Genomic DNA, 72089 nt, shown 5'->3' with positions numbered 1-72089 from the left:
TACTGTTTGATAAACCCAAAGACTCCAGCTTCTATGATAAGAACTCACTATTTGACAAAAACTGCTGGGAAATTGGAAGATAATATGGTAGACCAACATTTCATACCATTTACCAAAATAAGGTCAAAATGGGTACATGATTTAGACATAAAGGGTGACAGCATAGGCAAATTAGGAGAGGAATGAATAGTTGACCTCTCAGATCTATGGAAAGGACAAGAATTTGTGACCAAACAAGATGTATAGAATATTGTGAAATGCAAAATGGATCATTTTGATTACATTAAATTAAAAAGTTGTTTTTTTCAATCAGAAGCAATGCAGCCAAGATTAGAAAAAAAAAAGCAGAAAGCTGGAAAACAATTTTTACAGTCAATGTTTCTGATAAAGGCCTCATATCTCAAATATAGAGAGAACAGTATCAAATTTATAAGAATACAAGTCATTCCCCAATTTAGAACTAGTCAAAGGATATGAACATGCAGTTTTTAGATGAAGAAATCAAAGTTATCTATTACCAAATGAAAAAAAATGTTTCAAATCACTATTAATTAAAGAAATGCAAATTAAAACAACTCTGAGGTACCACCTCACACCTACAAGATTGGCTAATATGACGAAAAAGGAAATTCATAAATGTTAGAGAAGATATGGGAAAATTGAAATACCAATGCATTGTTGGTGGAGTTGTAAACCGATCCCACCATTCTGAAGAGCAATTTGGAACCATGCTAAAAGGGCTACGGGGCCATGCATACCCTTTGAATTAGTAATACTACTACTAAGTCTGTATCCCCAAGAGATCATATAAAAGGGAAAAGGACCCACGTGTAAAAAATATTTATAGTAACTTTTTGTGGTGGCAAAGAACTGGAAATTGAGAGGATGTCAATGAATTGGGGAATGTCTGTTCAAGTTGTGGTATATAAATAAAATGGAACAATATTATGCTATAAGAAATGATGAGCACGCATTTCAGAAAAACCTGTAAAGACTTAAATGGAATGATGTTGAGTGAAGTGAGCAGAACCAGCAGAACATTGCACACAGTAACAGCAGCTTTATGTGATGATCTATTGTGATGATCTTAACTCTTCTCAGCAGTGAAATGAATGATTCAAGATAATTCCAAAGGAATCATGATAGAAAATGCCCTCCATAGCCAGAAAAAACAACAACCACCTGTGGAATCTGAATGCAGATTAACCATATTATTTCTCTTTTTGTTTTTTTTTTTTTTTATATTTTTCCCTTTTAATCTGATTCTTCTTTCACACCTTGATTAATGTGGAAATAGGTGTAATGTGATTGTACACATATAACATATCAGATTGTTTTCTGTCTTGGGGAGGGGAGAACTCAAAATCTTCCAAAAAATGATGAAAACTATCTTTATATGTAACTGGAAAAAAATAATACTACTAAGATTTTTTAAAAAATTAAAATGTTAAAAGTCAAAATAATCTCTATGCCATGAAATGAAATATAATGTATAAGGAACAACAATATGACAATATACCTAGGTCAATGAATATGTGGAGGGGCATAACTCTGTTTTACTTTACCCTGTCTTGCTCAAATTACCTTGTAGTATTGGGTTACATTCTTCATACTATATTTTTAGGAAAGACAATGAGTTGAAGATTGTTCAGAGAAAATCAGCTGTGGTATTTATGGGCCTTGAGTTTATGGAATATCATAAATGGTTGAATAAACTGGGTGTATTTATCCTGAATGAGGCAATATTTGATAGCTTAAGAAAGTGGCATGGTATCTGTCTTCGTGTATTTGAGGGAACTGTCTGACACAACTAAGAGATTCATTTTGTTCCATTTAACTCAAGATGACAGAATTTAGAACAGTGGGTAAAAGCTAAAAAGGTTCACTGTCAAGCAAAATTTCTTAATAATTAGAGTTTTCCATCACATGGAATGGGCTGTTTTTAAGAGGTAGCGAGTTCCCTCATATTAGACATCTTTAAGCAAATGCTGGGTAATGGATTGTCAGCTGTCATTAGGGATCATTTTTGTTTTGGTTTTTTGTATTATTGGTTAAAATATACCCACTGACAATCTTATCAATATTGTGATTGAATGCTTCTATGATTTTGGTGTATCTCTGTCATCCCTTCAGGGTTACCATATATGGTGACCTGGGTTCTTCCCTGTAAAAAGTGGTCAATTCACTGGAAAATGAGGCTGGGAAACACAGGAGTTGTTGTGGTTGTTGTTCTTTTTGCTGTACAGTCATTTCCAGTCATGTCCAGCTCTTCATAATCCCATTTGGGGTTTTCTTGGCAAAAGTATTGTAATGGTTTGCCATTTCCTCCTCCAGCTTCTCTTATAGATGATGAAACAGTCAAACAGGATTAAGTGAATTGTCCAGGGTCATACAGAGTCTGAGGATAGATTTGAACTCAGGAAAAGGAATCTTCCTGATACCAGGTATAATGTTTTATCTACTGTGCCACCTAGCTGCCCATACCCAGTAATTTAGATGGAACATGAGCTACATATATGAAAAGGTAAACAGTTTGAAACTTTCCTCTCTCCTTTAAAAAAATATTTGAGAAGCCTAGATATTGTATAATGACTTTCTAACTTTTTTTCCTTCTTCAAGTCCCTGTCACCAGATTCCATAATTATTGCAAATGATAGATCGTATATTTAAATTAAAATGTTCTATAAGGTTCACCTACTCCAACTTCCCTATTTGTTAAGTGACTTCCTTAAGTTCTGGTGAGTACAAAATTGCAGAGTTGGGATTTAAATGCAGGTCCTCTGATTCCAAAATCTTGGACTGTCTACTATACCATGTTGCCTGCCTCTTTACCTGGTGTATTAAAAAAACAAAAACAAAAACAAAAACAAAAACAAAACATGAATTCTATCAACACCTTTTCACCACAACTTTAAATTTTTCAGTATCTTAAAGTATTATTTTCTTCTCTCTGTCTCAGAGGATGTCTTTGCCAAGGGTGATACAATCATTTTATCTCCTGATGCCAGGGTCAATTCAAAGTTTATTTCTAGTATTAGTCCACACTGAATGGTTGGATCACAAGATTTCTAAGCCCATTCCATTTCTAACATTTCATAAACTATGGCTTGTTACATTGTTTTGAGAAAAACATTATAAAAATTTTTGTACTTGTTTACTTGTTCTGTTGTTATTCATGCTTCATTTTCTACAAGGACCAATGACAAGGGGTGTTGTCTTGACTCCTGTGAATTATATTTAAGTGAGGAAGCATTTCACAAAGTCATCACTGTCACTATCTCTTCCAAAGTCATAAAAAGACAGCTGCAAGACAAAAGTCAATATGACTGGAGCTGGAGCTGGAGAAAGTAGATGAATTTGGGGTATTCTATGTCTGACCAAGCTCTAAGCATCCCCCAACAGCTTCTTCAACCACATTTATGGCTGTTGGAACAAAGTGTTCTCATCTGTTCATTCTGCAGAAGTCTTCACATCCTTGGGGTAGACATCCCATCCATGGGTTTAAGTCACATTGGTTACTCTCAACCTGGTTTACCCTGTCTGCCTAGGCAGTTTACTGGAGTGTGGCTGCTGTGCATGTTACAGCTTCATGGAGCCACAGGTGAGAGCTAAGTGCCACATAGATACTAAATGTCCATGAGGATTCCTGAAAAAGGCTCAGCAAGCCCTCATACCAGAAGTGCTAGTACCCTCCTTGAACACTCCAAATACAATATTTTTACTTGCATCCAGACAGGAAATACCTTCCAGGTACATTTTAAAGCAATCTAAGAATTAAGAAAATACATATTCAAATTAAAATTAGTGTATTCATTTGGTCCCATCCTCATGTAGAACACAAATATAAATTATCCCAAGAAAATTGCAAAGCAGATAACAGCCAAAGAATCTCCACCCCAACTATTACTAAAAATTGTGCATCCTGACAAAGACTGGAATATACTTCAGTTTTAAGCCCCAGTCCAGGGCTTTGGGTGTCAATTTCACAGTCTCACAATAAATAGTTGCTTAATAATTTCTTGTTATATACCAAGGAAGTATCAGAAACAAGAATGGTGTGTGGTGTAATTTTGTAGGGACCAAATTTAATGTGAGAAGAGTTAATTGGGTGGCTCACCATAATATTGGGGTTCAGAAAATAATGAGGGACCTCTAGGTCCAAAGTTTCCTCCCCTCAAAACTACCTTTTTAGTTATTTCTCACAGGCCAATAAGAAATGAGATTAACAGCCTCTTTTCCACAAACAAATCAGGTTTTATTAATGGGAATAAAATACACAGTAAAGGTAAAATTAATTAAGCCAATGACAAGGCTATAGGGAAAGAGGAAAATGGATAAGCTCCCTGGCTCTAGCAAAGGCTAACACCATCCCCAAACTTGCTTCCAGCTCAGCTAATTCAAAGAGCTGGACTCGTTTTTATTAACTCACCACCAGGGAGTCTGTAATTTCAATAAGAAACAGCTGTGTGGCCTCTCAGTAGTCTCCTCCCAGAATCTCACCAACAGGAAAGGACAAACTCCCCTCAGCGGGTGTTCCCTTTTCTACTTTTACTCTCCCTCCCCAAAAAGGGAGGTCCTTCAAGCTGGATGTGGAAAGTGGTTCCCTTGCTGATATCAGCAGCATATGTCACTCAGGGCAGGCCAGGTGTGGCCCATATCCAGTCATCCCTAGTCAGTTTCCCAAACAGTACTAGATCATTCAGATGGGACCCCTGTGCATCTGCCAAATTCCATTATTTTATCACAATTTGAAGGGTGAGAATGGACATCTTTTGATCTTTCCTATAAGAACCAAACAATGATGGTACAAATAAAGGAATCTTCATCCTTGCATACTCTGATAAAGAAACACACATGTAGATAGAAGGAATTTGAGTAACAGACAACATAAGAGATTCTGAGTAATTTCTTTTCAGGGGAAGTTATTGTCATCACTTACAATCTTTCTTTGTACCTCCACTATTTCTTTCAAAAAGTGGCCAAAATATTCAAACTACTTAACATTTTTTGTTTTATTATAGCTAATATTGTTATTTGTAGTTTTTGTTGAGTTGTGTCTAACTCTTCTTGATGCCAGTGTGGGGTTTTCTTGGCAAAGATATTGGAGTGGTTTGTAATTTCCTTCTCTAGTTCATTTTATAGATGAGGAACTGAGGCAAACAGGGTTAAGTGACTTGCCCAGGGTCACATAACTAATAAGTGTCTGAGGCTAGATTTGAACTTATGATAATGAATCTTCTTGATTTCAGGCCCAGTGCTCTATCTACTGCACCATCTAGCTGCCCAATATTGTTATAGCGACAGTAAATGATGTATTTCCTAAATCTAGTTGAAAATACAGGATCTTTAAATTATTCTGCAAAGTAAAATGAATAAAAAAAGATCTGGGTAATAAGCACAGGGTAAAAACAAATGCAAAAGCAATTTCACATTTATATTGCACAAAGAAGCTACTATTTTGATTTTGAGGCCCAAGTGCCTTCTGTTGTGCTGACAAAAACGCTTAATAATAAAGCTCTGCCCTCTGAACTGATGCACATCATGTCAGTCTATTGCTCTAATCACAGGCAGTTTAAAAGTTTTGAAAATGTTCACCAAGTATCATCAAATATCCCACAGAACAAAGTGTTTATTTTTTTTAGATCTCTGGGTCTGGGCATAAATGGTCCTTCATTTTGGATATACCACACAATCATAGTCAGTCCTAAGGAGGTTCAGGGAGAAATATAGACTCTAACAGGCAACTTTACACTGAGGGCTTAAGGGCATCAGGTCAACAGATGTGTTTCTGTAAATTAAATATATTTATTATCTTAGAAGTATTCTTTAAATGCAGATTTTAAAAAATCCTGAAGATGTCTAATTGTTAAATGGTAGTGCACAGCTAAAATAATACCTTGAAGACTGAATTATATATGTGTGTGTGTATATATATATATATTACTTTCTTAGACAGATCTGGTATGAAAACAGCTTGCTTACATTCACTAGAATGAGGCTTTACTTTAGCTATTAAGCTTTGATATATTAGTCAGTGCCAAATAATTTAATAATGTTACCATGATTGAATTTTCTTTTTACATCTTAGATTGTCAAAGAAAATATACATACACATGTATATATGTGTTGATGTATATACATATATGTATGTGTATATGTATATATGCATATATACACATACATATATTGTTCTATTATATATAAACATAATTTTCAATGCTAACTTGAATTTAATACTTTATTAGTAAAAGATTTATTCACATATTAAAATATCATTGAAGAGAAATTGCACTTTTTGAGCAAAATAGTAGTAAGTTCATTAGATAAATAATTCAATATTTTAAATGTCAAGAGTTATAAAGCTTAATTATACATAGTTCACTCCTATTCTATTTCTGTAGCTTTTCCAAAGCATAAAGAAAATACAGCAAGAGGAATGATTCTTGGGAGACACAAGGGTTCAATTATTTTTAGTGGAACAAAGTACTATAGTTGATCCTGGTCATGTGTACTGCCTGATCTTGAACATTAAAGAAAGATCACAGAAACCATCACATAAGTAGAGTTTCCATGAATCATTTTATGATCAAAGAAAAATTAGGGCAGTAACCAACTTTCTCCTTAATGCAGCATCAATACATGATGAAAGATTACTGGCAGGTTTTTCCCTGCTCCTTGATATCATTAATGAGTGGAAAAACTCATTTTTGTAAAAGGTTTTGTACATATTGGTGCTATAAACCATAAAAAATGATTACTCTTTAGTTGGAATGGCTCCCCATTGGCCTGACTGCTACTCAGATGGTGACTTTAATCTAGCATAATTTGTCTTAATCTGTAGTGATTTAATTTAGTTAGCTTTTAAGGTACCTAGTTTTCATGAATATTACCTATCTTTAACCTTTTGTTTGAAAAAATAGATTATTCATGGTCTTTATATTATATCTTAAGAAATCAATAGATATTCATTTTCTATTATATGTTACTTCTGGAAATTTGTTTTTCTCTTGACCCAACAGTCTTTTGTACAATTTGCATTCTGGCTATATGATGTGAGGCCTTGCCTTTTTGGTGTCTGTGTGTGTGTGTGTGTGTGTGTGTGTGGTACTGCCAAATGTAGTTATACTACAGACACATAAAGAGATAGAGATAAAGATACAAACAGATGTAAACAGATTTAAATGTAGATAAAAATATAGTCACAGACATAAATGTTATATAGATAATAGAAGCATTCGTTTAACAGGAATTCTGATGGTTGAGTTTAACTTAATATGTGTGTTTTTAGATTATAAATATCCTTTGAGGATCTAGAAAATATAGGATCATTTGAAATAATAATGAAAAGAAAAGCATAACATGACTATTCATGATTTTGATCTGACCCTGATAAAGGATAATTGTGGCAATAACTGAGCAGTTATATATGATTGCTATTTTTGACTGGTAGTTTCCACCACTAACTCTTAGAGGTTGTTTACAGAAAACCAAGACATCTAATCTGTTCAGTCAAAAACAATTATCTACTCAACCACCAGTTTGGCTGAAAGTTTTACTGAATTAACCAGATGTTTTGGCAGAGCTACAATGTCAATCAAAATGGTTAAGAATACTTTTGGAAGTTCTTCCACTAAAGCTCCAAAACCTTTCCTCTAAATCTCTTTAACAAAATTGAACAATGGGAAAACATCCTATAAGCTCTTGACAAAAGCAACATTTGCATGGAAAATAGGAACTGGTTGACAGTAGATTAGAAATTAGACTCCTAGTTGTTTGTTATTACTGCTTTCCTTTTAAAAGTTTTGTTCAGTGGGGAATTGAGAGCAACACTCTGTAGAGTCAATATGTAAAAACTTTTTTTGCCCAAAATTCTTTTTTTTTTAATTTTGAAGATCGTGTATGCAGCATGCGCTGAAGGCATATATATTATACAGTATTGGTTACAAATGAAACTCCATATCTAGCCTGTCAGTAGTGGCAGGTATAGCCTTGTTATGCATTTTCCAATAAAAAGTCTGACTTAACATTCAAGGTCCTCAGCCTCCAAGCTGCCAGAGGGTAACTCTTTGGTGAGATAAATTATACCATCCCTGAGAAAAAGAAACCAGCCACCTGTCACTTTGTCAAAAGAACTAGGGATAAAGTAAAGGAACCTAATGCCCTTCCATCCCACCTAGAGGCACTGAGACTATTAGAAAAGAGATACAAGGATCATGAGGATAGAAAATAAGCTAGGATATGACATATCTAGATGAATGAAGTCAGTTTGTATAAATGATGGACTTTTAGGAGGAAGCTTTTGAAAAAACTATCCCCACATTAAACACATTGTACCTACAGCAAAGGAACCTGCATTGTTACATTGCATTCTCTCTGTTAAGAGAAAAAAAAAGTACTGACTACCTCTCTAGTTTCAAGTAGTGCGTTCTGTGCATATGTGTTTGTCTGTCTCTCTATATATTTCTGTATCTGTATCTCTCTGACTGCCTATGTCTGTCTGTCTCTGTGTCTCTGTCTCTGACTATTTCTGTCTCTGCCTCTCTGTCTTCTTGCTCACTGTCTCTTTGTATCTCTTTGCCTCCCTCTGTCTCTCTCTGTCCCTCTGTCACATAGTAGGCATTTACTTAATAAATGCTTATTTATCATTATACCCTTCCTTATTTCCCTTCCTATAATATACCATGATTCTTCTAGTTAGTTATTAAAATTGAATGATTGAAAAATTATATTAAAGTTATAATTTTGATGAATGCTGATAGACAAACTCCTAAGAATGGTAAGTAAATGACTTTCAAAAAATGACTCAATGGTAAATGAAGATTATACAGAGAACTACCATTCAGTGATAATGAGGGCCATCCCCTATAGGATGCTAGGAATTGAACTTGCTTGCTTGACCATATGGGAGCTTTTGCACCTATTTCTAGTTGTGTGTGACTCAAGGCTAGAAGGCTTTTATACTTTGAGATGAATCATTTTGGTGGCTGCTAAAGAATTGATGAAGCAGTGATATTTTAATGATAGTGACTTCAACCACAACTTCCTATTCCTTCCTGACTGCAAATCTGTCAGAAGTATTTTGAACTGCTTCCCATAATTGATGGGGAAGAGACAGCTTTCCTTAAATTTTACTCTAGCTACCATGTACATATGCAGGGATATGAATTCTTAGGAAAATGTATTGCCTAGGCAGTATTTAGCCTAGGCTAGATACATCTTTTTGTTTGTGTATTTTTTCTCACCTTAGTTGAATGAGTGTCTATCTAGAGATCTGTATATTCAGGATTGGAGATGATCTTGTATGTTTGAGTCTGGTCAGTTTTGAATCAGTTAAGAACTGACTAATGGCAAAGGAGAGTCCTGGGTAACTAGTCCAGTGCACTTGAAGAAGATTATTACCAAAAGTCTATTGTACCAAGTAGAAACCATTTTGACAGAAGATGGGGATTTAGATCTTTTGGGACAATTGCTTTAAAATTGTAGTTTGATCTCCCCCCATCTAATGATTATAGTAAGTAACTTTGTAAATAGCCAGTGTAAAGGGGTATTGTCAGGAAATAAGATTTCAAAGTGTTCCCTAGAAGTTTAATAAGAACCATTCCAATGATCAAGGGAAAATAATTTGCAAATTGTATCATAAATTGATTAAAACTCACATCCTAGTAATACATGTCAAATCAAGTGAAGCTGTCTTGTTGTTTTTCAAGGTTTCTGTTCCTAAGATATATAAATTCAAGAAAAAATCAAGACCTATGTAGCTGTAGACCAGAAAAACATCAAATAGTTGCTGATAACTTTGAGATCATTTGGCTGTGTTAATGAACTAACTCCATAGTGGCACAGATAGAAATTTGTTTGTTCCACCCTCCAAAAACAACTGTAAAAATGAGAACTCAAACTCTTTCCCACAAGTAGTCTTCCATCTCCATTGGGTCCATGCTGCCTTCTGCTCCAAAATCTTATCTATGTTTATATGAGTAATATTCTCTGCCTTCCCCTTCCCACCTTCATCTTCTTCCCCACATTGCCTGCCTTCTTTCAGCATCCCATTCTTTGTTCCTATGCTGCTATCTCATTCTGTACCATTTTTTGCCACTTGGCTCTGGCTTCTTTGTTGTTTTTTTGCCTCTATATGCTCTGTGTTTAATTAAAGTTATTTCCACCCTGTTTCCCACTGCCAATCATGCTCTTTCCCTGTGAGCACCCAAAAAACTGAGCATGTCCATCCCATTTCCTAATTTCATAAACGAATTATCAATCCAACAGTAAATAGTCAAGTTGACAAAAATGCCTAGTTAATAATCCTGAATATCACTTTATGTTTTGATTCTAAAAGTCTCATGAAGGAATATAATAATAGTTGTAGCAAGGTTTGCTAAATCATATTTTAAGTCATCTTACCAATCTGAATTGCATTTGTATTTTTATCATTTCTTTTGTATGGAGGAAATAAATACTTGTCCTATCCCCAATTTATAATATACATTGAATATCTTTTAACATCTCTTTATGCGGTAGTCCTAGACTTGAGCAGAAGCTAAGCTTTGTAGAATTTGTCTCCAAGGGTTAGAGTTTAATGAGTCGAATACAAATAGTTCTGGAAAAGGGAGCCTAGCATTCCTATCATTAAAGGTTTAGCTTAGTCTAAGACTCAGTTGGATTATACATGTTGCTCCAAAACACAATGGCTGCTTTGTGAATGAGAGTAAGTGCAGTAATTGCTTCTTATTTATTTTTATTTTTAGGGGAGGCAATTGGGGTTAAGTGATTTGCCCGGGGTCACACAGCTAGTAAGTGTCAAGTGTCTGAGGCTGGATTTGAACTCAGGTACTCCTGACTCCAGGGCCAGTGCTCTATCAACTGTGCCACCTAGATGCTCCTCAGTACCCACTTCTATGGGCCTAACAGTGAGTGACCTTTCAATGTTACACAATCAAGAAATTTCTTGCAGTATTACAAAAGAAACCTTGCCTTGATCATAAAAATTTGGTATAATTAAAGGAACTAAAAACACTAAGAGGACAGATCTAAATCAGAGGAATAAAATTACTGCTACTTTTTGCTATGCATGGTAAGTTTCCCGTACTCCTTGAAATCCTTATCCTTGTCACTTGCTAGGGCCACTACACTGAGAAAAACCTATTAGAATGAAAAAAAAAAAAAGCAAAGTTGAAATTGCATATTAAGATTTATGGCAGGCAAAGAAAATAGATATAATATAGTCCAAAATTGTTTTTTTATAGATGAGGAAAGAAACCCAAACAGGTAAAATGAATTGTCCAATCTAATACAAAGATTAAGAAAAGATAAGATTTGAAGACATTTGATGACAAATCTAGCATTCTATGCACTATAACTATTTGTTTTTGCAAGTTTCCTCTAGCTGATAAGAAAGTATACCTAAGCAAGAGACTCTAGTGAAAATAATAGGGACAGTTGGTAGTACAATGGATAGAGCACTGGCCCTTGGAGTCAGGAGGATCTGAGTTCAAATCCAGCCTCAGACACTTGACACTTACTAACTGTGTGACCTTGGACAAGTCACTTAACTCTGATTGCCTCACCAAAACAACAACAACAACAACAAAACACATAAAATATCTGGAATTCAATGTACTAAGACTCTGATGTCTATATAGGTAAAATTATAAAATACTTCTTAATGAAAAATTACTCAAATAACAAGAAACATTCATTTCCCATGGATAAAATATGACAAATATTTTCAAAATTGCAACCATACCTAAATCAAATATTTCGATTTTTTATCAATCAAAATACAAAGAGGATACTATATCAAGATCTTTATAAAATAACAAATTTCATTTTGAAGGAACAAAATATCTAGACTATCAAGGGAAGTAATGGGAAAAAATGTAGGAATGATTATAGAATGGTACTTCTAGACCTCAAAACGTATTATAAAATAGTAATCATCAAAGTTATTTAACAATGGGACACACTATACAAATAAATGGAAAAGGATATGGTAAATAATTCCAGTGTATTTCTCAAGAAAACCCAAAATGAGTTCACAAAGACTCAGTCATGACTGAAAAACAACATAACAAGAACAAGAAGTAATAATCAGAAGTAGTTGAATTCAACAAGACACTGTACAATAAAGATGAAAGTAAATCATCTAGGAAAGAATTGCTTATTTGACAACAATTTCTGGGGGAGTAATTAGAAAACACCTCAAAAATGAGCTTTATGCCAATAATTTATACTATATACCATAATAAACTGAAAATAGACATATGCTCTAAATAGTAAAAGTAATAGTTTTTTAAAATTGGAAATTCTAGCAGCCCTACAGGAATGTTCTGTCTTACCTGGGTGTGAGGGAAGTGAGGTCCAGGAGCAGCAGCAGCAGTAGCAGCAGCAGTAGTTTTTGGGCTCACAGCAGGGAGCCTGAATTAAGGCTCTGAGCCTAGGGCAATCCACTAGTGAGGCTCTACCCACCTGCAAACCAGCTACTCTCTGGGCAGGTGAGCAGTCTGGACAGCATAGCAGGATCAATCACCAGGTACCCCAAAGCTAGCACAGACCATCAGGGAGGCTTTGAACTTACTACTGAGCAGTAGTGAGGCCTCATACAAGACTGGTCAGGACTAAGTTCCCACTCCTGCAACCTCCCAGCAGAGAGACTGTTGTAAGGGCAAACCATCCCCAGGGATTCAGCAGATTGCAACAAAATTACCCTTCCAGGGCCTGCTAGCGAAGTGACTGGTTATCATCGCAACCCAGCAGCAGGATGACTCCCCCTGACACACACAAACACACACACATGGTCAAATTTGAAACAAAATTATTCCTTCAGGACCTGCAAACAGAGAAGCCCTGCTAAAAGAATAACCCAGCAACAAGGCACCACCCCTGGGACCAACCAGCAACAAGATCAATCCTCCAGGGCCAGCCACCAGAAAGACTTTGTTAACTTTGACAACCTTGCAAAAGCAAGAGGCTAATCCCTGAAGCCCAGTGAAAACCACCAGCAAGACCCAGAGCCTCAGCACAAACCTTGGTACTGTTTAGAAAATGAGCCCAACTAGAATAAAAATATCAAGGCACAAAAATGAGTAAAACAAAAAAACAAAAATGAAGAAAAGCTTGACTATTGACCATTACTACAGTGATAGGAAAAATCAAGGCATAAACATAGAGGACAATAGTAACAAAACAGCTACAGGTGAAGATGCAAAGAAAAGGGCAAATTGGTCTCAGGCCCAAAAAGAATCCCTTGAAGAGCTTAAAAAGGAGTTTAAAAAGCAAATTAGAGGGGGCAGCTAGGTGGCACAGTGGATACAGCACTGGCCCTGGATTCAGGAGGACCTGAGTTCAAATCTGGCTTCAGACACTTGACACTTACTGGCCGTGTAATCCTGGGTAAGTCACTTAACCCTCATTGACCCTGCCAAAAAAAAAAATGGAAAAGTAGAAGAAAAATTGGAGAAAGAAATGCAAGAAAACCTTGAAAAAGAAATACAAAAATTTACTGAGGAAAATAACTACCTAAAAAACAGATTTAGGAAAATAGAAAAGAAAGTATAAAAGATATCATCTGCAAGCAACCACAGGCTTGCTCCTGTTCCTTGAATCCTGGGACAGAATACTGTTCCACTGTGGCTGCAAGCTTTGGTGTGCTTGTGCTTCTCCCCTGCCTGGGATCACTATTCAAGACTGTGACCCAGATATGAGCATGGATAAAACAAGAGTCCTGGCTCAGTGAAAACAAAGCCAACCCTGTAATCTAACTCAGGCCTAGTTCTCTGAGGCTGAGTCTGTGCTGGGCTTTGGTTTGAAATGGCATGGCCTGTGCAGGACTGTGCTCCACTTCCATCCTAGTACAACACATCTTTTCTGCCAACCTTCTAAGTTGTCTTTAACTAGAAAATTATTTCACCCTGTCCTTTTGTGGGTTCTGTTGCTATAGGAATTGTCTTATGACATTATTTGAAGGAATTTGGAAGGGTCTCGGGTAGAGCTCAGGCAAATCACAGCCTTTTCTCCACCATCTTGGTGCCATCCCCTTTCCAGAATTTATCACAGAAAACTTCCCTGCAATATTAGAACCAGTGGGCAAAATAGAAATTGAAGGAATCAACTGATCACCGCCTGAAAGATATCTCAAAATGAAAACTCTCCATAAAATTATAGCCAAATTTCAAAGCTCACAATTGAAAGAAAAAGGATTGGGGCAGCTAGGTAACACAGTGGATAAAGCACCGGCCCTGGATTCTGGAGGACCTGAGTTCAGATCCGGCCTCAGACACTTGACACTTACTAGCTGTGTGACCCTGGGCAAGTCACTTAACCCCCATTGCCCCACAAAAAAAAAAGAAAGAAAGAAAGAAAAAGGATTGCAAGCAACCAAAAAAGAAAATTCAAATACAGTGGAGCTATAAACAGATTTACTCAGAAATTGACAGCTTCCATATTAAAAAAAATCATAGGGCTTGGAATATAATATATTGGAAAGAAAAGGAGTTAGGTTTACAAAAAAGAATCATCTACCCAGTAAAATTCAATATATACTTTCAGGGTAAAAATGGATAGTTCATGAAATAGAGGACTTTCAAGTGTTTAAATGTTTGGTAGAATTTACTTCTGAGTTTCAGAAGTAAATTCTACCAAACATTTAAAGAAAAATTAATCCCAATACTATATAAATTATTTTGAAAAAATAAGTGAAAAAGTAGTACTACCAAGTTCCTTTTATGGGACAAATATGGTACTGATCCACAATCCAGGAAGAGCCAAAACAGAGAAAGAAAATTATAGACCAAGTTCCCTAATGAATATTGATGCAAAATTTTAAATAACATACTAGCAAAAAGATTACAGAAATATATCACAAGAATCATACAGCATGACCAGGTGGGATTTATACCAGGAATGCAGCATTGGGTCAATATTAGGAAAGCTATCAGCATAATTGACCATATCAATAATAAAAACAAGAGAAATCATATAATTATATCAAATGCAGAAAAGACCTTTGACCAAATAGAGCACCCATTGATATGAAAAACACTAGAAGGCATAGGAATAAAAGGAGCTTACCATAAAATGACAAGTACTATTTATCTAAAACCATCAGCAAGCATTATCTGTAATGGGGATAACCTAAAAGCTTTCCCAATTCAATCAGTTGTGAAGCAAGGATGCCCATTGTCACCTCTATTATTTAATATTGTATTAGAAATGTTAGCTATAGCAATAAGAGAAGAAAAAATAAAGGAATTAGAATAGCTAATGAGGAAACAAAACTATCACTCTTTGCAGATGATAACATGTTATACTTAGTAAAACCTAGAGAATTATCTAAAAAGCTATTTGAAATTATTAACAACATTAGCAAAATTGCAGGATACAAAATAAACCCACATAAATCATCCACATTTTTATATATTACCAACAAAGTCCAGCAACAACTGATAGAAAGAGAAATTTCATTTAAAATAACTATATGACCAGAACTAAAAAACTCTTTGCAAAGAAAGAGTCAGATCTAAACAATTGGAAAAATGTTAATTGTTCATGGGTAGGCAGAGCCAATATAATAAAAATGACAATCCTACCTAAATTAGTTATTTAGTGCTATACCAATCAAACTATCAAAAATATTTTATAGATCTAGAAAAAAATAATAAAATTCATCTGGAAAAACAACAGTTCAAGGACATCATGGAAATTAATGAAAAAAATACAATAGAAGGTGGTCTAACAGTACCAGATCTCAAACTGTACTATAAAGTGGTAATTATCAAAACAATCTGGTACTGGCTAAGAAATAGAGAGGTAGATCAGTGGAATAGAATAGATAGAAACAACACTATAGCAAATGACTATAGTAATCTAGTATATGATAAACCCTAAGATCCAAGCTTTTAGAACAAAAACTCATTATTTAATAAAAACTGCTGGGAAAAATGGAAAACAGTATGGTAGAAATTAGGTATAGACCAACATCTCACATCATATACTAAAATAAAGTCAAAATGGGTACATGATTTACAAATAATGGATGGTAGCATAAGAAAATTAAAGGAGTATGGAATTGTCTGTCAGATTTATGGACAGGGGAAGAATTTAGTACCAAAGAAGATATAGAGAAGAAAATTAAATGTAAAATAGATAATTTTGATTATATAAAATAAAAAAGTTTTTTGCAAAAACAAAACTAATGCAACCAAAATTATAAGCCAAGTAGAAAAATGGGAAAAAATTTGAAATAAATATCTCTGATAAAGACCTCATTTCTCAAATATGTAAAGAACTGCCTCAAATTTTTAAAATTATAATTCATTCCCCAATTGATAAATAGTCAAAGGATTTGACCAGGGAGTTTTCAAACAAATAAAGTTATCTATAATCATATAAAAAATGCTATAGATCACTATTGATCAGAGAAATACAAATTAAAACAAAACTGAGGTATCATCTCATACCTATCAGAGTGACAAATATAAGAAAAACAAAAAAATATTGGATGTTGGAGGGGATGAGGGAAATCTGGGGTACTTATCTGTTGTTGGTGGAGTTGTGAAAAGATCCAACCATTCTGGGAAGCAATTTGGAACTTTTGTACAAAGGGCTACAGAACTGTGCATACCCTTTCATCCAGCAATATCACTGCTAGGTTTATATTCCAAAGACATTCCCAAAAAGAGAAAAGACCTATTTGTAAAATTAAAAAAAATTATTTATAGCAGTTCTTTTTGTGGTGGCTAAGAATTGGAAATCAAAGGGATACCCATCAATTGGGGAATGGCTAAGCAAGCTGTGGTATATGATGGTGATGGAATATTATTATGCTAGAAGAAATGATAAGCAGAATGACTTCAGAGAGTCCTGGAAAGACATGTATGAAATGATGTATTGTGAAGTGAGCAGAACCAAGAGAACATCATACAAAAAGACAGCAATATTATTTGAAAAATTGTGAGTGACTTCACTATTCTCAACAATAGAATGATCCAAGACAATCCCAAAGGACTAGTGGTGTAACATACTATCCACCTCCAAAGAAAGAACTGATATTGATAGAACAGACTGAAGCATGTTTTTATCACTTTCTTTCATTTTCTTAATCAAGTTTTCTTGTACAAAATGACAAATATGGTAATGTTTTACATAATCGTAGAAGTATAGCCTATATCTGATTTTTTGGTGCCTCAAGGAGGGATGAGGAGAGGAAGGGAAAGAGGGATAAAAATTGGAAACTAAAACTATAAATAAAAATGTTTTAAAAAATAAAAAAGAAAGTAAAAAAAATAAATGTAGGTATTATAAAGAAGTTTTGAATACATTTTATTTTTTTAAATGATTATAGTAAATATGATAAAAATATGATTTCTTTTTCATCTGATTTTTCTGGTAGGTCAGAGGATACAAGTGAATGTGAGGTAGGTTTGCTGAATATTTGCAAGTTTGAGTAGGTGCTGATATTGTGTGTAGCAATTAGCACTGAATACTGATCAAGTGCTAACTCTACTAAATAAACCTAAGGAAGGGATCACTTCATGGATCCTTTCCCACAGAGTCAATCAGGAAAACTTGTCAGTAGTTAGAAAATAATAATAATTGAGGAAGCTGGTGGTGAAAGGAAGTCCAAAACAACATCTCCTAGGTTAACTGTGCAAACATTTTATAATTTACAGCCCTTTTCTGAAGTATATTATTATCAGGCATATTGCCTTCATTTTAACCATAAGAAGACTGAGATAGAACACGATTAAGAAATGCCCATGAATGTGCAGCTAGCAAATGTCAAAGCAGGGACTTAAATTTTCTCCCCTCTCTAATGTTCTTGAAATCATTGGGACATCTTTTCAGTGGATTTTTTTTTTTTTTTTTTGCAGGGCAATTGGGGTTAAGTGACTTGCCCACAGTCAAACAGATACTAATTCAGTGGAAATTATTGAACAAAACAAACTATAAACTTGAAAGGAAAATCCACAGGTAAATGCTGTTGAAAACAGATCAAAGATGATTATAAGTAAAAGTAGTGATAAGGGCACAGAGGACAACCTTGGAGGAAAAAGGGAAAATAAAAGCATTTAGGAGAAAGGAGAAACAAAATTTAGATAATTTGGTAATATGTTCTTTTCTGACTCTCTTATTAAACATAAATACACTTTGTGTTCATGTAAGCATGTTACCCTCCTTCAGCCAGAATTCCTAAAGCAATATTTGATTTTCCCATTTCAATTAATTGTTTATATAAGCAGTCCATCACCATCAGATATGAACTACTCTCAAATCATTCTACAAACTAAATAATCTAATCACAAATCACCTATTATGGATTTTGAAAATTTGGGAATAATATTGATCATGTACCATCTGTATCTATCAGTAAAGGACAAATTAGTTCTACTTAAAAATGTGCTTTCAGTTTTAAGATTTAAAAATAAAACAATAAGGGCAAATAACCTACTTTTGATTTGACTATGCGAAATCTTTGTTGTAAAGTTTAAACACTTAGTCCTGAACCCAATGCCTTAACTTCTGAAAGATTCTACGTATTTGGGCCTGAAGTTAAAAAAAAAAAAAAAAAGCAAGGAGAATGTGAATACTTTCCAGGACTGTGAACTATTTTTTTTTTTTTTTAGTGAGGCAATTGGGGTTAAGTGACTTGCCCAGGGTCACACAGCTAGTGAGTGTTGTGTCTGAGGCTGGATTTGAACTCAGGTACTCCTGACTCCAGGGCCAGTGCTTTATCCACTGTGCCACCTAGCTGCCCCAAGGACTGTGAACTATTCAGTGAACCTAGAAAAGAAACATTTTTGCTGTCTCTCAATATCCATAGAAGTTTGGAGTTTGATTTTTGCGTATGTGGTTTTGTGTGGGTTCATATCCTAAGTATTATGCCAATTCATGCAAATATAAAAAATGAGCAAAGCCCTAGAAAAAAAAATATTCCCAAATAAAAAGGTCCACCACCCACAGAGCTAGGCAAAGCATTAGGATTTTGTTTGAGTTTCAGATTTTCCATAAATTGGAAGAGAAAGTGAAGGCAAAATACAGTAGATGTAAGACTAGTGAACCAGAATTAATAGAGGGGTTTGTTGAAATTGTTTCATTTATTTTCTTTCCTTCCTCCTCTTTTCCTGTAGAAAGGCCTGATTTCCTCCTCCTTCATCTCTCTGTAGGAAGATCAAAGAGATTGAAGCTTCATCCCACTATAAGTGAGTTGATTTAACTTAATACTGCATTTACTCATCCTGATCCTTGCTGTACTGAAAGAGCTAAATTGAAAAATTCAGTTTGCCTTCACACAGGAAAAAATAACAAAACCAGCAATTTCCAAAAATAATACCTTTTATAAAATACAGTGTGATTTCTGCTTACTTTGTCAAGGGTTGGAATAAAATTTCAATTAAAGTATTTTGGCATTATGAAGCAAAATTTTGATGTGTAATTGAGATCAGGAATATATTTGATTGATGTAAATGAAACCAGTGTGAAATCCAGTTTGAAAGTCCAAATGTTATCTCACTTATATTGTATGAGTAGGCATAAACTCCTTTGGTTATAAATCAGATAGTTTATCTTCTGTCATTTCCTTTAAATTAAAATGGCAAGCAAAGAAAAACAGTACATTTATGCAGAAATTCATTGCCAGTGTTAATTATTTTTGACTTTGAAATCAGAATATCTGAACAAATTGCCTTATGTTTTTTTTTTTTAAACAAATTACCTTAAACCCAGTTGGTACCTAATACATCTTGGGTCACACTGAATAGAAAGTTAATATTTCTTCTAAAAACAAGACAAAACATTTTAAATTTTCCAAAAATCAGTGGAAACATGATATAATTCTACTCTTGCTAACCCAGTTGAGTAAGTCAAGCAAGAGAAAGTAAAAAAAAAAATAGCCTTGAATTTTTTCCTGAAGTTCTGCCCAGAAAACAATGAAAAAATAATTTCAAAAATATCCTGAATGTTGATTCCTAGGTTCTCAGTCAGAAAAATACTATCCATAATACTTTTTTTTTCTTCTATGGCAACCCATGGAAAGCAGGGAATCAGTGAATAATTGGTACCCTATATATTTTTTTTTGTAAGGCAATTGGGGTTAACTGACTTGCCCAGGGTCACACAGCTAGTAAGTGTTAAGTGTCTGAGGCTGGATTTGAACTCAGGTACTCCTGACTCCAGGGCCGGTGCTCTATCCACTGCACCACCTAGCTACCCCTGGTACCCTATATAATTTAAACTTTTTTCTCCAACATTTTCATGAGCTAATGTATTTGTTGCCTTTATTAACATCTGTACCAATGACATGAAAGATTCTGTTGTGACTCAACATTGAAGCTTAACTACCAAATTTTAGATGAAACCCTCTACCCGACTTCTTTACTTCCCTCAAGTGGAAACTACACAGTTCAATGCCAAAACAAAAGTGGGCTGACTGTGGGGGCAGCAAGATGGTGCAGTGGATAAAGCACCGGCCCTGGTTTCAGGAGTACCGGAGTTCAAATCTGGCCTCAGACACTTGACACTTACTAGTTGTGTGACCTTGGGCAAGTCGCCCCACCAAAAAAAAATTGTTTTTTTTTTAAAGTTGGCTGACTGAACTGAATGTCTTCTTCCTTTACAAAATACAAAACAAAAAACCTACATTGTTAGGGAAGTCTATTTAAAGAAACTATGAAATTAAGACAATTTGTAAATTTTTTAGTAATTTTTTTCTTATGATTGTTCTTTTATTTACTCTTAAAGATTTGCTACTGGAAAGAACAACTATTGAAGCTCTGGGTGTCTGGATATTGTGGCAGTAAACTTTCATCAACACAGCATTTTCTGCAACAAAGCTTATAATTACAGGCCAATGTATTTATGCTGTTTTCCCTGTGAGCTGTTAGCACAAAATTTAACTTGTCTTTGAGGTCTGTCAAATCCAAAACACTAAGACTAGTAAGGTATTTTCTTTTAGAAAAAATTCAAAAGGTCAACTTAGTTGTTCAAAGCATCTGTTACTGAATATTCGCTACTAAAAATAAGGCAAAATAATAAAAAATGACGTTTTTCCACTTTACAAAATGCACAGGCATAGGCAACACAACATCCAACTCATAACGATGAAATCCTAGAAACATTTTTTCTAGTGAAAGATTCTCTATTTTCTCTCTTTAAATTTTTTTTCCTATTATTCAGACTGCATGCAATGAAATGCCAATAAACTGTAAGGTATGATTTTGCTTCCATCTCACACTTGGTAGCTGTGTGATCCCAGACAATTCTTTTACATTCTCTTACTTTTACCTTTATCACCTCTAAATAATGTTTATAATAACTAAACTCATAGGTTTCTTCTAAGGATTAAATAAGATAATATATACAAAGCTCCTCAAAAGCACACAAATGCTACATAAATGATAAATTGGCATTACTATTGTCAACATATAAGAAGTCATAAAACCTCTATTTCAAAATCAGAAGTAAAAAGGAAATAAACACTTTCAGACTAGATTTGGATAGTTCCAAATGTTGAAAGGACTTTCATTACAAGTCTATGTTTACATGTCTGAAATTTTTACCTTATTCCTAATTCTGGGATCATGCAGAAATCCCTGTCCCCTGTCACAGTCCTTCAAAGGACTTGTTGTTTAGCCATTTCAGTTGTTTCTGACTTTTCAGGACCCCTTTTAGGCTTATCTTGGAAAATATACTCGACCAATTTGCTGTTTCATTCTCCCACTCATTTTACAGATTAGGAAACTGAGGCAAAACAGGGTTAAGCTTGAGGCCACACAGTTAATAAGTGTCTGAGACCAGATTTGAATTCATGTCTTCCTGACTCTGAGCCTGATGCTCTATCAACTGTGTCACATTGTTCCCCCTGCCAAAAGAACTATACTAAATAAGTAAAATAAAATCCTCTACCATCTACATCTTATAAGAAAGCCAATAGAAAATAGGAGTAGGAGGTTTTGAAGAAGTCTAGGACAGGAAACAGAACAGCAGACATTCTTCAGGGAACATAAGGATGATTTTCACATTTAAAGCAGGCATTGCACAAAAATCTATACATAGAATCCAAAACCATTAAGTAGACATTTTTGTGAACTTGACCAGATGACATAAAAGGTGGTGGATTTATAAAGAGAAGTTAGAAAGTAGATAGTGATATATAGGGGAAAAGGACCTTGAATTAACAGTATTACTTCAAGCATGTTTATCATACAGCTCAATGTAGTGGATAGTAGGTCATGTTTGTAGTCAAGACAACCACAGTTCATGTTTCAACATATGACACATCTTGTCTTTGTTGCTACAGTAATTCAATATCAGTTTCCTTTGATAACTCTAAGACTATAAATTACAGAGCAATTTCTCATTTGAATTGGTAGCTTCTTTATCAGAAGATTCCTAGACTGATTATGTCCCAGGTCCAGGTAACACACATATGTAGATGTCAATGTATATGAGTATACATATACATAAGTCTTGGAAGTGATTGTGTCATTTCAAATAATTGATTGCTCAAGCATGATAAGTAATTAGATACAAAATACTCTGAATACCAAATTAGCTGCCTCTACATCTTACTGTTTTGATTCATATTTGAAGTAATCCTAGAAGTTGTGTAAACAGGAAATCATGACTTCACAAAACTTACATGAAAAACTAGGTTTATGAGAAAAGAAATGAAGATGCATGTGAAACCCTAAAGAGTTCAAAATTAAAATGGAATCTTGCATATTTATGAAATTATGACAAAGAGAGAGGGAGAAACAGAAACCTATACTTAAATGGGAGTGGCAGGGGAGTAGAAATCATGAATAATTAAGATGGGAAAAGCTGCATTATTTTCCTGAGAGCTGCTTGAATATGAAGATATAATGGTTTACTCATCTCTAAGGACCCCAGCTGCACAAGCAGTTTCCTAGTCTAGTGCATACTGAGTGGCACCTGTCTTCACTTCTAAAGACACACAGGGAGTCCAGCTTGGGGTGAAAAAAGAAAATTATGTCAGCTCAGTAGAAAGATGAGGGGCAGGGCTTTATCTTTGACATATTCAGGACCTCTGACATACTCTGGATGCAGTGTTTTGGAAAAATATAAGCTAAAAAAGACAATTTCCATGGATCCCTTAGTATCCCTTAACAAGCACAATAAAGGACCCAAATCCATCACTTGTATGGGACAAATACCACAAAACTTATATAATGCATGCATTCTCTTGACATTCTGAGAACCAGGACATCAGAAACTATCATGATATCTAATATATATATGATGCCAAGCTTCTTTTGTATATGTGTGTGTGTGTGTGTGTGTGTGTGTGTGTGTGTGTGTGTATGAAAGATTCCAAAAGAAACTTGGGATAGTATATGCTGTATTCCAAGAGCAGAACTCATCATTAAAAGGCACAAAAGAGGCTAAAATATGAATAAGAAAGAAAAAAAAATCTCAGAATAGAAAATGATTATGGCACCAGGCAGAATCAAAACATAAACTCAAAGGAGAACAATGTCAAAATACCTACATGTGAAGCCTGAAAGGGAAAGAAGAATTGGTCTCAAGACCAAAAATCCCACTTGGAAGAGTGCAAAAATAATTTTATTAAACACATAAGAGAGGTAGAAGAAAAAATGGGAAAAGAAATAGGAGTTATGCAAGACACCATCAATAGTGTGGAAAAAGAAAATAAAGTCTTGAAATACAATTGGACAAATTGGAAAATGAGATGCAAAACCTCAGTGGCAAAAATAATTTCACAAGAATCTGAATTGGGCTGATGAAGCTAATGACTGAATGAGAAAACAGAAAAAAAGTACAGCAGAATCAAAAAAATATAAAAATAGAAGTAAACATAAAATAGCTCTTCAGAAAAACAATAGACATAGAAAATAGATCCAGAAGGCACAATTTAAGAATAATTGGATTACCTGAGGACCATTATCAAAAAAAGAGCCTGGAAAGCATATTTCATGACTTTATAAAGGAGAACTGCCTCAATGCCTTAGAACCAGAGGAAAAAATGGCCATTGAAAGAATCTATCAATCACCTCCTCATAGAGACCTCAAAAGGAAAACTCCAAGGAACACCGTAGCCAAATTCCAGAATTATCACTTAAAGGAGAAAATACTACAAGCTATCTGAAAGAAACAATAAAAAAATCAAGGAACAACAAGCAGAATTATACAGGATCTGGCAGCTTCAATATTAAAAGATTTGAAGGATTAGAATATCATATTCTGGAGGGCAAAGGAACTTGGATTATAAGCAAGGACGCACCACCAAGCAAAATTAAGCATAAACTTTCAGCATTCAATAAAATAAGACTTTAAAATTTTCCTAATGAAAATCCCAGAACTGAAAAGAAATTTCAATCTACACATACAAAATTCAAGAGAAGCACAAAAATGTAAAATGGGGTGCATGTTATTCAATAATATTTAAATGTTTACATCTCTACATTGAAAGAAGATACTTGTAACTCTTGAGAATTGTATTTTTTAAATTAATTAATTAATTAATGTCTTGGTGGGGCAATGAGAGTTAAGTGACTTTCCCTGAGCCACACAGCTAGTAAGGGTCAAGTGACTCAGGCCAGGTTTGAACTCATATCCTCCTGAGGCCATTGCTAGTGCTTTATCCACTGTGCCACCTAGCTGCCCCAGAGAATTTTATCTTTATTGGGAGAGATTAGAGGAGTACACATGGACAGTGTATAATGGGGTACAAGTTGATTTTGATGTGATGATATTAAAAAAAAAACTTAAGGTGCAATGAAATATATTTGGAGAAAAGGAAAAGGCAGACAGAATGGGGTAAACCACATCACATGAAGAAGCACAAAAAGATCTATTACAATACAGGCAAAAAAAGGAGGTGTGAGTATTGTTTCAACCTTACTCTCATCTGATTTGGCTCAAAGAAGGAATTATATACACACTCAGATATAGACTAAGAATTTTGTCTTACCCTAGCTGGAGGTAAGAGGGGAACGGTAAAAATGTTGGGGTGCTGATAGAACAAAGGACAAAACTAGACAGAAAAAAGAGAAAAAAAGGTAGGTGGGACTGTTAGATTGAGGGAGGTGGTGGTCGGAAGCAAAACACTGATGAAGAGGGACGGGGAAAAGGACAGTGGAAAATACAAACAAGGGGTAAAATAGGATGCAGGGAAATATAAAGTAATTATAACTGTGAATGGGAATGGAATAAACTTTCCCATAAAACAGAAGCAAATAACAGAATGATTTAAAAACCATACATCTGTGATATGTTGTTTACCGGAAACACACATGAAGCAGGGACATACACACAGAATGAAAGTAAAAGGCTTGAGCAGAAAATATTACGCTTCAGCCAAAGTAAAAACAAACAAAAAACAGAAGTAGCAATCCTTAACTCAGGCAAAGTGAGAGCAAAAATGCACCTAATTAAAAGAGATAAGGAAGGAAACTACAATGAAGTAATGTCGCTGCTAAACATGTATGCACCAAGTGGTACAGTGTCCAAATGTTTATAGAAATTGAGTTATAGGAAGAAAAAGTGGAATTATATTAGTGGAGAACCTTAACTTCCCCCTCTCAGAACTAGATAAATCTAATCACAAAATCTGATTGAGGATAGAAAGGAATGCATTTTTCTCAGTGCTATCAGTGAAATAGGTTAGGCACACAAAACACAGAAGTAAATGAATAGAAAAATATCCCATTTGATAAATCCCAAAATTCTAGCCTCTGGGATAAGAAATCACTATTTAACATAAAATGATGAGAAAACTAAAAAATAGTATGGCAGAGGCTAGGCATAGACCAACATCTTACTCTGTACACAAAAGTCAAGTAAAAATGGGTACATGAGATAGACATAATGGGTGATACTACAGGCAAATTAGAAAAGGAGAGAATAGTTTACTTGTCAAATCTGTGGAGAGGAGAAGAATTTATGACCAAAGATGAAATAAAGACCATTAAGAAATACAAAGTGAACCATTGTTATTACATTAAATTAAAAAGGTTTTACACAAACAAACCCAATGCAAAAAAAAATTATAAGGAAAGCAGAAAGTTGGGAAATGAATTTTACAGCCACTATTTCTGAAACAGGCATCATATCTAAAATATATAGAATACTGAATCAAATATATTAGAATACAAGTCATTCCCCAATTGAGAAAAGGCCAGGTAATATGAATAGGCAGTTTTCAGATGAAGAGATTAAGGCTATAAATGATCACATGAAAAAAATGTTCTCAATCACTAGAGATTGGAGAAATGCAAATTAAATCTACTCTGGGTTAATACCTCACACCTATCCAATTGGCTGATGTGACATACAGAGTAAATGATAGATGTTGGAGAAGATGTGGGAAAATTGGAACATCAATGCACTGCTGGTGAAGGTATGAACTGATCCAACCATTCTGGAAAGCAATTTGGAACCATGCCCAAAAGCATATAGAACTATGCATACCCTTTGAACCAGCAATGTCACTGCTGGGCCTGTTTGCCAAAGAGATAATAAAAAAAAGGAAAAGGAACCACACTTACAAAAATATTTATACCAGCTCATTTTGTGGTGGCAAGGAGATGAAGGTTGAGCCCACCAAATGGAGAATGGCTGAAAAAGTTGTGGTATATGAGTGTGGTGGAATACTATTGTGCTGTAACAAATGATGAGCAGAGAGGGCTGAACATTTAGCGATGGGGGAGTTTATGGGGGTATGTACAGGAGCTAAGGGGGGATTTGGTTGTCCTACCCCAGCAGGGAACCAGGAAGAAACCTTGAGCAGTGGTGGCCCAGGTGGGAGAGGGGTGCAGGCTTGTCAGAACTAGCAACCATGGCACTTATTGCTGCCTGGTTGACTGGCAAGTTGGCCTGAGGTTATCTAATGACCAGAGAAAGGGCCAGGTGAGTGAAGAAACTGCCCCTCATTAAATAATAACAACTGGGACCCCCTGAAGCTTAGGACAGTAAAACCTGCAATCAGAATCCCACACTAAGAAGGAGTTAAAGTCAAGTGAAAGACAGGGAGGATGAGCAGACAAAGAAAGGTGCAAAACATAGATAGCTTCTTTAGTGACACAGAAGTTTGAGGTATACCCTCAAAAGAGGATAGCAATATCAGGGCCCCTACAACTAAAGTTTCCAAGAAAAATATGAATTGGTCTTAGGCCATAGAGGCTGTCAAAAAGGACTTTGAATATAAAGTCAGAGAGTTAGAGGAAAAAATGTAAAGAGAAATTAGAGTGATGCAGGGAAGACATGAAAAAAAAGTCAACAGCTTAAAAAGTCAAATGTCAAAGCTCTCTGATGAAAATAATTGCTTAAGAATTAGGATTGAACAAATGGAAGCTAGTGACTATGAGAAACACAGACATAATAAAGCAAATCCAAATGAATAAAAAAAAATAGAGGGCAATATGAAATATCTTCTTGGAAAAACTACTAACCTGGAAAATAGATGCAGGGGAGATAATTTGAAAATTATTAGACTACTTGAAAACCATGATCAAAATTAGAGCTTAGATATCATCTTCCAAGAAATTGTCAAGGATAATTGTACTGATATTCTAGAAGCGGAAGGTAAAATAGAAATCAAAAGAATCTACCAATCACCTCCTGAAAGAGATCTCAAAAGGAAAACTTCCAGGAACATTATAGCCAAATTCCAGAGCTCCCTGGTAAAGGAGAAAATATTGCAAGAAGCCAGAAAGAAGCATTGGTAAAGACAGCACAGGATCTAGCAACTTCTACATTAAAGGATCAGAGAGAATGGAATATGATATTCTGGAGGGCAAATGAACTTGGACTACAACCTAAATTCACCTATCCAGTAATTTTTCATGGGGAAAAATGGGACTTCAATGAAAAAAGAGAACTTTCAGGTATTTGTGATGAAAATCCCTGAACTGATTAGAAAATTTGACTTTCCAATGTAAGACCCTATAGAAACATAACAAGATAAACAGGAAAAAGAAATCATGAGAGATGTTAAAATGTTAAACTGTTTACATTCCTACATGGGAAGATTATATATCTAAATCATAAGAGCCTTCTGAGTATTAGGGCAAATGATAGGAATAAATTTAGATAGAGGGCACAGGTGGGAAATGATTATGAAGGGATGATAACAGTAAAGCATTTTTTTGTTTCTCTCGTGTGTGTGCTTGTACTTGTGTTTGTGTTTGTGTTTGTGTTTGTGTTTGTGTTTGTGTTTGTGTTTGTGTTTGTGTTTGTGTTTGTGTTTGTGTTTGTGTTTGTGTTTGTGTTTGTGTTTGTGCTTGTGTTTGTGCTTGTGTTTGTGCTTGTGTTTGTGCTTGTGCTTGTGTTTGTGCTTGTGCTTGTGTTTGTGTTTGTGTTTGTGTTTGTGGCGGGAGCGGGGGGGGGGGGGGAGGGGTAGTCAGGGTTAATGAGTGTCTTGAGTCTGAGGCTGAATTTGGGCTTGGTTCCTCCCAGGTCTTGGGAGGGTGCTTTGTACACTGTGTTTCCTAGCTACCCCATGAAGACATCTTTGGTGTAAAATTAAGGGGGGGATGAATACACTGCTGGAGGGGATAGGGGAGTGGCAGAATAGGGTGAAATTTTACATGAAAGAAGCAGGAAAGGGCATATGGTGTGGGGGGAGAGATGGGGGGTGTGAGAAAGTAAAGGACCCTTATACACATTGGAATTAGCTCCAAATTCTTAATCTCATCAGAGTTGGCTCTAGGTGGAATAACATACATATCCAATTGGGAGGAGTAATCTATTTAACACTGCAGGAAAGTAGGAGGGGTAGGGGATAAAGAGGGATAGGTGAAAGAAGGGAGGGCAGAATAGGGGAGGGGTCAGTCAGAAGCAAAACATTTTTGAGCAGGAATAGGGTAAAAGAAGATAGAAAATAGAGTAAATATCATGGGAAGGGAATAGGATGGAGGGAAAGCGTTATGGTGACTGAATGTAATGTCAAAATGTATGTTACCTACTTTGCTGGGCTATTGTGAAGAAAATTCTTTGTCAAGTTTAAGGTATCATATAAAAGTTGTGAAAAACATGTTGGCATCAGAAAAACCTGGAAAAACCTATATGCACTGAGGCAGAGTGAAATGTGATGTATACAAAATAACAGCAATATTGTATGATGATCTGATGTGAAGAACATGGTTATTTTCAGCAAGTCAATGATCCAATACAACTCTGAAAGATTTATGAAAATTGCAATCCATCAGGAACCAAGATGGCAGGGGAAAGACATTAAACACACAGAGCTCCTGAAACAATTACCCCCAAAACAGCAATAAAATAATACCTAGGATCAACAAAACCCACACAAATATGGGCTGAGATTATTTTCTAGCCAAAGACAAACTGAAGGGGGCTTTGCTGGGCTACTAGAAGAGTCCAACCACGTGATTGCACCAACACAGACCCCAGGCACACTGCACCAAAGTAACTTACCCCTGAGCCTCCAAATCAGCTACAGCACTGTCATCTTGATCAGGGGAGAGAGTTGAATGGCTGGGGGTGGGGGGAGAAGAGGGGTGGAAAATTCAAGGATGTCTGCAGGAATTAAGGGGAAATTTGGCTATCCCACCCCAGAAGGAAACTATGAAAAAATTTTGAGTGGTGGGAGGCCCAGGTGAGGGAGGGACACATGCTTTTCACAGCTAAGAACCACCACAGCACACAAAGTTCTGCTGGCTGGTTAAGTACCAAATGTGCTTGAGATTATCTTTGAATCATAAAACAGACCAGGTGAGAGAAAAACCTGCCCTCCCTCAAACTGAAACACCTGGGACACCCTGAAGCTTAGGACAGGGTAGCTTGGAAGTAGAGCCCCACTGTAAGAGGGACTTAAAAGTCAAGTAAAAGATGTCAAGATGAGCAAGCAAAGAAAGTTGAGAACTAATGAAAGTTTCTTTTGTGGGGCAATGAGGATTAAGTGACTCTCCCTGAGCCACACAACTAGTAAGGGAATTAAAAAGAGTGTAACTTTTTTTATTTTTCAGGTATACATGTCCTTCCTTTACCTTCACAAAATTTGACTAGGTATTCAGGCATTAAAAACCTCACATCCAAATGCAAAAAAGCTTAACTATGAATTCATCCTTTTCAGACCATAAGGCAGGAAAATTACATTCAATAAAGTCTCATGAAGTAGGTCAAAGAACAAATAATAGAAAAAAAATTAATTAGTTCATTGTAGTAAATTACAAGAAGACAAGTTTTTAAAATTTTGGGGATGCACACAAAGCAGTACTTAGGGGAAACCCTTACATCAATAAAAGAAAGAGCATATCAATAATTTGCATATGCAACTAAACAATCTACAAAAAGAACATTTTTAAATCCCTAATTAAAAACCAAAATAAAAAATTTTAAAAAATAAAGGCCAGGCGGCTAGGTGGTGCAGTGGATAAAGCACCGGCCCTGGATTCAGGAGTTCCTGAGTTCAAATCCGGCCTCAGACACTTGACACTTACTAGCTGTGTGACCCTGGGCAAGTCACTTAACCCCATTGCCCCATAAAAAAAAAAAAACAACAAAAATAAAGGCCAGTTTAAGAAAATTGAAAGTAAGAAAACCATATAACTAATAAGGAAAACTAGGTACAGATTGTGTGTGTGTGTGTGTAAATTAAAGTTTTAAACCATAAGTTAATTTGATTAAAGAAGGAAGAAACAAAATTTATTAGTATCAAAAATGAAAGTGGTGAATATACCACCAATGAAAATGGTTAAAGGAACTATAAGGAGTTATTTGGCTAAATTAGATGCCAATAAAACTTATAGGCCATATTAAAAGGATCACCATTTGGGATACATACATATACATACACACAGATATACTATATGCACACACATAGATATACATATATGCATGTATACACACGCATATATTTCATGTATGTGTTTCATATGTATATACATATATACATGTGTGTATATATACAGGGAGAGAGAGAGAGTGTGCTCAGATTAAAAGAAGAGGAAATAGAATACTTAAATAACCCTATATTAGAAAGGTAATTGAACAAGCCATCAATGAGCTACTGGAGGAAAAATCCCTAGGACCAGAGGATTTACAAATAAATTCTCCCATTAATCTAAGGAAAATTTAATCTCAATACTATATAAAGCATTTTTAAAAAATTAATAAAGTCCTACTAAATTCCTTTTATGACACAAATAGGGTTTAGATGTCTAAACCAGGGAAAGTGAAAATAGTTAAAGGAATCTATAGATTTATTTATAAAATGCTGTCAGGGAGATTTTAGCAATATATCAAAAAGATCATACACTATGATCAGGTGGGTTTAATACCGGAAATGCAAGATTGGTTCAGTATTAGAAAAACTATGAGCATCATTGCCCATTTCCATAAAAAAGAACAAAAATCATATAATTAAATAAATAGATGCAGAAAAAGCCTTTAGCAAAATATAAAGTCTATTTTTATGGAAAACAAAACAAAACAAAACAAACAAAAGAAATAGAGGGGAGAACCAGCATAATATATTAAGTGCATAATACACAGTAGAAAATAAACATATTAGATTGTTATTTTAAAAGATCATATGTCAATACATTTAGCAATTTAAGTAAAATGGAAGAATATTTACAAAAATATAAATTGCCTAAATTAGCTGAAGAGGAAATAAAATAGCTAAATAGAATTAATTTAGAAAATGAAATTGAATAGGTCATTAATGAGCTTCCTGAGAAAAAAGACCAGTACCAGACAGTTTTACAAGTGAATTCTAACAAACATTTGAAAAACAATTAATTCCAATGTTAAAAAATTTCTTTAGAATACACAAAGAGTCCTACTAAAATCCTTTTATGAAACAATTATGACACTGATATTTAAAATTAGAAGGATAAAAAAGAGAGAAATAAAATTATAGACCAATTTCATTAATGAATAAAAATGCAAAAATCTTAAGTAAAATAGTCATAGATTATAATAATGTATTACAAAGATTATACATTATGACCAAATGGGGTTTATAACAGGAATGCAGGATTAGTTTAAAATAAAGAAAACTATTAACACAATTAATGATAACATAGTTATTATATTAATGAAAAATAAATCATAGGATTATATGAATAGATACAGAACAAGCTTTTGATCAGTATTTTTTATTAGCTTTTGATAATTACTATTAAACAGATACGTTAAAGCATAATTATACCTGGACATTTTTAATTGATAAAAGCATTTACTTAAAAACATCAGCAAGTATTATTTGCACAAAGAATAAGTTAGAGTTCTTCCTACTAAGATCAGTTTTGATACAAGGATGTCCACTGCCACTAATCTTATTCCATATTGTATTAGAAATCATAATGGTAAAAGAAGAAAAGAAGAAATATAAGAAATAAGAATAGGGGATGAGGTAATAAGCCTAACTCTTTTTTAGATGATTTGATTATATATTTGGAAAATCCTAAAAACTCATATAAAAAAATTAGTTCAAACAATAATTTTAGCAAAGTAGCAGGTTATAAGATTAATTCACATAAATCATCAGCATCCCTTTATATCACAAACATCCTGCAAGAAGATATAGTAAGACATATCCTATTTAAAATAATTCTAGATAGTATAAATCAACTAGAAATATACCTGCCAAAACAAACCCAGGAATTTTATGAACATTTTTTAAAATCCACAAATGAAACCACATTTAAATAATTGAAGAAATAATAATTGTTAATGTCTAAACACTGCCAACATAATAAAAACAAGTCTCCCTAAACCAGTCTATATATGTAATGCCATCACAAATAATTACCCAAAACTTTTATTTTACTGAATTAGAAAAAATAATAATAAAATTCATTCAGCAAAACAAAAAACAAAAAAGACAAGGATATTAGAGGAACTAATGAAAGAAATAGAAAGTCTGGTGGTCTTACAGAAAAAAAAAACAAAACTTTATATTTTAGAGCAGTGATTATCAAAACTGTCTGGTACTGGCTATAAAATAGAAAAATGAATCAATGAAACAGAGTAGACAAACAATTTACAGCAGCAAGTAAATATTGTGACCTTGTGTTTGACAAGCAGAAAGACTTAAGTTTTGGGGAAAAGGATTCATTATTCGGTAAAACAAACTTGTTGGGAAAATTGGAATGCAGTGTGGAAGAAATTGAGAAAAGACCAATATCTTGCCTCAATTACCAAGATAAGGTCAAAATGGATACATGACCTAAGTATAAAGAAAGATATTGCTAGAAAAAATAGAACACAGATTATTATTTATCAGACATGAATAGGAGAAAAAGTTATGAAGAAATAATTTTAAGGAAAAGAGAAAATTGGTGGGGGGATTTTATAGACATTTTCTCAGATAAAGGTTTCATATCTCAAACATATAAAGAACTTTGTGAAACCTATAAGAATACAAGTCATTCCCCAATTGATAAATGGTCAAAGGGTATGAAGAGGCAGTTTTTCAATGAAATACAAACAAATACTCTATCATTATTGATTATGGGAATGTAATTAAATCAACCTTGAGAAATCATTTATAAAACTATCAGATTGGATAAAATGATTGAAGGGGAATGTGACAAATATTGGAGGAGATGTGGAAAAATTGAGACATTAAATCATTGTTGGTGGAACTCTGAACAGATCCCACCATTTTGGAGAGAAATATGGAATTATGTCCAAAGAATTATTAAATCAGATATTCCTTTTGACAGCAATACCACTACTAAATATATTTCCAAAGATGATTACAGGAAAAAAGAAGCTATATGTTCTAAAATATTTGTCTGAGTTCTCTTTGTGGTAGAAAAGAAATGAAATTGCAGGGATACGCATGAATTGCAGAATGGTGAAAAAAGTTGTGGTATATGATTATGATAGATTAATACTGTACTATAAGAAATGATGAGGTTGTTGATTATAGAAATAAATATGGATAGATTTGAATAAATTAATAAAGAAACCAAGAAAACATTGAATTTAGTAGCAGCACTGTTTTAAGTTTAACTTTGACCAAATAATTTTGTCTATCATAAATGCCTAAATTAACTACAAAAGACCTCTGATGGAAGACAGTGTCTGCATCAGAGAAGGCACTGATAAATAGAAGTATGTATACAATTATTTTACATACATACACACATACACATAAATAGGTTGTGAGATTTAAATTGGATATACGAGCATTAAACTCCCCCTTTAACTTTTCCCTTACATATCTCCCAGACAACTAAGAAAAAGAAGCCTCTGAAGTTTAATCAGTGAGGGATTAGTTTTTATTGTTTGGGAATTAATTAGATAACAAAAAGGTGATACCAATTAGGGAAATAAGAAAGTAGAAATACAAATGAATAATCTTAGATCTAAGCTTAGTCTATATTCTTTTATAAAACTCACCCGAATCCCAAACTGCCTGCCAGGCCGAGAACCAGCACCAAACACCAGACACGTGCACTGTCATGGCTAAGCTTAAATGCCAGAGCGAGAGAGATAGAGCTTCCACTCCACCCTCAGTTTTTAAAATGCTGTCCCAGAAGTTCGGACACGGTCTCCTCCCCAAAAGGGCGGTCCTTCAAAAGCTGCTTCAGTAGCATGCGCTCAACTTTCAAATGATTCAGCTAAAACTTCCGGGTTTTTTTACCACATTCCCCCCTTTGTTTTATTTGAAAAACAAATGAGTTTGCTCAATGAAACAGTCAAAAATAATATCCTATGCTAATTAATAATATAATAATATCAACATAGAAAAAGGGAGAGAAAAAAGTTTTGTCTAGAGGGGCAGTCCCTCATGAACGCGATGCTTTGACATTGGTCTTTCAGAGGGAATTCCTCTGCAAATAGCACATGTTACAGATAGTATATAATAACAGAAGAAGATAACAAAAACTAACAAAACAAACCTTTTCATATAAAGTCTCTGAGTTCTCTTGTCTTCTTGAAGTGGTAAGATGTCATCAGGAGGAAGCTGGATTCTGGTCTGGAAAACTGGGACCTGGTCTCTGGACTCTGATCTGGAAAACTGGATTCCAGACTCTGGTCTGGAAAGCTGGATTCTCTTCTTTAATTGTTTTAATTGGATTTTTACTAAACCTTAGTATAGCATTGTCAATGATCAAATTAATAAATTCCGTTACAAGGTATATATGTGTATATGTATACACATATGTATACACATATATACCTTGTATGGGGGGGGCAAGAAAAAAAGCAAGAAAAGAAAGTTATATGATAAAGTTGTTATATATATAAAGGAATAGCTAATTGTACTTATATAATAGATTCGCAGTTTCATGTGCAATTATATTTTTTATTTTAATATGTTATGCAAATGCCTGTGTTATTTTACATTCTTGAAATGAAATTTATTTTTAAAGGGAAAGAAGCACATTTTCTCAGCTTTTCTCCCAGATTGTTTGACCCTTATAATGACATAGCTCTTATTTTCAGTTTTTTGTTCTTTCCAAATCTGCATAATTGTTAGAATTTTCTATGTTCTTTCCAGTGTTAGTCATTGGATATGTTGCTTTCCTAATTGTTTATTTATTTCACTATGCAACTCTTCGTATATCTTCTCATCTTTTTCTAAATTCTTCTTCATTATTTCTTTTTTCTGATAAAAGTATTTTATTTTTTTCTAGTTACACATAAAAATTGTTCCCAACATTTGTTTATACAAGCTTTCCAATTTCAGATTTTTCTCCCTCCCTCCCCTCTATCCCCTCCCTTCCCCCTCCTCTAGACAGCAGATAATCTGATATGGGTTTTACATATATATATATAAATAACATTAAACATATTTCTGCATTAGTCATGTTATAAGAGAAGAATCAGAGCAATGAGGAAAAACTTCAAAATAGAAAAACAAAAGCACCAAAAACAAAAGAAATAGTATGGTTCAATAAGCATCTATACTCCACCGTTCTTTTTTTCCCCTGGATTTGGAGATCCCCCTCCAACATGAGTCCCCTGGAACTCTTGGTGAGAAGAATCTAGTCCATCACAGTAGATCAACACACAATGTTGATGATACTATGTACAATGTTCTTCTGGTTCTGCTCATCTCACTCATCATCAATTCATGCAAGTCCTTCCAGGTTTCTCTGAACTCCTCCTGCTCATTGTTTCTTACAGCACAATAGAATTTCATTACATTCATATACCACAACTTTTTCAGCCATTCCCCAATTGATGGGCAACCCCTCAATTTCCAATTCCTTGCCACCACAAAAAAGAGCAGCTATAAATATTTTTGTACGTGTGAGTCCTTTTCCCTTTTTTATGATCTCTTTGGGAAAAAGACCCAAAAGTGGTATTGCTGGGTCAAAGGGTATGCGCAGCTTTATAACCCTTTGGGCAAAATTCCAGATTGCTCTCCAAAAGGGTTGGATCAGTTCCCATCTCTACCAAAAATGCATTCGTGTTTCAATTTTTCCACAGCTTCTCCAATATTTATTATTTTCCTTTTTTGTCATATTAGCCAATCTGATAGGTGTCAGGTGGTACCTCAGAGTTGTTTTAATTTGCATCTCTCTAATCAAGAGTCATTTAGAGCATTTTTTTTTCATATGGGAATAGATAGCTTTGATTTCTTCATCAGAAAACTGCCTGTTCATATCCTTTGACCATTTCTCAATTGGAGAATGACTTGGATTCATATAAATTTGATTTAGTTCCCTATATATTTTAGAAATGAGACCTTTATCAGAAGTACTGGCCATAAAAAATTGTTTCCCAGCTTTCTGCATGCCTTCTAATTTTGGATTCATTGCTTCTGTTTGTACAAAACCTTTTAAATTTAATGTAAACAAAATCATCCATTTTGCATTTCATAATATTCTCAATCTCTTGTTTGGCCATAAACTGTTATCCTTTCCAAAATCTGAAATGTAGACTATTCCTTCCTCTCCTAATTTACCTATGGTATCACCTCTTCTGTCTAATCATGTACCCATTTTGAACTCATTTTAGTATAAGGTGTAAGATGTTGGTCTATGCCTAATTTCTGCCATACTATCTTCCAGTTTTCAAAAGTATAAATAGTCAAATAAAATGTTCCAAATCACCAGTGACTAGAGAAATGAAAATTAAAATAACTCTGGGATACCACCTCATACCTATAAGATTATATAATATCTCTGAAAAAGAAAATTATAAATGCTAGAGGAAATTTGGAAAAAATTGGGATGCCAATGCACAATGTTTTTGGAGTTTTGAACTAGTCCAACCATTCTGAAGAACAATTTGGATTTATGCCAAGATAGCTATAAAATTGTGCATACCCTTTGACTAGATACAACTAGTAGGTCTATATATGATTATAGAAGAATACTATTATGCCAAAAGAATGGACAAGTTGAATGGTTTCACAAAAAACTTGAGAACACTTAAATGAATTTGTAAAAAGAGAAGTGAAAAGCAGTATATTGTACATAATAATAGTAATATTTAAAAAAAATGATTAACTATGAAAATCTTAGCTATTCTGATTGACAATGATCTAAACAATATCAAAGGAGCCATAATGAAAGATGCTATCCACCTCCAGAAAAAATACTGTTGAATTCTGAATACAGAGTGAAGGATATTTTTTTTCTACTTTATTTCTTTCTATTGCTTTATTTTTGTGTGTTTTCTTTTGCAACAGGGCTATTATGGAAATATAGTTTGCATGACTTCTGATGTATGTTGTTCATTCATTTCTGACTCTTTCTATAAGCTGTGGTATTTGATTGTAATGGAATAATATTTTGCTATAAGAAATGACAAGTAGCATGATATCAGAAAGGCCTGGAAAAACTTATATGAACCAAGAATAGTGAAGTGAGCAGAACCAGGAAAATGTTCTGCATAGTGACAGCAATATTGTTAGATGAAGAATTGTGAATGACAACAGTTCTCAACAATGCAATTATCCAAGCCAATCCCAAAGGAATAATAATGAAGCATACTATCCACATCCAAAGAAAGAAATTACATTGAACACAGACTGAAGTATGTTATTTTTCACTTTGTTTCATTATTTTTATTTGTGTCTTCTTGTAGAAAATGACTAATATGGAAATGTTTTGCATAATTGCATATGTATAGCCTATAACTATTTACTCTCTCAGGGAGGAGGTAGGTAGGTATAGAATCTGGAACTCAAAATTTTAAATATATATTTAAGATAATTTAGTTGAAACTTTTGAAAACTGAGGAAGAGAATATTTAAGTTGCTTTCAAGGTCACAAAAGTAGTATCAGAACCAGAATAGCCATGACTTTTTTTTTCTCAAAATCCAGTTTTCTTTCCACTATTTTCTTTTATAATTATCTGCAAGAACAGAGTTCTCAATAGGAATATCTCAAATATAACTTCCATGAGAATTTAAAAGGGCAGCTTGTATGCACTGTGGGTAGAAGGCCAAACCTAGGGTCTGGATGTCTCATCTTCCTGAGTTAAAATCCACTCTCAATACTTGCTAGTTATGTGAAGTTGAGGAAGTCACTTAAGACTGTTTTTCTCATATTCCTCATCTGTAAAATGAGCTGTAAAAAGAAATGACAAATCACCCCACATTCTAAATGGGGACACAAAAAATTGGACATGACTGAACAACACAAAGAATTTAAATTGCATGCTAAAAGACACTTATTTATAATCTTTTTATTTAATTGATTTATCTGGTGTTGATAATATAAAGCATTATCTTTCAGTGGAAAGTATATTTTACATGGATTCAAAAGACCTTATTTGGAGCCAACTTTTGTCATTCACTACCTAAATGTTATTTGACAAGGTTCTTAATTTTCTTATTCATTAGGGAAAATAATACATATATTAACCACTTCAAGAAAGATTTTTTAAAGAGCATACAGGAAGGAGATAGCTAATGTAGAAGATAGGTCACTGTACTTGGAGTCAGAAAAACTATGTTAAAATCCACCCTCAGATATATACTAATTTTATGTGACTTTGGGTAAATGACATCATCACAGTCTCAGTTTCCTTATCTATAAAACAATGAAAATTATACCACCTACCTACCTCATAAGAATACCATGCAAATCAAATGCAATAATATACATAAAATTCTTTGCAAACTGTAAAACCATATATATATATATACTGTTATTTTATTAAATAAATCATTTGTAAAATGTAAGAAAATGTTATTTTTATTTAGCCATTTTTTTTTTTGCAGGGCAATGAGGGTTAAGTGACTTGCCCAAGGTCACACAGCTAGCAAGAGTCAAGTGTCTGAGGCCAGATTTGAACTCAGGTCCTCCTGAAACCAGGGCCAGTGCTCTATCTACTGTGCCACCTAGCTTCCCCTCCTTAATTAACCTTGCATCTTTCACAGGTTATTCGTGGATTCCTGCCATTTCTGGTTTATTGACTTCAGGCACATAAGCAATTTTATATAAAAACAAGACCAAGGCGACATCATTCAAGATTTTTAGAAACATTGGGAATAGCTATTATTTTCAATCATTTTATATTATACTATATTCCAGTGTCTGTGAAAAACACCGCAGTCTTTTTTCAGGATTTTAGCTCAGAATTCAACACAGCTGGATATTGCCTAAAGTCCTCAGAATGATGGTCAGCATTATGGAAAGTAATTCAGTCATAACAAATTATTATTTAGAGCCAAAAGGAGATAATAGTACTCCTATTTCCAATCTCAAAATGCTGAGAAAAAATGTGAAAGGAAGAAAATACTAGATCAAATTCCACATACAGCATCATAATCTGAATGGAATCCTCAAAAGCTGTGTCAATTTAAATGTATGCTCAATAAGGATATCAAAATCTATAGGCCCAGTGGGCAGCTAGGTGGCACAGTGGATAAAGCACTGGCCCTGGATTCAGGAGGACATGAGTTCAAATCTGGTCTTAGACACTTGACATTTACTAGCTGTGTGACCCTAGGGATGTCGCTTAGCCTTCATTGCCACACAAAAGAAATAAAACATAAAAAATAAATAAAATCTATAGGCTCTTTTCATAAGCCAAATGCCTCTATATATTAATAACATTTTAGCAATGGTGAAAGTGTAGATTATAACCTTTCCCATATAACATACCCCTTCTGTGATTTATTAGACCTTTTCTTGCATATGTAACTAAAGATTTTTCTGTAATATAACCATGATCTTGAGGTTGTTTGTCCTTCATTCTTGGAGACGCTTGTGACATCATGGTAATGTAATGACTTCCACTGAATTGGATTTAAGTAAAGAAGGGCCATGCAAGGTCAGAAACCTCACTCTTTCTTTTAGAGTCATCTGGGTCCATTGGTGAGATATCTATCAGGACAACTGGAGAAAGTCCCAGTTCCTTAAGGTTAAGTGATTTATTGGGGTTAAGTGACTTGCTTAGGGTCACATAGCTATTAAGTGTCTGAGGTGAGATTTGAACTCAGATCCTCCCAACTTCAGGGCTAATGCTCTATGCACTGTGTCATCTAGCTGCCCATATAAAAATGAAGTACACAAATGCAAAGAAATATGGAGTCATCTGAAGAATAAACAGTATTTGAAATATAACACATCCAATATGACTATTTAAGCAAGAAAACAAATCAGAGACAGAGCATATAATTAATCTATTGTATCTTACAAGTGAAAATATATATGTTATTAATATCATGTAATACCACATCAGATCATATCAGATCATATCCATATCATAATTATATTATATTACATATATCATCATGTCATGTCATATATATCAATAACATATATATTTTGCTTGGGGGATAAAGTAGGTTAATTATATGCTCTGATTAATTTACACACAGAGTACACATATACATATGCACACATATATATACACAAAGATAATATAAAGATATACATACACACACACGCACACACACATATATGTATATGGATATATGCATACATTCACATGTGTGTATGTGTGTGTGTATATATATATATATATATATATATATATATATATATATATATATATATATATATATATATATATATATATATATATATATATATATATATATATATACATGTTTATGCTCCATGGTATAAGCTTTTTCTTGCTTTATTTTACGTGAGATACTTTACCCTATTCCACCTCTCCCTTTCCCTTTCTCCCAGAGAATTCCTCTATCAGCCCTTAAGATTATTTTTTTAAAGATATCATTCCTTCCTATTCAACTCACACCTGTGACCTCTGTCAAAATATACTCTGTCCTTGCTGCTCTAATAATGAGAAAGATCTTAATGAATTACAAGTATCCTGGAAGTTTTCATTTTGAGATCTCTTTCAGGAGGTGGCAGTGGATTCTTTCAATTTCTATTTTACCTTCCAGTTCTAGAATATCAGGGTAATTTTCCCTGACAATTTCTTGGAAGATTATGTCTAGTCTCTTTTTTTGATCATGGCTTTCAGGGAGTCCAATAATTTTCAAATTATCTATCCTGGATCTATTTTCCAAGTGTTTTTGAAGTGAGATATTTCACATTGCCTTCAAATTTTTTTTCATTCTTTTGGTTTTGCTTTACTGTTTCTTGATTTTGCAAAAAGTCATTAGCTTTCATTTGCTCAATCCTAATTTTTTAATGAGTTATTTTCTTCAGAGAGCTTTTGAACTTCCTTTTCCATTTGGCCAGTTTGGCTTTTTAAAACATTCTCTTCCTCAGTCACTTTTTGTTCCTCTTTTATCATTTGTACTAGTGTGTTTTTTAAGTTGTTATTTTCTTCAGTATTTTTTTTTCTGTCTCCTTTACCAAGCTTTTGACTTTCTAAATGATTTTCTTGCATCACTCTCATTTTTCTTTCCATTTTCCCCTCTACTTCTCTTACTTTATTTTCAAAGTCCTTTTTAAGCCCTTCTATGTCCTGAGACCAATTCATATTTTTCTTGGAAGCTCACCTTGTAAGAGTTTTGACTTTGTTATTTTCTTCTGAGGTTGTATTTTGATCTTACTTGTGACCATAGAAACTTTCTAGGGTCAACATTTTTTTCTGTTTGCTCATTTTCCCAGTGTATTTCTTGACTTTTAACTCTTTATTAAAGTGGGGCACTGTTTTTTTTTTTAATCTAGCCAGGCAAAGATTCCACAACTTCACTCACTCAGTCATGTGTTTTAGTCCATAAGAACTCCTTGTAAATCTGTCAAATCCTGGTTTTAAATCCTAGTTTACCTAACCAATGAAAATATGTTGAAGAACTTGGATTGCTCTGTCTATTTGATCACAAAACTATCACCTGTTTTGATGCATTGGAAATACATTGTTCAGGAGAAGTACAAAATGGAGATGAATACAATGGTATGCAATAGTGGTCTTAAAACAACAACAACAACATTGACTGTTAAAGGTGCAGTTGAAAAAGTATGAAGTTTCAGTTCTTGTCCTAATTGTGCCATTAAATAGCCATGACCATGGTCAAGCTATGATTCTTTGAGCCTCAGTACCCTCTATAGTAAAATGAAGTTAGATAGCCCAGGAAATTCCTTTCAACTAACTAGTAATGACTTATAATAATTTAATAATCTTATCTTTCACCCTTCTATGTGATGATGGTTATGATGGCAATCATGTTGATGATGACAAGGACAATGGCGATGACGATGATGATGATTTCATACCCTGGAATAAATCATCATAAATTTGCAGGTAAGAGATAACTTAGAGACTATCAAATCCAACCCCTTCATTTTACAAATTAAAAACTTCAGTACAAAAATTTTAAGTGACTTAACTAAGTCGTACATTTTGTAAAATATTAAGACAATATTTGAAACCAAGTCTTCCTGCCTCTCAATACAGTACCCTCTCCACTGTGTCACACTGTCTCTTTTAGGGGAAATAACATGTAACTGATGGCAATTACTAGATAGCTAGGTAAGTAGGTAGGTAGGTAAGTTGGGAGACAGAGAGAGTTACACACACATATATTTATTCATTTATACATCTATCATATGTACTTTTTGCTGTTGTTCAGTAATTTAGTCATGTTGTCCTCTTCATGAACCCATGGGCCTTAGTATGCCAGGCCTTTCTATTCTGCACTATCTCCTGAAGTATGTATGAGATCCCATTCATTGTTTCCATGACACAAAATATTCATCTCATTTTCTGCCATCTCATCCTTTTGTTTTTAATTTTTAAACATCATGGTGTTTTCCACTAATTCCTGTTTTTTTTTTACTATGTAATCTAAGTGCATAAGCTTTAGCTCCCATATTTTACCTTCCAAAGAATAGTCTGAATTAATTTCTTCAAGTATTGACTAATTTGATGTCCTTGCTGTCCAAAGGATTCTCAAAAGTGTTCTCTAGTACCAAAATTTGAAAGCATCAATTATAAAATCTGATACAGCTTCCATTTCTTCTTCTTTTATTTACCAGGAAGTTATGGAACAAGTTGCCATGATCTTTGTTTAATGTTAAATTTCAAGACAGTTTTATATTCTCTCTTTCACCCTAATCAACATGCTTCTAAATTCTTCATTTTCTGCCACCAGAGTTGTATTTTCTGGACATCTGAATTTTTTTATATTGTTTCCTGATCATCTTAATTCTGGCTTTTGATTTATCTACTTTAACATTTCACACAATGTACTTCATATAGAAGTTAAATAAATAATGTAAACATATATAGTCTTATCATACCCCTTTCCAATCTTAAACCAATCAGTTGTTACATGATCAATTCTAACTGCTGATTCTTGGACTGCATATAGATTCCATAAGACAGAAGTACTCCCATGACTTTGAGGTCTTGTCACAATTTGTTGTAATCTACACAGTCAAAAGCACTACTGCAGTTAATGAAGCAGAAGTAGATGTATTTTTTTTTCCTGGAACTCACTTTCTTTCTCCATAATTCAGCAAATGTGGGAAATTTGGTCTCTACTTCATCTGTCTCTTCAAAAACCAGACGGCTTTTCTGATAATTCTTGGTTCATATATTAGTGAAGCCTAGATTATAGAATCTGAAGAATATCTTGCTGGCATGTGTAATGAATGCAATTGTTTGGTAATTTGCATTCTTTGCATTGCTTTTCTTTAGTATTGGGACATAAACTCATCTTTTCCAATCCAGTGACCATTGCTATGTTTTAAAATTTGTTGGCATATTAAGTGCAACACTTTAAGATCATCATATATTAGGGTTTTAAATAACTCTGCTGGAATTCCATCACTTCCACTAGCCTTATTGTTAGCAATGCTTCCTAAGGCCTATAACTTCATTTTCCATCTTTTCTAGCACCAGTGCAGTAACCACACCATCCTAGTCATCAAATATGTTAAGATCTTTTTGTGTTATATGTCTGTATATTTTTGACATATCTTATCAATCTCTTCTGCTTCTAATAAGCCCCTGCCATTTTTGTCTTATATCATATTCATTTTTGCATGAAAACTTTCTTTGATATGTCTAATATTCTTGAAGAGATGTCTTATCTTCTCCATTCTCTTGTTTTCTTCTATTTCTTTTCATTTCCCATTTAAGAAATGATTCTTTTATTTCCTTACTATTCTCTAGAATTCTGTATTCAGTTGGAACCTATTGGTATAAATTCAGTTGGTATTTACATCTCTTTCTATTTTACCTTTACCATTCCTTCTCTCCTCAGCTATTTGTAAAGGCTGATCAGAAAGCCATTTTGCTTTCTTGCTCTTCTTTTTCTTTGGAATGTTTTGTTGTTGCTATTATTGTTGGTCATTCCTGAACAGTATTGCAAACCTCTGTTAGTAGTTCTTCAGGCATTCCATTTACCAGATCTAATCACTTAAATCTATTCCTCACTTGAACTTCATATTTATAAGGGTATTATTTATATCATATCTATATGGTCAGTTGATTTCCCCTAATATCTTCAATTTAAGTCTGAATTTTGTAATAAGAAGAACCTTATCAAAGCCATGGTCTACTCCAGGTCTTGTTTTATATGACTATATAGAGATTCTCTATCTTTGGCTACAAAATATATAATCAATCATATTTTGATATTGACCATCTGATGATATCCATATATTGAGTTGCAGAGAAAGAGTGTTTGCTATGACTAGCCAGTTATCTTGACAAAACTCTTTTATTCTTTCTCCTGCTTCATTTTGTGATCCAAGCCCAAACTTGCCTGTTATTCCAATTATCTTTTGATTTCCTAATTTAGTATTCCAATCCCCTATGATGAATGTGACACATACATTTTGGTATTGTTAATAGGAGATGTTATAGGTCTTTATAAGACAGATCTATTTTGGCCTCTTCAGCATGAGTGGTTGAAGCATAGACATATTAATGTGTCACACAGTGCTTTGCCTTGCATTCAGACAGTATCATATAGCCATTTTTGAGACTATACCTCAATATTGCTTCTCACTCTTTTATTGACCATGAAGAATACTCCATTTCTTCTAAGCATTTCATGCCCACAGCAATATATGTAATGATCTCCTAAATTAAATTCACCCATTCCTATCCACTTAAATTCACTGTTATCCAATATGTTGATGTTTATTTTTTTCCAACTCCTGTTTGACCATATCTAGCTTACTTTGGTTAATAGAATGTACATTCCAGGTTCTTATCCAATATTTATCTTTACAACACCAGACTTTCCTTTCATCACAACACATATCTGCCCAAACTTCTCAGTTTTGTCCAAACAGCTTCATTACTACAGGAGCTACTTGTAGTGTCCTCCATTCTTCCCCATTAGAATGTTGGACCCCTTCCAACCTGAAGGACTCATCTTCTAGGGCCCTATATTTTATCATTACTGTCCATGGGGTTTTCTCAGCAAATATACTGGAGTAATTTGCTATTCCTTCTCCATTGGGTCACATTTTTGTCAGAATACTCCACTATGACCTTTCTGTCTTGGATAAACATGTACAGCATAGTTCATAATTTCATTGAGCTATACAAACCCCTCCACCATAATAAGACAATGATCCGAGAGGAAAGTTATCCTTATCAGTATTAAGATAGATAGATAAACTTGAAAACTCAGAGTCATTTAAGACTATAAAAATCTGTTCTCTCTGAAAACAGTTGGTTTTGAAAATTACTAGATAAACAAGTTGGTTGGAAGAGTGTCAGGAGTCATCATATAAGGGAAAAATTGGTTTTAATTCATTACTTTCCACTTAAGACATATTATTCCTGAGTATAAGTGAAGTTGTTTTCTTTTCCCGTTATTTAATTTAATTAACTTTAGCACAGTGGTTGAGGGAGGAATACGAAATGAAGGAATGAGAATATCTACATAGGAGGTGATATTTGTAATTTCTTATTGAAACACAAAAGACTAAGGCAGAACCCTCAGTAATTGTTTCTGGTATTTTACCTGGCTTATGTTTCACATACTTACCCATTTTCATGAGAACATAATTCATTGAAAATTAAAATTGATTTTGTCATTACCTGCTGACATATCTTTTTTAATAGTTAAGGGTCAAAACCTACTCTTACTAGACAAATTTGCTTTGAATTAAAATCCATCATATGAGCCATGGTGTACATGAGGATGAAGTAAAGTGGGGCAGAGGAAACACACAAAGAAATGCCATTCTGGAATCTCTTTAGGCTGAGGGAGTATGGAAATCCCTTGAATAGTATATATGAAGGATTTAACAATAATATTGTAAGAGTTCTCAGAGGAAAAGAATGTTCTATATTCACTACTGCATATAAGCAATAAATTCATATTTTATAACTTTTAAAAACAGATTTAAGAAAAAGTACTAAAAAGAACATTCAAGTAGGCATATTTTTTGAAGTGCTAGATTATATCTTATTACATAGTCAGATGTAAGTTTAGTGTAGTCAGATGTATTGTTTCACCTGTAAGTCAATTTCTTCCTTTTAAATTTCAAGATAAAGAGATACTTCCTATAGAGGTATAGTGTAGAAGAAGATAATATCTTATTTACTGAGCTTTTATATTCAGAATTACAAAAGAATCAATAATTTGCGACTTGAACCCTAGTGAACTTCACCTACCTGTGATACTTCTGAAAGACATAAAGAACATACATTTTGAATAGGATAAAGATCATTGTTACTGCACCCCACCCCCACCAAAAAAAATCTTATCTGACATGGGAAGAGTGTTTGTAAAGAAAACACTGTTAATAAGGGGTTATGTTGCTTTTTTGTTGTTGTTGGGTTTTGGTTTGTTAAGATACAGAACTAGCCCAAGTTCTGAGACTGAAAAGTTAACAGCTTAAGTTACCTATTCTGGGTATTTCTATGGGTTTTACCTATATACCTGGATTGATCAAGCCAGAAAAAGTGGTAGCCTCAGATACTGCTGTCTCCCTAATCCAATAAACATGGAAACAGAGTTCAAGAGGGGTGCGCATCCGTATGTCAGTAGTAACACTTTACCTGATCTAGGTCAGAGCTAAGAAGATTCCAAACCACATGGTTCCCTAAGCATTTTCTACAGGTATTATTTCCATCTCTCTTTAAGTGTTGAAGATCTGACTTTGGGATTTCTTACATAACAATAATTTTGACTGAAAAATGTTTCAGATTTGGGGTATATTTGTCCTTTCAAAATTTTTTTTTAACTGAAGGAATGTTTCTTTTTTAAGATTATCTTACTGTAGCAACATTCATATAGAATCAAAGAAAGATGAATGAAAGCTTAAGAAGAGATAAATTCATTACAAAGTGGACTAGGCAGAACATGAGCCTTCATCCCATGTTTGAATTTGAGAAACTTGTTAGTAATTATATTTTTCCAAATGTGAAATGTGCAGGCTCAAGTGATTGTATTACAATGATAGATAGATTTTATATATATATATGATAGAGAGATAGATAAATGTATATATGTCAACACCTTTAGCAATCTCTATATGTTTATATATCTATATCTATATTCCTTAGGCAAATCCAGTAATCTGATTTGTGAAAAAGTGGTTTCTTTCATGAAGAAAAAAAAACACCTAGAAAAGAGCTAAAAGCAAATAAAACATGAAGGATATCAAATAAAACTATATCTAGACAAAATTAAAGGATTTTACATGGAGGAATGAAAAACAATTGTCTCAATGATAAAAGTGGAGCTATACTCTCTGATTATATGGTGAATAGATTAGTACTATTTACTGATATACAATGAACCATAAACTTAAAGTGTCTCCTAAGGGGGGAAAAAGGATACAGATTAAGTAGCATGGATTTGGACAGTCAACTATGAGAACTGACATATTCAACATCAATCTCAGATATAAGAAAGCTTAACAAAGGAAAGTAACTACTTGTATTAGCAGAAAGGCTAAATCATATTAAAAATAAAAGGTTTGTATTTTGTTCCAAAAAAGCTAAGGTAAAATATTATTTAATGATTAATATCTATCTTTGGGTAAACATATCATCATAGAAAAATAATTCTCCATTACCACTCTGTAAGGTGGTAAAGAGTATGTCACTAGTTTCAAGTTAAATTTAATTACATGACTGGACATTTTATTTCAGTTAACTAGACACAACTTTAATCTGCATAAATCACTAAGAATATTGATCCATACTCATATGAGGGTTTTATGGTTTCTTAGAAATGAGATAATGTGTGTAGGAGATTTGCAAACCTTAAAGAGAAGAAGCCTATTATAATTTTCTTATCTTTCTCAATCAAGTACAAATAAAAATGTCCTTGGACAAGTCTATCTTAATGTTCTTATACTCAATATTTTGTGAATTTTTGCCAAGGAGAATAAAATAATTTTGGTTTTTTGGTGAAATTAGAGCATTGATAATGTAATTTTATCTTCTATACATTCATGGAAACTTCCTTAGGGCAGAACTAATCTTTGTTAGGATGATTGGGATACTGTGTAATACCCTATTTCTACTTATTTTATCACTGCATCAGAGTTCCTATATTTTAAAATCTATCAATGTGGTATCTGAGAAATTATGGAGCAACAGCATGGGCTTAGAGAAAGCTTCAATACCCCTACATTTTTGTTCAAGTACATTTTTGTATGCCTATTTCTATGGCAATTCATACAGTATCCATACTCCTTCCTCAACAACTTCCAAGTACTCAAGGAACAAAAACAGATTGGAATTTTTAGGTTTACACTTTTTTTGTTTGTGGGACAATGAGGGTTAAGTGACTTGCCCATGGTCACACAGTTAGTGTCTGAGGTTGGATTTGAACTCAAGTCCTCCTGAATCCAGAGCCGGTGCTTTATCCATTGTGCCACCTAGCTGCCCCCTTTAGGTTTACATTTTGAGCCTAGATAGGCATCCCTGACTTCATAGAAACTTAGCTATAAAAACTTCTATTTCTACTCTCCCCTAAAAAATCTTCAACAAGGCATATACACTGACACTCTCCAGTTACCTGTAGCTTAAGTAGATCATATACTAACACAATCTGTTGTAAACAAGAAACATAGCTAAAATGTTAGACACAAAAAAGATATAAAATAAGAGTAAGTGGTGGATTCCTCTTCTGAGAGTCAAGATGGTAAAGTAAACACAGAATCATTATAATTTTCCCATATTGACCCACAACAAACTATAAAATAGTGCCTTAAAATGAATTCTGGAACAGCAGAGTCAGCAAAAAAGATGTGGGTTAAACAATCTTCCAAGGGAAGATTGGCAGGAAAGTTCTCTCTCACTCAGGTAAAAGGAAACACAGTCCAGGAAAGGAAGTATGCCAGCGGGCCTGCCTTAGCAAGCCAGTGAGAAGGGCTGAGACACAGGGAGGTGCCAGCAAGTAGAAAAACAACAATATTAGAACCCCACAAGGGCTGAGGAGAGCACCAGGCTAACAGGCAAATACCATTTGCAGAGACACTCCCCCTCCCCATGTGCCCTGGAGGGCATCTCTGAAGGAACAAATAGATGCCAATGAGAGGATTCCCTATGTGACTTATAACACCAGACAAGCTGCCAGAACACTGAATAAACAAACTGTTCTAGCCACCCTCACACCACACCAGCCCAAGTGTAGTATCAGAGGAGATATGGACCCCTTCATCCCCACAGCACAAGGATCCCCATAGGACTCTAGGCAGTACCAGTGCAGCTTGAGGCAAATAGCCATGGTCTGCAGTCAATGGCACATGAAACTTAAGACAGTGCTCCTTCAACCCCAGGAGCAGAGCTCAAATGTAAAAGAAAGGGAAAAGGCTGGAAAAGATACAAAAGCAAAACAAAATAAAACATAAAAAAAGAATCTAATTGTAGAATGTTATTATGATGACAGGGATAATCAAAACACAGACTCAAAAGAGTGTAATAATATCAAAATGCCCACATGCAACAGGAGTTTAAAAATCAAATAAGTGAGGTAGAAGAAAAATTTGGGAAAATAAATGAGAGTGCTATAAATGAATCATAAAAGAAAATTGATGGCATGGAGGGAAAAAAGCAAAAAAATTAAAAAAGGCAAAAAAAAAATTTTTAAAGAATTGTCCAAATGTAAAAGGTTAATAAGCTAAGTGAATAAAATAACTCCTTAAACATTAAAATTGATGAGACATCATGAATCAGTCAAACAAAATCAAAATAATGAAATAAAATAGAATAAATTGTAAAATATCTCACTGGAAAAAACAACAAACCTGGAAAATAGCTCCAGGAGAGATAATTTAAGAAAGCAATGATAAAAAGGAGAACCGGTACATCATACTTCAAGAGATTTTCAAAGAAAACTGCCCTTATAGCTTAGAACCAATGGATAAAATAGGCATTGCAAGAATACATAGATGATCTCCAGAAAAAAAGAAGTATCCCAAAATGAAAACTCCCATGGATATTATATCCAAATTCCAGAAGGCTTCCATGAAGGCAAAGTATTTCAAGCAGCCAGGAAACAACAACAACAACAAAAACAACAACAACAAATAATGGAAATATCAGGGATCCCCATTCAGAATTATATAGGACTAAGCAGTTGCAACATTAAAGGTTCAGATATCATGAAATATGATATTCCAGAAGTCAAATAGCTAGGACTACAACCAAGAAACACCTACATGGTGAAATTGATCATAATACTTCAAGGGAAAAATGGTTGTTCAATGAAATAGAAGGCTTTCAAATTTTTCCCCCCCAAAAGATCAGACCTAAACAACAACAGAAATATGATTCTCAATATTAAACCTCAAGAAAAACATAAAAAGAAATGATAAAACATAACAGATTCAATAAGGCTAAACTGTTTACATCCTGTCATGGGAAGATGATACTTGTAATTATTTTGTTGTTGTTGTTTAGAATTTTTTTCCCAAATTACATGTACAAACAAATTTTAACATTGATTTTTTAAAACATTGTGTTCCAGGTTCTCTTCCTCCCTTCCTCCACACCCCCACTTAAGAATTCAAGCAATTCAATATATATTATACATGTATATTCATGCAAAACATTTTCACATTAGTCAGGTTGGAAAGAAAACAAAGAAAATTTTAGAAAAAGGAACTAACAAAAATATGCTTCAATCTGTATGCAGATACCATCAGTTCTTTCTTTGTAGATTGCATTTTTCATAAGTTCTTCAAAGTTATTTTGGATCATTGTATTACTAAAAAATAACTAAAAATTTGTGGCAGATTGTCTTACAATATTGCTGGGTTTTTTGTATACAGTACATTTCATTGTGCATCAGCTCCTATAAGTTTTTCTAGGTTTTTCTGGTTGCATCTAACTCATAATTTTTTAATAGCAAACTATATATATATATATTTTTTTTTTCTTTAAGGAGATATTTCCTTAAAATAAACCCATGATTTTAATTATTAAAACAACAATAATGGATAACATTTATATAGTAGCTTATACCTGATAAAGAATTTTCTTCACAGTAGCCTAGGATAGTAAGTACCATGAGTTTTATCATAATCATCATCATCACCATCTTCATCCACATCATCCTCATCATCTTACATTACTCTCACCTCTGTTTCAATTTTTTTTCACATTAACTATTGCTAACTCTGTTTCCCTCCATCCTATTCCCTCCCCATGATATTTACTCTATTTTCTATCTTCTTTCACCCTTTCCTTCCTGAAAAGTGTTTTTCTTCAGATTGCTCCCTAACCCAATCTGCATTCCTTTCTTTCAACCCTCCCACCTTATCTGCTTCTGCTTCCCCTCTTACTTTCTTGCAGGGTAAGATAGATTACTATGCCCAATGAGTATGTATGTTATTCCCTCTTTGAGCCAATTCTGATAAGAGTAAGTCTCACTCACTCCCCCACACTACCCCCATCTTCTTTTCTGCTCCATAAGTTTTTTCTTGCTTCTTTTATGTGAGATACTTTACCCCATTCCACCTCTCCCTTTCTCCCAGGGCATTCCTCTTACCCTTTAATTTTATTTTTTTTTAAAAATAGAATCCCTTCATATTCAACTTATACCTGTGGCCTCTGTCTAAATGTACTCCATTCATCTGCCCTAATAATGAGAAAATTCTTATGAGTTACAAGTATCATGTTCTCATGTAGGAATGTAAACAGATTAACATTTAATAACTGTTATGATTTCTTTTTCTTGTTTACTGTTTTATGCTTGTAGAGGGTTTTGTATTTGAAAGTCAAATTTTTTGTTCAGCTTAGGTCTTTTCATCAGGAATGCCTGAAAGTCTTCTCTTTCATTGAATTCCCATTTTTTCTCTTGGAAGATTATAATCAGTTTTGCTGGGTAGGTGATTTTTTCTTGTAATCCCAGTTCCTTTGCCCTCTGGAATATCATATTCCAAGCCCTCCAATCCTTTATTGTAGAAGCTGCTAGATCTTGGGTTATCCTGACTATGGATCCACCAAATCTGAATTCTTTCTTTTCATCTCCTTGCCATTTTTTCTCCTTGATCTGAGAGTTCTGTAATTTGGCTATAATATTCCTAGAGCTTTTCATTTTGAGAACTCTTTCAGGAGGTGATATGTGGATTCTTTCAACTTCTATTTTACCTTCTGCTTCTAGAATATCAGGATAATTTCCCCTGACAATTTCTTAGAAAATGATTTCTAAGCTCTTTTTTTTGTTCATGGTTTTCAGGTAATACAATAATTTTCAAATTATCTCTCCTGGATCTATTTTCCTGGTCAGCTATTTTTTCCAAGGAAATATTTCTCATTGCCCTCTATTTTTTCATTCTTCTGGTTTTGCTTTATTGTGTCTTGATTTCTCATGAAGTCATTAGCTTTCATTAGCTTGATCTTAATTTTAAAGCAATTATTTTCTTCATAGAGTTTTTGTACCTCCTTCTTCATTTATCCAATTCAGCTTTTCAAGCTGTTGACTTTTATTTAATTGCCCTCCTGCATCACTCTCATTTCTCTTTCCTTTTTTCCTCTACTTTTCTTACCTTATCTTCAAAGTCCTTTTTGAGTACTTCTTTGGCCTGAACCTAATTCATATTTTTCTTGGAAGCTTTGGATGTAGGAGCTTTGACCTATCTTTTTCTGAGGGTGTATTTTGATCTTCTTTTTCACCAAAAAAAATTCTAGGCCCCTATTTTTTTTTCTGTTTGCTCATTTTGCCAGCCTATTTCTTGACTTTTAACTCCTTCTTAAAGTGGGGCACTGCTTCCAGAGCACACTGTCCCAAGCTTCAGGGGGTTCCAGGTGATATGATTTAAGGAGAGGCACATTCCCCACTCCCTTGTCCTATGCTCTGTTCTGTAAGCAACCACAGGCCTGCTTGCCTTTTGACCTATAGGATAATCCTGTTCCACTATGACTGTAAACTCTGGTGTTCCTGTACCCCTCCCTCACCTGGGAGACTGTGGCCTGTATTCTAGCTCAGGCAAAACAACAGAGTCCTGCTTCAATGCCAGAAGAGATCCCTGTAATCTTTCTCTGGCCAACCACTCAATCCTGTTACAATCCATGAGCTGAGTTTCAGAAGGAGCTGCTGGCAGCTCTCTGCCTGGGACTGGATCTACATGGCACAGCATGGAACTGTGCTGAACTCTCATCCTGGTACAATAGATCTTTCCTGCCAACTTTCTAAGCTGTCTTTGGCTGGAAATTGATCTGACCCCAACCTTTTGTGGGTTATGCTGCTCCAGGAATTGTCTTATGTGGTTAATTGAATGTATTTGGAGAGTTCTGAGGGAGAGCTCCAGGAATTTACTGCCTTTTCTCTGTCATTTTAGCTCCTCCTCTGATACTTGTAATTTTTTTTTTGGCGGGGCAATGAGGGTTAAGTGACTTGCCCAGGGTCACACAGCAAGGCAGTTTCAAGTGTCTGAAGCCAGATTTGAACTCAGGTCCTCCTGAATCAAGGGCCTGTGTTTAATCCACTGCACGACCTACCTGTCCCCAATACTTGTAATTCTTAAGAGGTGTATAACTAATACTGAAGTTGGAAGGAATATACATAGACAGAAAGTGAAGGTATAACATGATTTTTTGAGGGGTATATACATAACATGATTTTTTGACATAAAAATAATTAAGAGGAAGAAAGAAAATGACAGGGGGAAGAGAAGAAAAGGAGATGTTTGACAGGATTATTTATCTCCCATGACCTTTTCCACTGAAGGGGAAAAAAGGAGGATGAGCATCACTTAAACTTTATTTTCATCCGAGTTGACTTAAAGAAGGAATAGCATACATAATCAGTTGAGCATAGAAATGTATCTTACCCTACAGGGAAGTAGGAGCCGAGGGGGTTAAGTAAAAGGGGGGATGGTAACAAAAGGGAAAGCAAATTGGGAGAGGTGGTGATCAGAAGCAAAATACTGGTGAGGAGGAAAAGAATGTAAGGAAAGAGAGGACAAAAAAGAGGAAAAATAGGATGGACAGAAATGTACTCCCTCATAAAAAAAAAAAAAAAACAACAAACAGATATCAGAATGGATTAAAGCTAGAATTCTACAAATGTATTGTTTACAAGAAACATACCTGAAGCAGAGAGATATACACAGAGTAAAGTTAACAGCTGGATGAGAATATATTATGCTTCAGATAAAGAAAAATATATATAAAATTCAGGGAGAGCAATCATGATCTCAGACAAAATAAAAGCAAAAATAGATCTAATTAAAAGAAAAATAGAAACTACATGTTGCTAAAAGATATCATAGTTAATGAAGCAAGGTCAGTACCAAACATATATGCACCAAGTGGTATTACATCTAAATTCTTAAAGGAGAAGTTAAGTGAGTTATAGGAGGAAATAGACAATAAAATCATAGTAGTGGGGGAACCTCAACTTTCTCATCTCAAAACTAGATAAATTCAAACATGAAATAAAGGAAAATAAAGTTAAGGGGGTGACTAGAATAGTAGAAATGTTAGAAATCACAAACCTATGAAGAAAATTGAATGGTGATAGAAAAAATATATCTTTTTTCCTCAGCAGTACATAGCATTCACACAAAAGTTGACCATGCATCAGGGCATAAATTCTTCAACCTAATTTAAACCTAAAGTAGAAGGGTAGAGATGTAAAATTCATCCTTTTAGGATCACAAATGCAATTAAAAGTGTATTCAACAAAGGACAGTGTATAGATATTGAAAATTAATAGGAAACTAAATAATCTTACCTTAAGAATTAGTGGGTCAAAGGACAAATCATAGAAACAATCAATAATCACATTAAAGAGAATGACAACAATGAAACAATATACCCAAAATTTATGGAATGAAGTTAAAGCAGTTAACTTAGGGGAAATTTATTTCTCTAAATTAATAAATAATATAGAGGAACAAAGGACAATGAATTGGGCACAGAACTTAAAAAAGAAAAGAAAAACTAGAAAAGGAATAAATTTTAAAATGCCCAACTGAAAACCAAATTGGAATTCCTTAAAAGGAGGGGAGATTAATAAAATTGAAAGTAATAAGCCAATTGAGGTAATAGATAAAACCAGGAGCTGGTTTTATTGGGGCCAGGGGTAAGTAAGATAGATAAACCCTAGTCATTCCTGTCCTGTGGATGGTTCCCTAGCTGGCAGTTTGCCCTCTCAGCCCAGTCTGGGAGGGTCTCACAACTTGCCTGGTCTGCCACCAGTGCACTGACTCAGAACCAAGGGGCCCCTGCTGCTGATCCGTGCTATGGCCAGGAGTCTCTTCCTGTCATACTCCATGCTGCACTGAGATGTGTAGTGCTCCTGCTTTGCCCACCTACAAAAGACCTTTCCTGAAATCTTCTAAATTCTTTTCAAGATCAAAAATTGTTTCTTTCTCTCTGTCTTTTTGTAGGTTATATTCTTCCAGAATCCATTTAAAGGCTTGATTTAATGGTGTTTGTGAGGAAAACTTGGGAGAGCTCATACAACTTCCTGGCTTATCTCCAATACCTTGTGTTTTCTTCTAAATTATTTTTATTGGATAAATTCAAATTAAAACAACTCTGAAGTAGCACTTTACTCCTATCAGATTGCATAATATGGAAGAAAATTAAATATTGAATATTGAAGAGATTGTAACAAATTTATAACACACACTGTTGGTGTTATTGTCAACTGATCCAACAATTCTACAGAGTAAATAGGAACTATGCCCAAAAAGCAAACAAACTGTGCATACCCTTTGATCCATCAATACCACTACTAGGTCTTTATCCCAAAGAGATCATAATAAAGGGAAAAGGACCTACATGTACAAAAATATTTATAGTATCTCTTTTTTTGGTGGCAAAAACAAATGGAAATTGAATTTTGCCCATCAATTGTGGAATAGTTGAACAAGCTCTCATATATGAATGTAAAGCAATACTATTGTGTTATAAGAAATGATGAGCAGAAAATTCAGAAAAAAAACATGGAAAATTTACATGAACTTATGTAAACTGAAATGAGTAGAATCAGGAGAACATTATACACTATAACAGCAACTCTGTGTGATGATCACTATGAATGACTTAACTCTTCTTTGCAATACAACGATTCAAGACAATTACAAAGGACTCATGCTTGAAAATGCTATTCATATTCAAAGGAAGAAATTCTGGATTCTGAATGCAGATTAAAACATACCATTTTCACTTTCTTTATTTTGTGTGTTTTTTTCTCTTTTGGTCTGTTTCTTCTCTCACAAGATGACTTACATGAAAATATGTATTACATGATTGAACACAAAAAACCTATATTAAATTGCTTACCATTTTTGGAAGAGTGGAGGGGAATAGGGAAGGAGTAAAATTTGTAACTCAAAATTCTGTAAAAATGAATGCTACAAATTGCATTTATGTATAATGGGAAAAATAAAATACTATTTAAACAGAAAAAAAGAATAAGGAAGAAAAATAACATGTGTCAGATGATTCTAATATTTACACTCATACTTTGAGACAAAGCAAAAATAAAAATGTACAATATAAATAAACATAAAAATTATATTATGCTTAAAGGAAACATAGGGAATGAGCCAACTTCTATCTTTAATATAAGTGCACAAAATTATTGAGCATCCATACATAAATATAAAGTTAACTGGAATGCAAAAAAAGTATAGAGAGATACATATTAACAGTAGCACACATTAATTTCCTTCTTTCAGAGTTGGGAAATTGTAACAGATAAACAGGCAAAAGTAAAATATAAGCAGTGAAAACAACTAATAATGAATTTATAGTAAAAAGACTTTTTTTTTCATCCAAATGGGAACATCAAAAAATGTACAAATTTCTCACCACTATATGGTACCATTACAAAAAAACAGATCAAGAACTAAGGCAAAAAGAAGTTATGAATATATGTAAAGTATCAAAAACAAATATTGTGAAGATTGTAATTCAAAGATACATTCACTTGTGTTTGCACACAAAACACACACATATGCATGTTATCGCATTTAATACACACAAAGGAAGCATAACTAAATGAATATTTATTAATAATTTAGTTAATAATAAATGTAGACAATATAGTGGATCTAAACATAAATAATTGTTAACTATGTGAAAAATAGGGACAATGTTGAACTTAGATATAAATATGCCTGCGTTAACAGCAGGCCTCAGCTATCATAGCAGCTCTAGGGAACACAAATTTTCTATTGTACCTCACCTTGACTGATATTCCCTTACTTTGCATTGGTCTCACTTATGGTGTGTATGTTGGCTTGAACTGTAAGTGTAGTTATAGTAGTAAAAAGAGTGGTAATAGTAGTAGCAATGGCAGGAACAATCCCAGCTCTTAGTGAAAATATAAAATTCATGATTGTAGTAAGATGATTGGAATTTGGCTGACTCATTGGGAGGGGCCACACCTGAGCTGCTCTGAGTGACATGTGCTGCTGATGTCAGCAGGAGAAACTACTCTCTACAGGCAGTTTTGAAGGACCTCCACTTTTGGGGGAGGAAGATTAATTGCTCATTGAGGATAGCTCTCACTCTTCCAGAGTCACTTTCCTCCTGGTGGTATGAGCAGCAGCAGCAGACAAGTCCTGTGGGCCTGTGATGAGTTAACATATAAGCCCTGCTCTTTTGTATTACCTGAACTGGAAGCAAGTTTGGGGATTTTATAGACTTAGGTTAGAGTTAGGAGGATTGTCCATATTTCTCTTTCCCTATTCCCTTGTCTTTGATTTGTATTAATTTAACTTTTGCTGTTTATTTTATTCTCATTAATAAAACCTGATTCGTTTGTGGAAAAGAGGCTTTTAGGCTCCTTTCTTATTGGCCTGGGAGAAATATCTAAAAAGGCAGTTTGCAGGGGAGGGAACTTTGGACCTAGAGGTCCCTCATTATTTCCGGGACCCCAATATTACTGTGAGCCACTCAATTAACCCTCCATATATTAAATTTGGCCCTCACATGATATTAAGGAATTGTTGAAATCATGTTAAGAAACATGACAGATTAAACTAATTTTGATTGATGTGGTATGAAGAACAAACTGAATTATAATCTTTTGAAGACTTAAAATTGTCACTAAATAACAGTCATTTTTTTCTTTAAATGTTTAATAAACTAGCATATACTTCAAAAATTTGAATGTGATGATAATTATACAATCTAATATATTTGGTGATCTTACCTTATATTATTCCCAATAAGTACAAGCAAATTGACTGACATGACTTTAATATTGGTATAACTGTTTATAGAAGATAGGGATATAAAAATATTCTATGAAGAACTTGACAAGATCCTCCAAACCAATTCCCCATCTATGTGGTATATTTGATAGATATGAATGTGAACTCAAAAAAAAATACACAAACTGAAACTAGGCTGAAAAATATGATTCAAATTATGAAACAAAGAAACTACAACCTTGCAGACTATGATATATGTCATGGGTGGTTAACAAAAAAATATATTTTTTAAGAGGACACTGAAAAGGCACTTAACATCATCACAATCTACACATATTTATTATATTTTATCAGAAGGAAATAATACACATAGTAGTAATTTCAAAGTAAACTGCCTATGTGTAGTCCAATCCATTATACATATTGTTAGAAAATAATAATAATAATAATTCATATGGCCTCAAGATTTTACAAAGTATGTTTTATTTGTCTTTCATCTATCTATCATCTATCACCTTTTTAGCTCAAAACTGCACACAACTTTGAAGATATACTTTGTATTTATAATGTAATTTGAAACTCATAAATAACATTTTTAAAGAAATTATAGGGGGTAGGGCATAGAGCATGATTGAATGAAAATAGATTGGAAGAACATGCAGAATAAGCAACTTGTCAGTGGTAATTCAGCAATAAGTGTCTGAGACAGTTATTAAACACATGTCCTATTTCTTCAAATAAGATCTTTTTTTTTATCATTTTAAAAGTGGGATTCTATTGATATTTAGAAGAATTCTACTTTTCTACCCTCCCATAGTGCAGTTATTTTGATTAATCAGTGTTTTGCATGTTCTTCCTATTATTTTTCACTCTATTGATACAAGTTACCTAACCTAGATAAACTATACCCTTAGATACAAAGGAAAATTTAATTACTAACCTATTGTCAATGATGTTTGAAAGACTGAAAATGGGAGAGGCACCACAAAATTGCAAAATTAGAATAATTGTGCCATTTTAAAAAGAGGTACAGAATAACAGAGTCTAAAGATGATAGGTTCTGCAGGAGCAACTAATGGCACAGTGGATAGAATGTTTGCACTGAACTCAGGAATATCTTAGTTTGTCTTAGTTTCCTTACTTTTAAAATGGGTATAATAATAGTACTTATTTCTCATGCTTGTTGCATAAAATAGGTTAATAATAATAAAATACTTGGAACAGGCTCTGACACATAGTAAGCACTACATAAGCATTAACCATTATTATGATGGTGACAGACCAGTCACCTTCACTGATTTCTGGGAAAAAAATTGAGCATGGATTAAATACCTAGGAAAAGAAGCAGTAATTATCAAAATGTAGCATAGCTTCATCAAAAACAGTCATACCAAACTAACCTCAATTTTCTTTTAACAATTATATTAAGTTGTAGAATAAATTAATGTTTTAATATATTTAATTTAGGTTTTAGTAAATTCTTGGTAAAGTAGCTCCTACTACTTTTATCTTAATATGGGAAAGATATTGAGAAATAAATGTCATCGAATCTGTTCAGAATGGGTTATATGGTCAGACTCAGAGTAATTAGTTACCAATGGATCAATGTCAGTATTGCAGTTTGTCTCCAGAGATACCCAAAGGATCTCTACTTAGACCTATGTTATTTTTTTTTAAATCAATGAGTGGGATAAATGAATAAATGGAAGACTCTTCAAATTACAGATGATACAAATCTGGGATAGCTAATACATGCCATTTAGAATACAAAGCTATATAGACTTGAGAAAACAGTGCTGAATAAAAGAACCTGAAAGTCAATAGGAGCAAATGCAGTGTTAAACAACAATATAACTTTCACAAGCATAAGATGGAGGATACAGGATGAGGTAATACTTGTTTTGAAAAAGATCTGGGCTAACTAAGCTACTAAAAGGAGAATGTTGATTCTCTCTCCTTTTAGCTATTAAGGAGATACTGGGTGGGCCAATTATTTGTTATGGTCTAATAAGCATTCTTTTTCTTTTTCCTTTGAGTTGGACTAGTTGGCTGCCAAGTTCATTTTCAAATCAATTCTGTGTTTCTGTGGATTTTGCTACCTTTTGATTTTCTTCAAATATTCTCATTTGTCTAACAGAATTTATGAGTTTCATTTCTTTCATTCTTATTTGTTTGCTTTCAAGGTGTTAATTACTTTGCTTAAGCTCTTCCAACTTCTGAACCACTTGTTATCCTCACTTAGTTGTTCTTTAGGTTTATTAGCCACATATCTAGATATTTTGAAGAAGTGGAGCAGAATTAGACTTAAATATAGAATTTTACTTAACCATCTTGTCAGAAGTTCCAGGAACATTTAAGAAAAATGGTGCCCATGATGGTGGAATGTATTATAGTCCTAGTGTATTATTGTTTAGTGAAAAATCTAATGGGGACTTTAATATCCTAACTCTAATGGAGTACATGGAATAACTTCAGGATTAGAATTCAAATAGCTATGTGTTATAGAAAAAAATGTTTACGGAAAGAAATAATCTTTTATTTGGAAAAGACTACAATGACTAACTGCTTCAATTCACATACCAAATAAATCACTATTATAACAAACACATCAGTCATTGTCCATACTATGAAGACTTCTCAGAATGCAAAACTCACCACCCCTGAAAGTAGGGCACTCAACTTTTGTAAGTCCTTTATATTTAGGTTATTTTCCCTTTAATCAAGCATTATGTCTAACATTTGAGTAGTTGAGTACACCTGAGTGACATTTGTAGGACAAGCAAAGGAATCATCAAAGTTAATGTAAAAATAAAATTTAATTTTTTTCCTGAATCTATTATAAAAACTATTATTCTTTAATAATTGAAATAATACTTTTCCTTATAAAAAAGTTCCTAAACACTTATTTAGGTGATTAAGTATTTCTGCATTTTTATATTTCCATAGATTTTGGAGCTTTTTGATTATTTTCCTTTTAATTGTTTTATGTGCACAATAAAATAAGTGCAAAAAGTACAATGTATATTAACAAATAGAAATATAATTGTAATCTCAAATATAAGAAAAAATATAGTTTGGTAGTCTAGATGGGTAGTTGCCTTTGGTTTCAATTTTCACGATCTGTATTTTCAATATGCGTTGTACTCTAGCAAATTTACAAGTTTGCAGCCCAGTGAGGTGTTGATTGTGTTCTTCTGGACCCATTTCTAAACTTGACACAAAGCAGGAGAAAAGCAAAACAAAGTGGAACAAGTTTATACATTGTAAATTGTGGGAATAAAGATACAATTAGATTAGAAAAATCGGCAAAGTTGAAAAGAGAATTTTCCCCTAAAGCCTGTAGGACATTAACTTACTTTGTATAATGTAGTTTTAAAAGTAAGGCTTCATAAAGTTTCTACACTATAAACATCTAGCACAACAGAACAAATTAAAGGTGGAGTTCCACCATTAACTTTTGATTTCCTGGCTTTTCTAATTTTAAGATTGGCTCTCACTATAATTTTGAGTTATTTTATGTTCAAATAATCTAGTCCACATGCTGCATGTAAAGTTTTAGTGGAAAGAATGTAAAGTTGCTACTTTCCTTTGCTAAGGAACCAACATTTATTACAGTTTTTAATGAATTAGAGGTCAAAATAAAATTTTCTTCTTTATATATAAATATTTTCAGATGGAAACTAAGAATCCATGCATTTGGCTATTTTCTTTTCATCTTAAAGTAGAAACTGAGTTTATTTGTTGAAAATAAATGTGTCGGGGTGACTAGGTAGCACAGTGGATAAAGCACCAGCCCTGGATTCAGGAGTACCTGAGTTCAAATCTGGCCTCAGACACTTGACACTTACTAGCTGTGTGACCCTGGGCAAGTCACTTAACCCCCATTGCCCTGCAAAAAAAAATGTGCTGATTACTTTATAAAATTAATTAAATCGGGGCAGCTAGATGGCGCAGTGGATAGAGCCCCGGCCCTGGAATCAGGAGTACCTGAGTTCAAATCCGGCCTCAGACACTTAACACTTACTAGCTGTGTGACCCTGGGCAAGTCACTTAACCCCAACTGCCTCACTAAAATATATGTATATGTATATATATATATATATATATATATATATATATATATATATATATCAATTAAATCATTTTATAAATAAAATTTATATATATATGTAATAAACATATAACATAAATAAACCAACATTATCTATAATATATAAACATAATAAGTAAAATACCTGTTTTATGAATAAAATTAAATCATTTTTGAGACATAATAAATACCATTTTATGGTGTTGATACAGCTAAATGCATATTTAGAATGATAGAAATATCATTTCATACAACTTTTTTTGTTTTGATTTTACATGGTTATTAAATTAATTTGATTCCTTCTATTCACCTAAAATGCTGTTATAGCAAACTACAAAATGTATGATGCTTCTGTATACAATAAAATAAAATTATTCCTATAAAGATTGCTTTCATCATAACCTGGGAAATAGAGTTTTCTACCAGAACTATTAACAAGGATCTTTATTATTTTAAAGCTAGTCACAATTATTTAATTAAATTTTTTGAATCTTTAAATTTTGGCAGTAGTGAATTAGATAGTTTGCACTTGAAAAACACATAGTAGTATAGATGTCCTTGAAAGCAGTAATATCTATCAAAACCCAGCAGCAAAATATATTCAGGAATTTTTAGAGGAAATGACTAAAATTAATATTCCTATTTATCAAACATATTTTTGCATAAGATATTTAGATGTAATATAAAAATATACAACCTGGTACAAGTGGTAATGGTGTTGATTAATCTGGTTGGGGGTAAATATTGAGAAATAAAGATGAAATAAGGGAGTCTAGTATTAGAAAACTGTGCAAAAGAGGTATATTAGTCAATTTATTGCCCAGAATTTGGCTAGCATGGAGAACACGCTCTGGGTGTTATCTAAGATGTTGGATAATATGTCATAATTTTAATTACAGGATAAATTTTGTTCTTGTTTTACATGAAATATTTGCCCCTCTCATAAAAGCAATTTTGTAAAGGTGAAGTAGAGACTCAGAGGGCCTAAGTATTAAAATAGAAGACCTGACAAGAACAGACAGTGAAAAGAGAGCCTTGGAGTTGGGGGGACAGTGTGAGAGAATAAAAATGAGTTTTCCAGGTTGACTTAATTTTTCATGCCACTAATCTCCCCCATTCTGTCTTAGAGAAATATAGCTGCCTTTATCTTGATAGGTGTTTGCGTAACGAATCATATTATAGACTTCTTTATCCACTACAAATAGGTTACAATCCTCATTAGAAACTGCCTTTATGACTAAAATGTCAACTAGGATTTGGGGTTTTGGTTTACCCTTTTTGATCAATTAGAATAAATTATTTAGAAACCTTTTAATCAATGCTGACCATTTGGCAAATATTGCACTGTTTTGCATAGAGAAATAGAAAAATTGAGGCAATCCTTGCTCTCAATGAATTCAGACTATAAATGGGGAAGACAATAGGTATATGAGAATACAGCTAAAAGATGGGTTATAAAGGCCCCAAATTCCTAAAAAGTTCAATGATGGGATTTATGGCAAGGTTCAGGGATTCCTTTTTGAGTATTAGCAAATCAGAAGAGGTCTGATGGTTGAGTAGTGTCAGGGTGAATATTAAGGCCTGGTTGATTTTCAATCTTATTAGAAGGCTAGTAGTTGATGTATAAGTGTGTTCTCTCTTCGTTATCTATTTCTATCAAGCCTGTTATTTTAATATTCATGCCCTCTGCATCTCTACTTTACCATTATAACATTGTTTAGAGGAGAAGGGGAAATATTTCAAATAAAGCAAGAGAAAAACTAATACTCTTATAATTATTACACATTCTAGATACTGTCTATGGTATTTTCTCCGTTAGGAAAATCTTGAAAATAAATAAACAAACAAATAAATAAATGAACAAATGAATGAAAAAAAGTGAATTAGTGAGCAAATAAATAAATACATTTTAAACATAAATGTTATTTCAGAAAATGGAATTTTACTAGGTCTACAGGAATTGTTTTAAAAAGATGTGGGGGTAGAGGGTGGGCAGACTAATAATTAATAGCTAAATCAACAATGTATCTTCAAAAGTTGAGAAACAAAATATTCTACAAAACTCCTTTCATGAGTTATAGTTATAATATAGCTTATAAATCAGAGAAGAATAAAAAATAGAAAAGAACTATACATCCATAATACAAATGGATATTAAGTCTAAAGCTTCACATAAAAGACATCATTAATTAATGAATAAAGAAGTTGCCTAGAAGCCAGATAGATCTTGATTCAAATGCTGTCACTAACATATATAGCTGTGAGACACTGAGCACATAATGTAACTTCTCACTGTTTTTTTCATTTGTTTGTTTTTTGTTTTGTTTTTTTTGTTGTTGTTGTTTTTGGTTTTTTTTTTGTGTGTGTGAGGCAATTGGGGTTAAGTGACTTGCCTAGGGTCATACAGCTCGTAAGTGTTAAGTGTCTGAGGCCAGATTTGAACTCAGGTTCTCCTGACTCCAGGGCCAGTGTTTTATCCACTGCATGACCTAGCTGCCACTTGTTTTTTGGGTTTTTGTTTTTGTTTTTGTTTTTTCATGGGGCAATGAGGATTAAGTGACTAGCCCAGGGTCACACAGCTGGTAAGTGTCAAGTGTCTGAAGCCATATTTGAACTCAGGTCCTCCTGAATCCAGGGCTGGTGCTGTATCCACTGCACCACCTAGCTGTCATATTTTCCTATTGTTAAAGACAATATTCTCAAACTTTAAGACGTGAGAAGTTGCCAAATTAAATAGTTAGAGGCTATATACTCACTTGTAATTTTCCTATACTAATGATATTTGACCTCTAGTCTCTGTTACATAAAATACCAATTTAACAAGATGAGAACTTTATCTATACGTGTACATATGTCACAGTGATTAATTCAGAATTAAAAAATATGCAAGACTAGTACAAAATTAGTGACATAATAAATATAATTAATCATATTAAAATTTAAACTCACTCTATTATATCAATTAATGAATTAAAAGTCTTTGATCAGGTATACTTTGTCACTTATTTATTCATATTGTTACATATGCATATTTGTATTATATCCACAGTAATTATTATTCATTTATGCTAGAGAAAAGCTATCCTGCCTTAAAAATTTAAATAAATTATTATAGAAGGACCTTTCAGAAATGTGATTAAAATGTGTCTACCTAAAATCAAAAGCTAAATTTATAGACAAAAGAAACTTTGGAAACTGCAATTTTTCCCACTTGTAGGTTTTATTTCTATCTCAATATTTCCCTGAAATTTTCCATTTTCTCAGCTAGTTTATTTAGCAGTTCTTTAGGACTTTCTAAGTAAACTAACAACTCATCAGCCAATAAGTTTGTCTCATTTTTGCCTTATTTTCATGCCTGTTTTCCCACTTGTTTTATTACTCTCACTAGAATTTCTACAACTAGGAATACTTGACAGATCTAGTAATTGTAACATGTTTGAGGATAGATTTGAACTCAGGTCCTCCTAAATCCAGGACCAGGACTTTATCCACTGTGCCACCTAGCTTCCCCTGAAATTCCCTTTCTTCAAGATTCATGATGCTTGCTGCTATTGCAGTCCTTTAATAGCTATCTTTCCACATCCATCTGTAAGCTCTTCCTCTGCTGGCAGCCATTTGGATCATCTTGCAGGGACTTAGACAGACTCCAATTGACCATGGTAGCTCTTCTGACTTTTCAAAATTCACAAGATCATTATCTAATCATTTTCTTTTCTATATACTCAGTATCCTAAGATTAGGGAAGAAAAACTCAAAAGAAATCGAAGCTCGGGTACTCAGAACACATAGCAAGCAGGGTGACTGAAAATAGATTGTCCCAACTCTCCAAGATATCTCTTGGACTGAAGTCAAATAGAGATATATCTGTGCATGCTATATATAACTAATTTTGTCATTATTTTGGGGGGCAAGGGGAACCCCTAGCTCTATCTCCAAGGCTACCTAATGCATATTTCACAATGAACACACAAAAAATAAGCAATGAGAAACCTTTTATCCATATTAGCACTTAAAGGAAATCAGAGAAGTAAATTGTTATAGATAATATAGAGTGAAAGAGTTATTCAAATGAGAAAAAAAGAAAACATTTCAACAAAGAGAGAGTTCTGGATGTCACCCAAGAGAAAACTCCCTGAAATTTCTATTGTATGAAATTGGGAAAAGAAAAAGGATCACTTGTAGTTCCTGTCATTTTATGACAGGGGCTTTTCCTTCACCAACCTCAAGTGTGGTTGGCCTCTTTCATTTTCATTCTTGAAGCTAGAAAGCAGAAGTACTGGAAACAGCACAAAACTCAAAGAAGATTAGATGAGGATTGAAGCTCATGATCTCACCAACTCTATAACAACTTTCACATACTGCAGGGAGGGTCCATCAATAAAGAGGGAATCCCATTTTAAATGACTTTGGGACAGGGATTGCATACATATTTACCATTATTATATGAGATATAATTTACTTTAAGTTTTCTTTCTTTTTTCCTTTTTTTTGCAGGACAATTGGTGTTAAGTGACTTGCCCAGGGTCACACAGCTAGTAAGTCTCTGAGGACAGATTTGAACTCAGGTCCTCCTGAATCCAGGCCCAGTGCTTTATCCACTGTGCCAACTAGCTGCCCTACTTTAAGTTTTCTAATACTGGTAGCTTAAGAAAAATTTTATTTGATATGATAATATGTGTGCATGCATGCATGCATGCATACATACATACATACATACATAATCAAAAGTGCTACTCCAATGCTTAATCATGGTGTGGGGGTCAACCTGCATTCTTAAAGGCTAAACCAGTAGAATATAAGTTCTTGCATGCTCTACTATGTTGGAAATTTTTCAAGTATGGATTTAAGAAAAGGTTACATCAATTTCTTGAAAACTAGCCTAGCCAATTGTGGGGATGCCCATCATGACACAAAATAATCAGTTACATGTTCTTTGGCTTGGCCAACACATGTAGCAAAGAAAAAACAAAGCATCATCTTGAATTTAGTTACAAAAAACAGGGAAGGGCAGCTAGGTGGCACAATGGATAGAGCACCAGCCCTGGAGTCAGGAGTACCTGAGTTCAAATCTGGCCGCAGTCACTTAACACTTACTAGCTGTGTGACCCTGGGCAAGTCACTTAACCCCAATTGCCTCACTAAAAGGAACAAACAAAAAACCCCACAAAAAAACAAACAAAAAACAGGGAAGTTAATTATTAAAATATTTTTCTTTGTCCTAAGCTTCTTGAATAAAGGAAACATTTTGTTATTTTGTACAAACTCAATATCAATCCACTGACTAATCACAATGAATATCTAACTGAATGTTGCTAAATATGAGAGAGAATCAACTTAAATGTAACTCTAAGTTATAGGATATTCAATATTTCCCACATTCAGTATGGTTTAGGAATAAAGCAGAAAGAAGACTCTAAATAGAAATGATCATTTTAAAAGCCAGAAGCTATTACTTAAACTTATTTTAAAACTGGTCCAAAATAACAAATGACTTAACTTATACTGTGTGTACAGTGTCTAAAATGGTGGGAGTTTTTGTTTTTCATATTAGATTCCTGAACTTTTATATGCAACCTATGGGAAAAATTACTACTTTATTAATGTAGCTCTAACTGTAAGGGATTGAAGATATATTATCTTTAAAAAAAAAGATCCAGAGCTCGAAATGACCGCAAAGGTCAAGTTAAACTTTATTTTATAGGTAAGTAAACAGACTACCAGACAGGTAAAATGAACTGAGCAAAGTCATGCAACTAGAAAGTATTCTGAATATTTGATGTTGTTATTATTCTGTCCTTTGTTCTAGAATAGGACTGATGATATCATGAGGGTGATGTCTTGACTTCCAAGTGAATTGGATTTAAGTGAAACAGAGCTATACAAAGTCATGAGCCTCACTCTCTCCTCTAGGTCAAGTGGTAAGACACAAGTCTAGATAGGTGGTGATTGCCCAAAATGCAGTGAGTTGCCTTGGTTTTTATAAATTAGTTCTTTCCCAGGTCCCAGTTTTGTCTGAAGTAATACCAATTCAGTAACTAAAGTATAGGCAGGAACTGAGACAAAAGATGACCCAATTAACCATCAAGAAAACAATACATTTCAGAAGGGCAGACACTTAGAGTTTCTGTCCAGAGCACAAAACAATTGCTATTTACACTCATTCTGACAACCTAAACAATAAGCTACAGAGGCTAGGGTTGGGGGCTATTAGTGGATATTCAATGAGAGTGAGAATGATTTGGATTTAAAGTGATAGTCAAGGAGCTCCATTTGGATCACAATAGGCTTTTATTAAAGTCTGTTTTTTTCAGTTATATTTCAACTCTGCAGGATAAAAATAAATTATCACTGCTTTTTGAATATTAATAATAATATATAGGGAAATATATTTTGGAACAATAACAATAATAACAAGAGCAGCACAAAGATAGTTAATCAAAAAGTTCTTTTAAAATCTAGTTTATTCCTTTCAACAAATACCCAAAACATTCATGGGTGAAGTAAACTTCAATTTAGACTGCAACAATAGTCAGGCACATGTGTAAGAAATGTGTGTGACAAAGTTATAATTTACAACACCTTCTCTCAATGTCCTTCTCTAGGTATAGAGACTTCAAGTAGAACCATTTGTTGTTTTTATTGATCATTTTTTCTTGAAGAGGACCAATGACATGAGGAGATAAATCCTTGACTTGTACATGAATTGGGTGATAAAATATATGCAGATCACTTTGAAAGCCATAAAGCACAGATTGACATCATGCATATATTACTAAATTCTCAAGAGCTGTTGGGAATTTCCTTTGAAACTAATTTGGACTAATTTGGAAAGGCAACAGAGGAGATTGGCTGCGATCTACATAAATGAAAATTACTAATTACAATTACAATTAATAATATAGTCCATAGCTCACTCAATGGATGTTTTCATCAATAATTAATAACCCTCTAAGTGGTAAAAATATTAACTTAACCTTGGCTTACTATAAATGTTCCATGTAGCCTGATAAATTTATTTTCCCTATTCTTTATTGTCTTTTTTCCCTTTAGATGAGTCCCAGTATCTCAGAATAATGTGTTGGCAATGAAAATTTGTATTTTAATCTAAATGTAGACAGACTTTGAAAATGTGGTAGAAAAGTCACACATAAATGAACAATGCATTTTTCTACTCCTTATGAATAACAGTTCTTTATTCCTAAACATCCACAATGATTTTGGTTATGAAAATAATTTCCATTTACCTTCTCTACTAGAAAAATCATGTACTAATTGCATAATCAATAATGTTCCAAGGGTTTTCATTTTTCTCTTATTATTAGTGATGTAGAACATTCTGTTTTTTGCTTAATAGTTTGCAATTCTTTTGAAAAATTTTATTCACTTATCTATTTTTTGTTTTCAAGTACTTATCTATCCATCTATGTATATATATATATTGTGTGTACGCTTTTATATATACACTTATATGTAACTACATATACATATGTGTGTATGTATGTGTATAGGTATTTGTTGTCTAATATTGTATAAAATAAACCTTTAACTGAAAAAAATTCAAGCATTTTCTCCTATTTGATCATATTATTTTGCATAAGCTTTTCATTATCATGTAATCAAAATTTACTTATACCAAAACTAAAATATTTATAGCATCCCTAGTTAAAAAATTTCTGATGATTATTGTTACAGTTTCTCTTTTCTTTCTCTAAAATATTTTTAAATCAATAGAATTTTCACATAATAATAACAAAATTAAAGGTGGAATAAAAGAAAGTATATCAAATTCAAAATAATTATGAAATGCATAAGTATTTTGAGATCTAATTACCAAAGCATATAAAATACTTGTATAGATTCAATTTTAAGACAGTTCTTAAAGAAATAAAGAAAAAACATCAGTAACTAGAGGAATATTTAGTGTTCATGTCTGGGCCATGTCTATATCATAAAAAATGACAATACTACCAAAGTTAATTTGTAATTAATGCTATGTTAAATTTACATACATTATATATGTATACATATATACTGTATTTATACATATGTACATATAAACACATATGTAGATGCAAATAACAATTCATTTGGAGAAACAAAATCTAGATATCAAGGTTAATAATTGGATGAACAGTAGGATTAAGTAGGAATATTACTTCCAGAATTCAAACTGTTTATACTCAATGTGATGAATACAAGTGGAAAAAGCCAGACAAAAAGAAATTGTTTATGTAAAATACTTTCAAAAATACCAACATTCATCTAAACCTCTAAAGTACTTATTAGACTTGCAGTATTGAGCCACAAGTGAAATTCATTTGCCATGAACTCTTCTTTGTTGACTTCTTCAGGAGATTTCTTTGCATAATCTGATAAATCTTTTGTTCCCTCTTTTCCTTCTCAATCCCTTATCTTCATGGTAAGGTTATGGTTAAGGTCCTTTTGGTACATATTTGCCTCTAGCTAACAATTACATTTTCCCAGCAAATACAGTCTTCCTGGGAATGTTTGCCTCAATCCATTTCATCAGTTCCACTGTATGAGTAATAGAATTCTCTTGATTCTGATAGCTCCACCGTCATTCCTGACTAGAACTTATAGCAAAGATAGATGAGTATTAATACTGTTGCTGAATACCTCATCATTTTCCACCCTTTTTGCTATGTAGAAATGGACAAATTTTAAAAGGAGTTCCCATATGTGACTGTTGCATAAGGCAAATAATGTAAACATACATTTGTGATGTTCAACACTACTTCATTCAAATGCCAAATAAATAATGATAATAAAATATCAGCAATATATAAACATATATATATATGATAGACCATATTAAATGTTTATGTATTAATGTAGTTAATACATGATTATTAATAAAAATAAATACCAAACCCTCAAACAGAATAGAGAGAATTAAGTTGTAAGTTTTTCCAGGCTTTAGTATAACTGTATTTTCACTCATTATACATGGATTGTATATTACTAGAATCAATGAGGTTCTAAAGAACAACAGTTACTATCATCCTAATGAAAAGAACAAACATGTATGCATAAAAGAGTAAAGTAAGTGACAGTGTTTCAAGTGTATTAAAGTGTAGGAAACCAAA

This window comes from Dromiciops gliroides, chromosome 1 (genome assembly GCF_019393635.1).
Source record: "Dromiciops gliroides isolate mDroGli1 chromosome 1, mDroGli1.pri, whole genome shotgun sequence".
NCBI lineage: Eukaryota > Metazoa > Chordata > Mammalia > Microbiotheria > Microbiotheriidae > Dromiciops > Dromiciops gliroides.
Note: the sequence above shows the minus strand (reverse complement) of the source record.